General features: G+C 43.2%; 2 protein-coding genes across 3 annotated transcripts in view; both read right to left on the minus strand.

Moving 5' to 3' along the window:
• Positions 1 to 23,671: 23,671 nt before the first annotated feature.
• SPAG6 (sperm associated antigen 6) lies at positions 23,672 to 58,790 on the minus strand. 2 transcript variants are annotated; one of them, XM_074897973.1, is made up of 11 exons: positions 58,721 to 58,790; positions 58,504 to 58,599; positions 46,948 to 47,114; positions 43,236 to 43,419; positions 36,384 to 36,589; positions 35,341 to 35,514; positions 32,787 to 32,939; positions 30,287 to 30,478; positions 28,981 to 29,097; positions 26,058 to 26,203; positions 23,672 to 23,888 (listed from the first exon to the last, which is right to left on the minus strand). In XM_074897973.1, exons 1-11 carry the CDS (start codon positions 58,743 to 58,745, stop codon positions 23,822 to 23,824), a joined length of 1,527 nt encoding a protein of 508 aa, XP_074754074.1. In that variant the 5' UTR covers positions 58,746 to 58,790; the 3' UTR covers positions 23,672 to 23,821. The 2 variants fall into 2 exon arrangements, with proteins under 2 accessions (XP_074754074.1, XP_074754075.1); XM_074897974.1 differs by lacking the exon at positions 26,058 to 26,203.
• Positions 58,791 to 69,666: 10,876 nt separating this feature from the next.
• The window catches only part of BMI1 (BMI1 proto-oncogene, polycomb ring finger), a 10,462-nt gene continuing 8,039 nt past the window's right edge, over positions 69,667 to 72,089 (minus strand). Inside the window, exons 8-10 of the mRNA XM_074900156.1 lie at positions 71,641 to 71,739; positions 71,111 to 71,191; positions 69,667 to 71,020 (exon numbers count right to left, since the gene is read on the minus strand). Coding sequence (XP_074756257.1) covers positions 70,691 to 71,020; positions 71,111 to 71,191; positions 71,641 to 71,739 — 510 coding nt within the window. The 3' untranslated portion in view covers positions 69,667 to 70,690. The remainder of the gene's footprint in view (positions 71,021 to 71,110; positions 71,192 to 71,640; positions 71,740 to 72,089) is intronic.

Raw genomic sequence — 72,089 nt, forward strand, 5'->3', positions numbered from 1 at the left:
GCAGGAGGGCTGGCCCTGGCTGTCACCTCCCCAGTCCCTGCCACGGCCCATGGTACAGCAAGTGAACTGACATACAGAAATGGCATGAGCTTCGGGATCCCACAGGGCCTTGGCCTGGGGCAGCTGCTGGCAAGCTGGAAAATGGGGCGGTGAACTGGGGGCTGATCCCCTTGAAAGCAGTCAACAGACTGACAAACCCCAAATCTGCTCACTGCAGAGCCTCGCCTGGTCCCGGCTGTCACGGAGGCCAGGTTTAATGCAGACCATTCGGATCAGTCTCTCTCCTCTCTGTGCTTTGTGCTCAAGGTGGGAACAAACCACTGCTGCATCCAGCCTTATGCCCACATAGACAGGGGAGCCCTGCTGCAAGGGAAAGTCCTCACGCAGCGATGGAGCGCAGGGCTCGTGCATCTCACATGACAGAGCAAAAACAGCCCCACACACTGTGGACTTGCCCAAATGTGATTTTGAAGGTCACAACATGATGCTGGAATTGCAATGCCTGTCCATGAAATTATGAAGCTTTAGAATAACAATCTAACTGCTCTCCTATATATGTCTAGCCAAAGGCAGGTTCCCTCACTCCTGAAATCATTTAAATATAACCCAAGGAGCTTCTCTTAAAAGGACCTTTGACAAGATCTTGACTTTTGATAGAAATGGACAGGACCGTGCGTGCAGGAAGTGATGTTGTCTCCGTGATGTTGTCTTCTACTCCCTTCTCTTTTTCCAGATAAGTCCTCTGTGTGTCAGCATTACCGGGAGCCTACAGTACAGATGCAGCAGTCACCAGAAACCACAGGCAGCTTGGTTCAAAGGAGAGCAAGGAAAACCACACAACGTTTACAGTAAGCATACATGTTTGATCTGGCCGTGCTAGCTGCTCACAAAGCGCTCCAGCCCAGTGTGTATGGGCTCCATTTCATTTGAATAAAAACACTTTGGGTAGCCACGGAGGAAAAGAAACAACTTGCAAGAAGCACTTGCTAGTTTCACAAGGAGTAATCACTCATCTGAAACTGGTAACAAAAAAACGGCCCTGTAGCCAAGCACATCAAACTTCAGCTTGACTAATTTGTGACTGGTTATCTCTTTGTGAACAGTATGTTGAATCAAATCTGGGGAAAATTGGGTAATTAATGAATCAGTCAATGACATCAGCTCACTTAGAGACAAAGCTCAGCATCTTTTTTAGCTTGGAACTGTCATTTGTTGCAAATGATCAAATATCTAAAGAAAGAATATTTTTGCTGAAAAATGTACTGAGCCAGACAGACCCAGAAGTGTTTGCAACAGAGCTGGGCTTGACTGGTTCCCTGGGTTACTGCTGTACCACAGCTCTTCTGTACTGAAACAGCAACAGAAGATAACACATTAGGCAGGTTAATAATAAAATTAATTATTTTTCTCTCCATTCTGGTTGCTGAAACTGCTGGGAGAGGCATTTCCGATTTCCTCTTCAGTAGCAACTCTGGCCATCATGTAGTTTATCTGACCTTTGGCTACGCCACACCATGAAATCAGACACCGCTAGGAGGGGGGCCAGAACAAAGCCTGGAGAGATTAATAAGAGCATTATTTGCGATGTGGCACAGGGCCATGAGTCACTGTGCAACCAGGCTGCTGCACCTTCTGGCAACAGGAACAGCCCAAGTTCTGCATCAACCTTTCTGCTTTTTTTTAAAAAAAAAATAATAATAAAGAAAAAAAAATAACCTTTATTTCTGTTCTTCTTTTACACAAAACCCTGGTCAAATGAGTGAATGTGAGAAGGAGGTAAAACACCACTCAACTGGAGTGGAAGCAAAATATAAACATAAAGTTAATGTGTGACTTTCATTCAAAAGACTCCATTCTTTGCATGATTGTTTGGGGCTTTGGGGGATTAACCAATAAAGAAAAAAATTCTGCTTGTTCAGCCTGATATTAATGTCGGTGTGGTAGTTTCATTAGTGCAAAGATTTCCTCATGTCCCCCTCTAATACCTTCCATCTTCACAGATGCAGCGTGTTAGGGTGCAAATACAGCGCTCTGTGGCAAATACAGCTTCATTTTATGATGCCATCATGTGCAAACGTCTTGAATTGGAGAATACTAAATTCTGTGCAGGTCAGGTTCAAAGAGCTTGAGGATAAAGAAATAGATGTAATTATTATTATTACAGTCTATACCAAGCCCAGATAATAAGAAGAGGAATTAGATTTCTTATCTTCTACTGCATTTGACTGCAGGGTTAGAGATCAGCGACATCTTGATTAGGAAGCAAGAATGATATGAATCAAGAGATTGAAAATGAATCAAGATGATGTGAATCCCAGTGAATCAAACGTGAATGATATGAATTGTGTTAAGGAGCTCCCTGACTGTACCAAGATCCAGCAGGAAACTGAGACCCGGGGAGTCTCTGGGTGGGGAGTAAAGGGGACAGTCCTGCTGCAGACGGGGCAGCCTCTCACAGCACGCCCGACCAAGCAGGAACCCATGAGCGGGGCTTTCTACATACAATTGGCAGAAGCGTCCTTCTTACCAGCCCTGATCCTTATAGAGGATCTCAGCCATCCAGGCATCTGCTAGAAGGGCAACACAGCACTGCAGCACTGAGCAGGCAATCCAGGAGCTTCTTATACTGCGCTAGTGATGATTTCACCATGTGAATGATGGAGGGGCCAGCCAGGGGTTACGCTCTACTTGACTTGCCAGTGGTGAATGTGGGCTCTGTCACCATAATTGAATTCTGGACCTAGAAGAAGGCTGGGAAGGTAAAGCTACAGAGTTATGATTCTGGACTTGAGAAGAAGAAACTTCAGTTTACTCAGGGAGTTGCTAAATAAAATCCCCTGGGATACAACCATGAAATGGAAATGTGCCCGGAAGATCTGAACAATTTTTAAAGAGATCTTACTAAGAACTCAGCAAAAAATGATCCTGTTGTGCAGGAAGATGGAATTTCAGCACAAGACCTGATTGGCTATGGGACCATCTTCTTGATGAAGCCAGATGTAAAAAAGGAGCATATAAGAGATGGATGTGAGGGACAGCACCCATTTCCTGAAAGAACTGGCCAATGTGATTATGAGAGTGCTGTCTACTGTCTGTGACAACTGTGGGGAAGTCCCTGATGTCTGGAAAAATTCTAACACTTTATCTGTCTTTAAAATGGCGAGAAAAGAAACTGGAGAACTATCTGCTGATCAGCAGCATCTTGGTCACTAGAAGATCAAGGAGTATGTCCCTCCTGGGATCCACTTCTAAGGCCATAAAGGACAAGAAGGCATTTGAGAACAGTTACTGCGGGTTTACTGATGGCAAACTGAACTTGACACGCTGGCCTGCTTTCTAGGATGAAATCACTGAATGTGTGACAAAGATGACAGCACTGGGTGTAATCTACCCTGCCATTAGTAAGGATTTGACACCATCTCACACAACATCATCATTTGGAAGCTCAGAGGGTGTGAGCTAGAAAGACAGGCTGTAAGAGTGGCTGAAAACTGGGAGGTCATGTCTGGCAGGTCACCAGCAACCAGAGGAGCACCCAAGGGGTCAGTACTGAGATTCACATTGTTCAGTATCTTCATCAGCAACCTTGTCATTGATGACAACATTGATGACTTAAACTGTCTGGACTGACAAACAGCAAAGCTTCACTGCAGAGGTTTCTTTGAAAACTTGAGATCTGGGCCAACAGACATCTCATGAGGTTCAACAAGGAAACACGATCTGTTACAGGCACCTCGCTAAAGAGTCATCCTGGTGAAGAGGAGCTGGGGATTACAAAGGGCACGAGGCCAAACATGTGTCACCAGCATGCTCTCATCTGAACAGGACATATCACATCCTAGGCTACATTAGGAGGACAGCGGCCAGAAAACTGAGATAAGTTACTATCTTCCTCTCTTCAACTTTGCATCCAGTTTTGGGGTCTTGCAGTCCAAGAGGAGCATGAAGAAACTGGAAAGGGTCCAGTGGAGGGTTACTGAGATGATCAGAAGCCTGGAGCAAGGTGAGAGGAGCTGAAGGAGGTGTGCTTGTTTAGTCTGATCAAGGGGAGGCTACGGGCTGCTGGAACAGCTGCCCACAGCTCTTTGAAGGGTGGTTACGCAGACAAGAGCAACAAGCTTGTCATCTTAGTGCTAGAGGCTGTACAAGGGGCCAGTGGCCATAAGCTGAGGTCTGGACATGAGAAGACATGTTCACCACAAGCAGGGTGTTGGACTAGATGGATTCCAGAGGTCCCTTGATTCTACGATTAACTAATTGAAATAATAACTGTATGAAATTATAACAAAATATTATTAGAAATAAGATTACAGAATCACAGAATCATCTAGGTTGGAAAGGACCCTGGAGACCATCTAGTCCAACCGTTTGCCTAGCCCAGTTCCCACCTACAGCATATCCTTAAGCTCTAAATCAACCCTACTCTTGAACACCTCCAGGGATGGGGACTCCACCACCTCCCTGGGCAGCCCATTCCAATGCCTAACAACCCCTTCTGGAAATAAATGCTTCCTAATATCTAGTCTGAACTTTCCCTGGTGCAACTTGAGGCCATTCCCTCTTGTCCTGTCACTTGCTACTAGGCTAAAGAGGCTCATCCCCAGCTCTCTGCAGCTTCCTTTCAGGTAGCTGTAGAGGGTGATGAGGTCTCCCCTCAGCCTCCTCTTCTCCAGACTAAATACCCCCAGTTCCCTCAGCTGCTGCTCATAGGACATGTGCTCCAGACCCTTGACCAGCTTTGTAGCCCTTCTCTGGACATGTTCGAGTAACTCTATGTCCTTTTTGTAGTGATTAAATGGATTTGTTTCCAATTTGCAAGAAGAACATAGCTAAATATGCACTATTTCATGTTTGCACTGCACTAGAAGAAACTATACAGTGATTCCTGAGAAATGTTTTTAAAAACTCCAAGATCGGGGGAAGAGTAAATAACAAGGAGGAAAGATTGCAACACAAAGACTCAACTTGATCATTTACACAGGCACGCTGAAAACATAAGCTTTTCAATGCAGCCAAAAGCAAGTTCAGACATTTACAAGCATGGAAGATTTACAGCAGAAGAGATGCCATGCTGATCAGCAGAGGTTAGGGAAAAAGACTTGGAGAGCACAGTAAATGAATTTGAATTTGCAGAGCATATTGCTGTCACAAAAGGAGCTAATATACAAAGATTGGTGCACACCAACGCAGATAAAAGGAAATGCCAAGTATGACGGGGTAGGTTACGTCACCTGTGACATCAGCCCTTGTGGGCTGTTCTGCTGGCCACCTCCCGAGCAGAATACAAAGGAACAGGAGAGAGTCCTAGAGGGTAGAAAACATCTTACTGTGAGAGATTGCAACATCTCAGTATGTAGCTTTTCAAAGGTGAACCTAATGGAGATTTCTGTATGGCTTTGAAGAGACGATTCTACATTTCTCAGAGGCATAGGGTCAAAACTGAGTGTTGCTGCTTCCTAGTTGAAAAAGAAAAGAGTTTTTATGGTCACTTTGGTGTGTTTTCCTTCACCTCCTGCACGTAGGCAGAGCCAGTGAGCCCTGCATGCCCATGTCCAGTGAGTCCTGCAAGCCTGTGCCAAGCCCTGCAAGACCCTGCTCCTGCCTCTGCCCCAGTTCTGGGGGAGCAAACTCAAAGTGGGGCTATGGGCACAGGCAGCAGGGATGTGGCTCCCCCTCTGCATATCTGTTTTGCTGCTTCCAGCAATTTTCTGCCTGGGGCATCTGCCTGTTCTACCCTCACCCAAGACGGGCTTTGGTATCAGTGTATTTAGACAAGGAATGCAGATTCAGCATCTCTTAAAGCTTTCTTGAAGGTTGGAAGTTGAAGTTAGATCAGTTGAAACAGGAAACAAGCCACAGTTATGTACACAACATATATATGAACTAAATAACGGTCGTTAACTATTGAAGTAAATTACTGGTGACTGGCAAGCAAATGCTATTAAATGGAGTGTATGTTTGTCCCAAAAGTTGGTGTTTTCTGCAGCTATTAGGCTTGAAACATAACTTATTCTTGGGTTGGCTAGGCGGGAGGTCAGCTAGATGATCACGCTGGGTCTTTCCGGTCTTAAATTCTGTGGCTCTGTGGAAATTATGTGTCAGAGGGTTTTTCTTGTCGTAGCCAGACTGAGAGCTTGAAATCCACATGGTTACTGACAACTCCCAACTGTCAGTAAAGCTGTTTCACAGAAAGTGTTACATGACTGATGTCTCTACAACTGCACTTTTCCAAACAGATGGGGGAAAAAAAAAGGCACTGGTCTCAAATCAAATTAGTCTTGATGGATTACGCAAAGGAAATTTAACACATGCTCCGCATTTTGAGAAACTTCTAAATATAACATCTCCATTGAAAGTATATGACGGTGTTAAAAATATGTAAATACACAGATATAAAACTATCTTCACATTACAGAATGAGGACCACTATTAGGGGCTGGAAAAACAACATTTTCTTGATGCAGAAGACCCGTGTCAGGGTTGCCGCACCTTGTTTAACCTCAGAGATAAACTCATTTTTGAAAGCTCACTGTCTGACTTCTAGAGGTTTGTCTCTACAGAACACAGGGCAAAGATAAAGATGTTCCCATCGTAACTGATGTTGTCATTGCATTTAGAAATAATAAATCTGTCACATTATGGAAAAAATTTAAAATAACCACAATGGAAAACATGGTATTTAAATTCATTACAGTATGTTTCCAGCTGCAACAGAAGAAGTAACCCATGAGTTTTGGTCTACACTCTCGTTTTCTTTCATTATAATTAGGCAGGGTATAATTTTATTTTACCAAAGTAGTTATACTGGTAAAACATTTACTGCATATGCAATTTACTCATATAAAGGTATGATTCATTAGTATATGTTATGTCATCCCCATTTCAGGAACGAGATGCAGCAATGTAAGAATAGCACACTAGTATACCTACATATCTACCAAGCAATTGTACTATTTTAAATGGAGCCGTGTAGTTAAAGGAACATACTGTGTATGCTCAAATAGGTTATTGGAAGGTTAGAGAGTAATATTCTGAAGATAGAAGTCTTTTACAGTTACTTGTAGGAATTATTATTAGTAGAAAAAGCAGTCTCAGAGACAGAATTAGCAGAATAAAAAGGCAGAACTGAGATTTGAATAAACAAAAAAGGCAGATTTTTTTCTGAATAATTTCAAATTACACAGGTAAAACAGACCCTGAGAAGTATAGCAAATAGGCTCTGTATAACAGAGGAATGATTTTCTCAAGAAAATTACATTTGAATTCATTTATAGCCATTTTGGTGCTCCGAGTGATAAAAAGCAAATCACATCTCTAGGTTCTTTATTCCATGTAGAACCTGCTTTGAAAAAATAATAATGACAGCTTCCTAATTATTATATTTAAAGTAATTTTTAAAATAAGAAAAAGAATCTCCCATGTAATTATCAAAAATAATTAATATCCTTCCAGGAACAGCAGCAAAAAATTGGACTGTAGCCTCCTACCTGGTACAGGGCCAGGGAGTTTTCTTTGGTAAGACTGTGGCAGACAGAAGAGGCATAAAAACCATTGTAGCAGCAGACATTAAAAACATTAGCACGGAGGACAATTTTGTTCCACTTGTCAGTGAACACATACAAGATCATCTTACTTGGCTCAGAAAAGACCAGTGTGGCTCTGTGCGAGTGGCAGAATAACATCCGTTTCTCCATGAGAAACACCCAGAGTACCACTGCAGGGAAAGGCACCTGCAGTTCTTGCAACAATAGTCAGAATTATAACTGGGGGTACTGAAAAAATATTAACTAGTGCCTAAGCAGTACTTTTTTATCTTCAGTATATTTTACAAACATTAGTTTTGATTCAGCCCTGGCTTATGCCAGCTTGCAGCAGCAGTGGGATGGGGCTTCACTGCCCCACCAGGCACCGACATGACTTTGTGGGACATTTATATGGTGGGAGGTGCTGCCTGGGACAGGATCTCGTTCAGGCATGTGCTGAGTCAATGTATTTCTCTGGCAGCTTGTACTGGCAGAACAATTATAGTGGCCAAAGAGTTATTTATAACTGTCCTCCCGCAACAGGATTCTTGAGGGAGGATGTTGGTATGAACACTGCTATTCCATGTACACACACAGCTACACACACAGCAGCTGCATCTCTCTTTAATGAAGGCAGAATACCGTTCTGACATAAGTCCTGGGGTTTTTTTTTCAAGGAGGTCACTTGTATGGGGGAAAAAAGAAAGCAGCTCCAACCACAGGCAGTCCACACCTCATCCGAAAGCCTGGAGGCCTCTCCACAAATTGCCATAACTTCTTCACAAACTCATGAGAACTGACAACATGGGTAAGCCTCTGACCATACAAACAAACCCAAATACTAATGTGGCTTTACTCACTTTGGCTTGCCTTGGACCCTCCTCCTCTCAGAAAGCAGCCACCATACAGCTTCTGCAGCCTATGTGAGAATGGGGAAAAGGAAACTTTTCCTTGAGAAACTCAGGGCTCCAAACTCATCACCCCACAGGAAAGCCACAGCTGAGCCAAGCCTTGCTCCCTGCTGTTTGCAGCCCCTTTGCTTGCTCATGTGGAACAAGTTAACAAAATCAGATAATTGCTTAACCAATTTAACCAGTAACATACCACAGGTGAAGAATGACCTTCATACTATTCTTATTTTCTCGCACTCTAGATTGTGGATGAACCAGCTAGAAAAAATGAAACGATCTTAAAATGCAATGGCAAATGCCTAATCTGCAAAATGCAGTTTTAAGGATATGGGGCCTCCCCACAGCAGTGCGCCTCCGTTATTGCACTGGCTGCGAGCAGGTTGGTGAGGAACAGAAATAGTCCTTAGGCACTCAAGAATGTGTGCCTGCTAGTTTATTTTGTTTTGCAGTTACAAATACGAGTGTTCAGCCTGCCTGTCTGCTGCAAGAAGGCTCTGCAGCAGAGAAGACGCTGCTTCCCGCGCTGAGGTTTTGTACATTTTCCTTTCCTGGCACTTCCTTGTGCAGGGGGGAAATGTGTATGTTACTCTCTGTGTATAGAAAATGTAAAGAAACTGGGAAAGACGACAGGGGTGTTAACTAACCCCCTCCGCATGCCAGTGTAATGGTAAAGGAAGACCGAATGCAAAATCTCCATGAGAGAGAAAACAAAGCCTGTCTCTCTTCCATCTTGAATCTCAGGGTCCTGCCAGGCAGCCACGATGCTTCGCACATTTAAAGGTGCAAAGCACACAATAGGAGCTATATCATAGGGGAAATAAATATATCTGCATGCATTTCAGAGAAGGTAGGACTGGAAGCAAAAAAAAAAATCACAACCCCAACCCCTTCTGCACCATTCTCCTTTGATCCCAGGATCTGTGTGTTACAAACTACCACAACAGTACAAGGATGTGTTGCAAAAGGGAAAGAGGCAACTGACTGCAAAATTGGGATTCAAAACCTCCTGCACGCAGCATAGAAATTAGACTAGAAAAGTAATCTTTTGTACTAATGGGGCTGAATTAAGATTTCATTCATGGTCATTCTGTATTTCTTTCAGCTACACAAACCCTGGTTTGCTTTGGCGTTTCAGAGGAGCTGGAAAGATTTCATAATGCCACTGTGTCAGAGTTTGATGGCTGGTTTTCATTCCAGACAACATAAGGGATGTACAGCAGCTATCGAAGTGTCAGTATCAAAGAAACAGCAGTAATGTTGCCCTTCACAATTATTTTTATTCTAAGACTCACATGCTTTGTTACATTTTCTTAAAAAAAAAAAAAAAAGGGGGGGGGGGGAATCCCTCTCCTTAGTGCTGCTAAAATTAGCAATGCCAAGAATAGATATCAAAATCACCTTCTCCATTTATTTTGCTTAGATGTGAACGATGCTGCATCAAGCACAGAAAAGGAGTATATTAGTCTCATGCTGCTGGAAAAACAAGTTTATTACATTGCTGAAATGTCAAGTTTCCACCATGCATTTGATAATAGATTGTGTGCTCAGTTTCTTGCATCCGTTGTAGCAGCCTACTGAAGATATGCTCTGCATTTACCAACAAACCAGCCTGCCCTTTGGACTGAACCATTCCAGCCAACTGTGGCTTTATCATTAGCCCTTTTAGGTGTGGCCTGGCCTGTCAGATGCCTGTGTATTTTTAAAATAATTAATATTTTCTTAACAACAGAATCCTTCAACTGATTGATCTTTTATTATTATTATTATCCATCTATTATTATTATCTTCCATCATGCACTCTTCCCACAAAGATTTTTGGCTACCATAACAGGTGAAAGGTCACACCTGGACATCATCCATCACAGCAGCATTTTCTCCGCACTGCAATTGCATGGGTGGTTGTTTGTTTTGCAGGATGCGGTAAGCAGGTAGGAGCAACTCTGGCAAGAAGGGCTGCATGCTGTCAGTGCAGGTCCCCAGATGACTTCTATCATAATTTTAAGGCTCTCCATGTCATGAAATGCCCTGACACTAAGCTTCAGTCTGTTTCAAATTATACCAAATACCCACACATAAATCTCATTCAGAGCGGTCCTCCTCAGACACAGTCAAGCTTAGGGTGTGGAGAGCTATATAACTAGGTATGATTACTATATCCTAGTTATCATTTGAAAAAGAAAAAAAAAAGTATTTAGAGCACCTTTCTTCAACTCACTTACCAAAACCCAAGACTGGAAAGCATCAGTGATCATACACATCTTCTCTGAAAACTCTGGAGAGGAACCAGTTTCTAGAAAGTCTTTCTCTTCAGCTGCAGCCTTGTGAAACCTGCTTGTCTTCAAAAATCTTACAGCAGTAGTTGAAAGAGCTGTGCTGTCAGCTGCCTGGTTTTAGACACACTATTGCTGCAGGCTAGAAAATAAACATGGGGGCAGTACCCAAGGGATGGGTGCAGAGAGGGAGCCATAAGAGGAGAGGAAGGATTCTGTATCTATGAGAAGTGACCCACTTAAAGAGGCCCCTGTCGCTGCCTGCTTTTCTTCCCCCACCTCACACAGCGTGGGATGCCACATTGTGCGGGAAAGGCAAACTGAAAAGCAGTGCAGGAGGAAGACAGAAACACACCACCAGGCACCGGAAAGTAGTCAGCATCTCCAGGAAAAAGGAAGGCTGGAAGTAGCAGTGGGCACAGAGAAGATGCTACCAGACTGATGAAGGTAAGAAGCACTGTAAGAAAAGAAGAAAGGAAAGTGGACAAATTAGCTGAATAAATTTTGTGGTAAAAACAGCTGGATGAGCATCTCTGGAGACTGAGAAAATCCAGAAACAGAATGGAGAGATCATCATCATCTGTCCATGCTTACAATGATGACAGATATGACAGCCTGCCCAAGCCAAGCATTCCCATCCTGCTGTGGCACTTTCTCTTCCCAGAACAAAGCTCCTCGGTAGTTGCTTTGAGCCCAACAAAAAAATTGACATCTTTTACTGCTCTCTTCTGTGTTTTTATTTACTGTTCATTATTTCTTTTTTGCTTTTGTATTTTCCTTTCTCCCCTTCTTGGTGATGATCAGTAAAGAGCATTACCTGAAAAACCGCACTGGCTGTGAGTGGGCTCAAGAAAAGTCTTCTCTGCCTTCCAGCCTCTTTACCAAGTTGGATCCTTTGAGTCTCCTTAGCAACATTTGTCCCTCATCAGATATCATGTAAGAAGTATCTGTGTCTAGTAGTTGGGCCTAAAACTTTTCATTGTGATGTTTCTTTAACCCAGGTGGGTCTGTATTTAGCTATGTTATTCAGTTCTGTGCTCGTTTCTTCTGTTAAATCCTAATCTATATGATTTCAGTGTAGAGATATAGTCTCTCTCCTCCGCCTTTACTCCAATAAACTGCCAGTGCAGATATTCCCATCACACCATAGGGAATATTCCACCAATTACCAATTATATATCAATAGCAGCTATGAGACCTATGACAGAAATTGTATTATCACTTCATCTCCATACACCTTTTTTATGTTTTGCAGACCATTGTAGGACAAGCCATGTAAAATGCCTTGTCCCTATGGAGTAAAGAGCAGGAAGGAATAACTGGTACCTAAGTACTCGCTTCAGAAGTTAAGCAAATGTGTTTTGAAGGTTAAAAAAATGAGTTACAGACATTTCTCTGGATGGTGTGTTCCACTCCTAAGTAAAGCTCCACTCTGTCCCTGACTACTCTTCATCCTCATCCTTCAGCCTTGGCCTGTGCAGAACGGGGAGGGTAACCCAGTATGGTGAGCACCAGGCTGCCAGAGGGCTGGCAAGCTGCCATCACAACTCCCAGCCACAAAAAGGACTTGCTAATGGCAGTAGGGTCTTAAAGTCACTGTAGACAGGGGTAAACATAGTATGTTGGGACCAAGGCAGCATGGCTTCTGCAGAGAGAAACCCTGCCTCACCAACCCACCACAGTCCTTGGAGTGCATCAGTAAATACAAAGAGTGGGTCCAACAGACACAGTGCAATTTTGAAAAAAACTTTTGATGAGGTTCCACACCAAAGGTTCCCAGAGAAACTAACTTGCCACAAGATGGGAGGAAAGACTCTTGCAGATAGAAAATTGGAGGCAGGGCATGAAGCAAAAGATAAGGCTTAAAAGTCACTTTTTAGGGTGGAGAACAGGCATCAGCAAGGCCTCCCTGCTGTGAGATTAATGGTGGGACTGGCTTTACTCAACATTTTCAGTGAGTACCTGGAGAGGGGACCATACAGTGAAGACCTCAAGTTTTTATGTGTCACTAAGCTCTTTCAGGCAAGTAACTATAGAAGGACTTCATAACATTGAGTGGGCAATGGGCCTACAAGCAGGTACTAGAATGGTTAGGCAGAGCCTCTAACATCCAAATCCAACAGTTGGGGATGCTGGGGGAGTGCAGAGAGGACGGGCCACAGGACATGACCACGCTCACCCACTCTCTGTAGGTCGCACTGCCTCCTGCCACCTGAAGACAGTCTCAGGGCTGGCTGGACCACTGGTCTGATGTAGCAGCAGTTAATGTCTTACATTCTTCAATGTGCTTCTGCACACTGTCTCAAGACACTTCCTAGTTTCAGTGCACACTCTGATGGGGCAAATTCCTGGCCTGGCACTAACCCTGGGATGTAAAAACCTGTGGAGTCCAATTGCTTCAGTCCCCAAAGCCAGTGCTGCCTGCCTCCCTTCATGTCAGGGCATGGCTGACCTGCCAGGCACGCTAAATATAAAACCCTTCAAGGACCACAGGACAGTTAAAGAGAGAAGTAAACAGGCTTTGCAGATGTGCTTTCACACGTGTGCACTCTCTCACTTCCTCCTCCATTAGCAGCCCTTGAAGAGTAAAGGTCTGTGCAAAACCACAAACACTTGACTGGAAATCCCTGCTTTCACCTCCTCACCTTTCCTTGGATTTTTCTGGGGTTTGGAGAGCATGCTTTCAAGGTCCAGGATCCCTCAGCTTTCCATTCTTCCTCCTCAGTCCGCTGGTGCAGGCACATCCATCCCTAAACTGCAGGAAGGCCTGTGCCTTTCAAAGGCAGGGTGTGCTGATGCTCCTTCCTGCCTCCCCCCGACCCACGTCCTCTGTGGACACGGCCTCGGCGGAAGCGACTGGTAGAAGTCAGTGGCTCAGTCTGCCAGCTCCATCACCACACTTTTGGTAGCCACAAACGGCCTGAGTCTGTTCCAAAGCACAGTCTGCCCTCGACCATGGCAGGGATGTCTTAATCCATGCAGAAGGTCACTGTCAGAAATACCATTACTGAAAAGAAACAGAGCCCCTGCCGCAGCCTGTCGCGCTACGGCTCTGCCTTGCAGCACTGACACCACCCGGCACAGAATCAAGGGCTGGGGGGGGGGGGGGGGGGGGAATTGAAATCAAGAAAGCGTGACTTAGCAGCTTGTGTAGTCAGTCAGCCCTCTGTGCTGTGTGGTTTCTGCAGTGATAGGTGAAGGGTAGAATCTCTGTCCCTCCCAGCTCCTCCTGCTTCCCTGTTTGTTTGGGTTCCGAGGCCTTTCCTGCATTGCGTCCCCTTTTCCAATGGCCAGGTGCTTGATCTCAGAGGTTCCCGAGCTCACTTTACTAAGAAAGGACTGATGAGCCCAGCCCAAAGAGAGGCAGACCTCTGCTACCACTTAAGAGGAGTTGCATCCCAGCTCCCCCTCCCCCAGCCCCTTCACCACCACCCACACAGCAATCCATCAGCATCACCCTTGGAGCATCTGGGGGCAACATGTAATTAGGAATTATGCTGTCTGCCATTTATAGACATATTACTGCAAAGAAAATCTGGTGAAAGTAATACCCACCGACAGACATACCTTATAGCATGCATTGAACATGGGGAAAAGTAATGGAAAGGTGGAAGAAAGATACAGAGAGAAGACAGAAGGATGAAGGCAGTAGAGTACTTCACACAGCTTTAAAACAAAGCAGCCATTAAAATACATGCTCAGAGTGATCATGATATAGTTCTCTGATAAAACAGTTTATTTGAAGCAATAAGTGAATTCTGTAAAGTAGGAACACCCTGTCTTGCTGGCTAAGTAGAGCTGTATTTGCTCTATGATCCCTTTACTGGGATACAACCCAGCAAAAATTGTGCAGGCACCCCCGTGCTACATTGCCTACGCGCAGGACATCATGGGGCCCATGGCGTTTTCCTCTCCTCTTGAAGCCTTTCACTGCAAGAGATTTTCTTTGAGATTTTCCTCCCAGCTGATACTATGTGGCTCATCTCAAGCATGTCTGCTCCTGAGTTTGGGAAAGCTTATTTTCAATTATTATCTATTTTTAATCTCGACCTTAGCATTGTTAAAGAATTTTTTCAAATGGGCTGTGCTTGCACAATACTATAAGCATTTAATACGCAGGCCTGTATGTTCACTTTTGAGTCATACATCAGCCTATTGTCACAGCAAAAAGCAGCTGTGAGATGCTGTAACCGTTCCACCAAGTCTCAGTAACTAGCCTTTGAAAAAGCTAAGTCAAACAAAAGGAGTGTGAACTATGACAAGCAATGTGTGGAGTGGTAATTTAGAAAGGCTAAAGGAGATATGAAGAGTAATTAGCCAAGTAAACAAAAACAACAGACAAATTAAGTGCATCACAACTTGGAATCAAAGAATAGAGGGAGTACCTGAGGTCTGGAAAAGCATTGGAAGGAGCTAAAGGAGAGATTCTTGCACGTCTCCCACAGATAAAGTCATGTAGGAGGTATGTGCATCAGTGAATTTGAGTTAAAGCAAATGAAAGAATGAAAAAGCAAAAAGGCAGAGACAAGATGAAGGAAATCCAGAAGAAAGTGACTGGATCACTACTTCATTCAGCAGGACAAAGGGAAGAAACCAAATGGACCAGCTGCCCACTCAGGGCACGATACGGCAACACAAGACAGCAAAGACCTCAGTGCTGTGCTTTTGGGGCTATGGAAAATGCTCTCCTAATGAGGAGTTTTTCAACTGCATTATAAAGCCAGATCAAATCTCTCCATTGCTTTGTTCTTTCCCTTGGTTTGCTAATCTGCAGCAGTAGAACTGATGGCAGTTAAACAGGACTGAATTTATATCAGGCTTAGAAATTGTACTTGCTGCCTACAGTTTCCCTGTAGAATGGCTTCAAATTACAGCGCACTTGTGTGAAGTTGCCGAGTTTTGTCTTCTAACCATCCCACCAGTCCAGAGCACATCACGGGAGCTGCGCCGCTGTCATCTGACTGCCATATGTCCAGGCCCAGGAGCCTTCCTTCAGTGCACAGTCACCCTCAAATCAACAAAAGCTTTTGCCTGGCTGAGAGTTTTCAGGACCAGCTCCCCAGACAAGTAGGACGGCCTGTCTGCAGCACCAGTTAACAAACATCCATCTTTCACGTGTCTCCGTGTGTCTGTCACCCCAGGATTCCAACACACTAACAAGACATTTCATTCATCTGCAAAAGATTGGAATGAACATTCAGTGGGGCTTTTATTAGTTTACTAGTGAATTTCCCTAAATTACCTTTTAGTTTTGTGGAATTTTTTTTCTGTTCCTTCAATAGCTATTACTAGGGGTTTTCACACTGTGATCCTGACAGGTTAATACTTAGCTGTTTACAAAAGGATCTCTAGCTCTGGTCCTCTGGACTACTCAGGTTGAGGGGAAGGGAGAGGTACGTCCCTCCTTCAAGATTCAAATAATTTTCATTAAGATTACAGAAAATTACTTGTAGTCTCCAAGGAGCAGGAAAAAAAATCTACATTTCAGATTGCTTCTGTAGTTCTGTGTCCTTCCTGTAGGTGTGCAACGATGCAGCTCTGCCTATTTTCACAGAGAAGGAATCCAGCTGACAGCTCATTTTGTTTTAATTCCAGATGATGTTCAAGAGGACGAAAAACTCATTTTTCTCGGGTGGTCAGAGAACAAGTCCCAGTAAACTGGTATTCTTTCCTCTCTCATCTGAATTCTGCAGAGGAATTCAAATTGTTTATAAAGCTGTTTCAAAGATATTTTTAAAAAGAAACACACAAAATGCCAAAAAAATAAAAGAGAACAGACCTGGACTTTTTCACCTTTTCAATTACTTTTCAAACTCTTAAGAACAGTCATTTAGGTCAGAGTAGTTAAACTGCTATAAAACAGCTGCTAGAGCATTCTCCTACTGTAAATTAAACAGCAATTTTACCAAACATTCCCATTGCACAACTACATTAGCATAAACACAAAGTCAGGATTTAAAAAAAAACAATTGGAAGGGGAAGGGCTAGTCCTAAAATAATGATTCATGACCTCGTGATAAGTCAATAGCAAAAATTTAACAGATTTTGCTACTAGTAGGTCATGTCTGATATAACAAGATACATAAATACAGGGAGATGGTCTGAACTGGAGCTCCACACCTCAGAAAGCAAGCCAAATTTCCACCCTTGTTGTCAGACAGGGCGATGTATCACAGGCGTAGCTATAGCTTCTGAAATGGCAGCTTCTTAAAACACTGTCATCAAAATGGTTCATCTTCTCCACTTTAACCAAGGGAATTACCACAAGAAAATGAGTTGTGGTCAGCTACACATTGGTCATATTGGTTAACCGTAGTAACACTTAGCACTCACGGCAGTTTTCAATTTCAAAGAACTAATGAACAGTATCCCTGGAGTATCCTGAGGAGGTGGAAGTCCTCCCTGTGCCAGACTCAACCAGGTAAGGTTGGTGCACTGCTGCCAAACAGACATGGGATGGGGAGGGGAGAGGAATCTGTAATTCCTCTCAGCCCTATGGGGGGCATATGTTGTACTCTGCCTTTTCCAGGGCAGGGTAGGGTCTTAACCCACACAATTAAAGACAGACTGATTTCTGTTCTATCTCTCTGGCTGCGATGGCATACAAGCAGCACAGGAACAAGGCCTGCTCTCCTTGAACCCTGACCAGCTTCCCACTGCCAAATCTCCCTCTCTCTGGTGTGTTTCAAGCTCTTGTAGTCTCCACTGATAACCTGGCATGCGATTTGCTTTGGAGTGACTGAAAGCAAGGAAGTTTCATATTGTTCAACTGCTTATAGAATTGCTGGAGTTATGCTCCTTTCTGTTCCTATAAAACAAAAACGTCTGTCGGAATCATGATCCAATGCTAGGCTGGCATGAGCAGCGCTGCCACTGTGTCCACCCACTGATGCAAATGCCTGGCCCTGAAGCAGGAGGCAGAGCCCCATGACCAGACTCGCAGGTGGCTACAGCAAGTTTCATTACCCCTGAAATGAGATAGAAAACGTGAAACTTCCTTACATACTCATTCCCCAAAGCAGGTAATAGCTGCACACCAGTATGTTACTAATTCTTCCAGTCTCCCTTCTATCTCAGGCCCTGCACAGCTGAGGATTCAGTCTCCCACACAGAGCACGAGCCATTCCTCAAAAACTCCAGAAAGATTTTCCTGCCATTCCTTCATTTGAAGCACTGTTGGGGAATGACAAAACAAAGTCATTTTATCACTTCTGCTTTGTCTCCAGCAAGAAGCAGAGCTGTTCAGAGCACAAAGGAGCACAGGTGATGCAGATCCAGTGCCTGATTCTCACTGCAATGGAAATCAGGTGGGTGTTGCTGACCCTAATGGAAAGTAGTACCATAAAGCTGGTGTTAGTAAGCAGAGGATCTGCCAATGACGTGCTCTCCTCCAGCCACTAAAGATGCTTTACAGAGGCAAGCCTTGTGAAAGCAAAGACAGAAGTCATTACACTTTCGTTGACAATGCTTGCAGTTGTGTATGCATGTGTATACAGGGAGGCATTACATAAAGATCAGACTAAACTACAAATAGGAGCTGTTCTTTCCAAATTTTATATGTTGCTTGAGTCACAAAAAGTAAACTTCACCCTACTCAGTAAACTTCCTTCCCTCTTTTGTTCATATTCACTGTAGTATATCCATCATTTTTGATCCTCTACTGATTTCCATTGTTGGGGCTTATTTTCTATGACTTGAGAACCTGATATTACACTATATATCTTTAGTTCAATGAGCTACAAACAGCATTTTAATTCAGTAAAGAAACATTTGGCTGGGTGTGACCAAATAAATACTGTGTCTAAACCAACACAAATATACTTTGCACAAGCCTATAAACCTGTCTCAGAGCTCTAATGATACTGCAAGTCAATGAAGCTTCAGCGTTCTCATTAACATGATTCCATCAGACCTCTATGTTGTGTATTATTAATTTTTAACAGTAGATTGTAATATAATTTATAGCACTGTGGGGCAACAAAGGCTGAATCTTGGTAGTAATACAGCCTTTTAGATTGATAATGGCTTTAACACTGACCTAATATTGAAAGGTCAACATGTACAGAGGCCATCAGACCTAATTATAAATAGGACAACAGGGATAAAACACATCAGTAATCTGTATCAGTGAGACAAAACTTTTCTTGAGAGCAAAAGGCACAGATCTTGACACAAGATTATGAAGAGTCTTGTGGCTGATTTTGACACAAAAAATAATCAAGAACTTTATTTTAAAGGAAGACATTAACACACTTTCCCCCCTCAAAATTTAATTTTTGTTATAAAAGGAACAAAATATAGAATAGCTAAAGTCAAGCAGGGTACCTATTCTTTAACTCAATTTGGAGCTAGGAACTAGTAGGCACAAGCATATTTTTATGAAGAAAAAGTAAGCCTTCAAAACCTCTATGGAAATCTGTTGAGATGATGACATAACTACACTCGAACTGTTCCTCTCCATAGCTTGCTGATGTGTGATAGTGAACACAACCAGCTTCTGCTACAGATTATGGTCCTCAGCACTTCACTGAGCACTCAGCAAACCTCATGATTGGACCTCTGGGTGGGAGAGAACACTATGAAATGTGTTTAACCCAAGTAAGAGTAACTTCTTGTGAAAGGCAGCACAATACCGTTTCCTGGTTTAAAAGGCATTCTCATCATTAAAATATGCTTTAGTATTGCTTATATGTATTTCCTAATTCAATCTTTTGTGCAGTATCTAGAAATACAGTACAGAAGTAGTAACGTAATTAGTATTTTCACTAGCTAAATTATAGAGCCGACTGCAGAATACAGCATAGTAGCATCAATATTAACAGTTAAGTCATACAAAAATGACATCAATAGTTTTAGTATAGTCATGAGAGACATTGTAATTTTCTCTTTCTCCAAGATCCCTTCAAACCGTGTCAGATGAGGAAACTCACAAAATCCACTGGCTTCTAGTTCAACTCAAATTCTAAAAATCATCATCTCGAAGATTTCTTAGATAAATTTTTGTAGGTTCTTGAGCAATATTCCTTTCTGAATATGGTATTAGTTATAAAGAACATAAGTTCTGCTACATCAACCTCTCATATGAATTTAATTTTCCCAGCACTTCTGCAAGTTAACAAAGGAGTATAACATACTTCACAGCTGAAGATGATAATGCATAGGGATTTGTAATGATTATCCAAGACCATAAAAGCAATTCTGTCAGTGCAAGAAGTGAAGTCACTGGCTTTGTAATCTAGTGCTAGTCTGTATTTCCCTTCTACCCTGGTCACACAGTGAGATCTGAAATGCTAACCACCAAGATACTGGACACCAAGCAGCTATTAAGGAAGATACCGAGGCAAGCGTGCTTTCACAGATTTCTCACCTGAAGGGACAACAGTCCTCAGTCAGTCCAAATTAGAGGACTCCAATTTACACCAGCTGTTGGCTATCCCACAGCATCCTCCAAGCCTAAAACTCCCTTTCGGCCAAGCTAATTCACAATCCCCCAGACCAAATCAAGAACACTGAGGATCTACCCACACTCCGTCCACTTCCTAATTACAGTAACTTTATGCTTTACTTCACAAAATGAGATTCATTTCTTCCTTCACCAGTTTCATTCAGCTCCTTCAACATTTTGTTCATTTGTTTGTTAAGATGCGGATCTCTAGCAGATTGATCACTTCAGATGAGACAAAGCAACCCCTTGGTAAATCCCTCTGGAAATGCAGAACATATTATATGCACAAGAGTTGAACTCCTTGAATTTCCCCTTTTCAGATCCTCTTGGTTTCCAGTCATTCAGATAAAGAATGGAGCTTTTGTAGGCCAGCTAATCCATCCACTGAATGAAATATGGTAAAGTTTTACACATCCATATGTTCTTTCAAGGCCCTGGTTTACATCTGTAGATGTAATAATAGCTGCACTAATGTAGACAAAAATCACGGCTCGGGCCCCCAGAGAAGATCTTTAAAGACTTGGGTTGAAAAGTCCCAATGCTGCAGTCAAAGGAACTGGCAAAATGATTTAAGGGCTGTCTCCGCTTACATTTATTTCTGCCAAAGCACTGGCTTAATTTTCTTTGTGTTTCTTAATAAGCCACCTCTGTGAGAGGGACTCTTACTTGAAATGCTTGTATGTCCTAAGCTCAGAAGTGGGCACTGTTGAGTGGTAAGCTGAGACAAACATCCAAAGGTGGTGTCGTGCTCAAGCTGTAAAATGAGCCTGTTCTTCATCTTCTCTAGCATCACAGTCATAAACTAGCATGACAACAGCATTTACACAATGAATTAAAATGCAAATCTACATTTTATTCGATGAAATCGAGACAAATGACACACTTGAAGCCTGCCACAGTAGCCATTACAAACATTAATATAGTTTTAGATGATGACTTAAGCCAAATGAGAGGATGGAATAGAAACGCTGTACATCAGCGCTTGTGAAACACTACAGGAAAAAAGCAATTCTTGCCCTACTAATGTAAGCCTAAAATACAAATTAGTGATAATTGTGCTGTAAAAAGATAGATCTGCCTTTCGCATAAGTGCCTCCAGGGAAGCCTCCAGCCACCAGGTGTACAACGTGGGGAAGCAGCCTGCCAGCAAAGGAGAGATGAGGAGTGTCTCAAACTATGTGGGAGAGGACTTTGCACTGCCACAGCTTAATGGGATGTGGCACCATCCAGGAGAGTCCTGTGACAAGAGGCCAAACAGCCACTGGCCTAGGACAGAACTGCCTAGCTGGTGTAAAGATGTATTTATGCTACGTCTGATTTAGATTGTGCTCTGCACAATCAGATCGCTTTGAAGGTTTGCCTTGTGCAATCATTTCCTTTGTCAGGAATCAGAAAAAGACTGTGAAAAGACTGTGAACAAATTGTTTAGGCATTGAAATTTAACCCTGTGGAATCCTTACAGTGTAGCACAGTGTGACACAGCAGGAGCACATTTGTCAGGGGACTGAAGCCTCTTTGCTCTCTCCGCACAAAACATATACATTAGCATTGTGTGGTGTGGGTGTGCTCCCAAGCACATGATGCAGCTATGGGTACACAGCTCCATGCCTACCCTGCCTCCCATCTGCACTGCAACTGCATTCAGCCCTGAGCACCATCTCTGTTCCATTAGGGAAAATAAAGGCTTCAGATCCTTCAGTAGTGTCTGGAAGCGCTTCCATTATATTTTCTTTTAGAGATTATACAAGATTTTATTTTTAAATGTCCATAATGCATGTGGGAAATTACTGAGTATTGCAACAATCTTTTTAATAGACCTAATGTTTTTCCACTAGTATTCTAGCATTAATAATGTCAGAATATAAACACCAAAAATGAAAAGGCATTTGGTAGAAGCTAGTCAGTTCCAAGACTTTTCACTCTGATGTGGGCTAAGCAAAGAACCCAGCTGGTGTGGTTTCTATACCAGCACTCATGACACCAACAGTTTCCATCTCGGTTAGGCTCCATACAGCAAGGTACTGTGCATCCCTTGCTCCTCCTGAAGAGCACAGTCTGAGAGTACCAAGTACCTCACAGCAGGAACACAGCCCTCTGTAGAATTAAACCTTAACACAAGATATCCCATCAGTGTTTTTGTGAACTGTTGAAAAATATGCTGACAAGAATAAAAGAAAATAGTCATTTGGAATTTGGCAGAGAAAAGCCACTCTAAATCATTTCCAACTGCAATAAGCCTTTGCTCCTGTTTTACGAGTAATAGAAGAGACTATCCCTGTTTTATAAACTCATTCAGTTAATATGTTTAAGAATGTAGACAAGTTTCTCTCCTGCAGGGGTTTTCAAATATTGTCTTTCCTTGTGGCTGCCAGTATTTCAACATCCCGTTCCAGAAACACTGTTTATTACTCCTTGGGAGAAAAAAACACACAAAAAACTGCTGCATGTGAGGAAAAGAAAAATGGTTAGAAGAACAAAAGATGGTAAAGGACAGTTACATATTAGGGAATACTAAAGGGCTATATGCTGCTCCCTGCTGCTGCAGTACACCAGAGGAATAAGCAAAATGTAAAAGTCTTTTCACTCTACATAAGAAGGCAAAAATATTTCCAGGATGTTCTATAGACAGACAAGAGTTCATACCTCCAATACCTTCACATCAGTATAATCCGCAACTTCAAGTTCCAAGGGTGTTTCAACTCAATTCTGCAGCAATTTCAGCTCTTGAAGTACTGAGCAGCCTTAGTCCCATCACTCAAATCAGCGGGACTCAAGTATCCTCAGGTTTCCTCTGAATGTGATCAGAACTTTGCTAACAGTGTTCCTGCAGCCAAGCAATTCTCCTCTCTTCTGAGCCACGCAAACTTGCTGCTGACCCAAATGAAGCCAAACATCCCAGGGTTCTTCCCTTTGTGCCAGTGGAAGTTTTAAATTCACTCTGTCCTTTCCAAGAGGAACAACGATGCATACACCAAACTGTGCATTGCTCCTTCCCTCCACAGTGAACCCTGCCTTAATTAGGAGGACTTTTGCAGAGGATGTATTATCTACCATTGCTAGGACCACCCACACTATCATGTCATACAGAATTCAGCCCTTCTATCACCATCAGATCCGATTATTTCTTTATTTAGAAGCTACTAAGACGTTTGGAGATGCAAAAGCACATCACTTTACTTTCTGAAAGGTAGCAGTAGGAGACATCTCAGTGCAGAATGGATTCCATAATTAGAAAAGGCACAGGGGCCAGCTTTTTCCCCCTTCATCAAGCTTGGGAAGCTACAAACAATATGCAAAGGCAAAAGGGGAAAATGGTTACAGTACTGAGAAGGCTAAAATTTGAATGAGATAACAACAAACCTTTCTTGTGGAAGGAAAAGGAAATGACCGATTCTGAAAAAGCCTCTGTGATAAATCATCACCCCTGCCTGAAATTCCATTCATATATGCTGCAATATCTGGTAGTAATGTTAGAGGAAAACAAAAGGTAACAAAAATTTAGCAACAAAACAACTTTATAAAGAACAAAAGATAGCTTGCTGGAATTGCTGAGCTCTTTCAGCAGTTCAAACAGTAGAAGGAGATTTCAGAATCAAACAAGAGTTTCAACAGCTGTATTTGTATTACAGTGAGGCATAAAAGTGAAATACAGCTCTAATAAAAAATTGAAGTTTATAAAACTGGATGGTAATTTTCCACCCTTTCCAGAAGTGTCTCAGAATATCCAGGGGAATAATACCTGAAAGAGAAACATTTTGTTTGTGCATTAGACTACAAGGCATGTTCTGTGCTAAGTAATGAAATACTATTCATATTTCTATTGATCAGGAAAAAATTCTAGCATTAAACACCGGTCAAGCAATTCTACAGTTATTCCCCTACAATGTTTTAAGAGCCTGCTTTTCAACTTACATTATAATTTATACTTGGAAGTCAAATTTTCAAAAATATGTTTAGCTTCTTTTAGGGCATGTAGGTACGTGGCTAGTTTTTAGACAGGTTCAGCAGCCATAAGCATTGTCTTTACTAAGGAATGTAGATGTTAACTTCTTTTGAAATTATGGCCTTTAATAAAAAAGCATGAATTTACACAGAACTACAGGCTGCCAGACAACAATAGTCTACTGCTGTTCATCAAACACAGGCACACACCCCAAAGCTACTGTGAAGTCTACATCAATGCAAGAGACATTGATTCTGGAACAAAAAAATTTATCACAATGACCTTCTGTCTCTAATGCCAACTCAAGGACAGAGATTATCCAACAAGTTTTCATTAGAGTAGGACTCTCTGGTGCCATTATTGTCCTGCTGTCATTCAGTTGGTTTTGCACAATGGACCAACTACATGCCTCCAATACACAAGCTTCACCAAAGCTGCTAAATGCAGTTCTTGTCTTTCAGGTTAAGAGTATCTGAAATGTATTACTGTGTTACTCTAAAAACATCCATCTCAGTACATTTCTGGGTTTGCAGGCACGTAAAGGGCCATCTCTGAGCTCTGGAAGCTTTAACTATAGAGGAACACACTTCCATGTAATGCATGCCGACAATGTATCAAAGTAGAAAACCCCAATGTTTTCACACTGAAGGAAGATCCATTTACCTGGATGATTTCTGCATAATGTAACTCTTTTTAAAACTCATATTAGTTCTCTGATAGTAAAGACTTTCCAATGCATTATTATATTCAGTCTGCAAACAGCCTAAAATAACAGGTCTCCAGGACAAACCCAGAGCTGGAGTCTATTATAGCAGCTGTGCCTCAGGCAGCACAACCAACATCAAGCAATAGCACAAAGAGGCAAGCAGGAGATGCTTGAAGGGGCCCTTTTCTTTACTGCATCCCAGCCTACATGAGTAACCTTGCTTCATTTACAGGGAAAAGAAAATAGCTGTAACAAAGAAACATTAATTATATCCAGAAAAGCGTAAACAAATGTTTTCTTTTCCTCTCAAGTATTAGCTCCAGACTAAAGTCTCTTTATGATTTTGCTTTTACCCATTTGACTGGCTTTTCCTTGTGGATATAAACAGGGCTCCCTTTTGCATGACTTAGTTTGTAGCCACTATTAGCCGAAGAACTCTGTTGCTATAATTAAAATTGATGATGCAGATTTTCAGAGCCTGTAGAGGGAGTGCATGAGTACAACATCCTTTTGATGTGCTGATGGAGTGAAGGACTGGTAAATGGATATCTAGAATCTAGGAGGGCATTTCTCTCATTATTACAATTTAGGATGGTGACATTTTGACTGTAAGCTATTTAATAGTGTTTCTGTATTCATTAAGGGCAAAGTTCAACTTGGTGCAGACAGCTGGTGTATGGTCCTTTTATATAACACTTAAGCCTCATGATGAGGCTGGGGGAGGAAGGGCAGCTGTGGGCAAAGCAACTGTGCAGGAGAGCCTCTGGACCCTCCATACATCAGAGGAAGTTTCAAAGGAGCCTCTGAATACACTAGTTCAGACAGGCTCTTAGGGAAGTCAAGGATGCAACCAAAGATTCACCAATACCTGTATTTTGGAGCCTGAGTAATCCATAAATAAGTTACCAAGATAAACTAAACTTCCCACAGACATTAATTAATATGAGAGCGGTTGTGCTGAAGCCTCAGAGCCTGTCTGGGTAGTGCAGGACCAACTTCCTGGCAGAGACTGATTATTTGGGCTTTGTTTACAGAAAATCTGATTTCAAAAACAATCAGAAAAGAGAAAATGTTCACAAGTATGTGTTTAGCAGCTGGTGTTACCACTGGGGCAGTTAACCAAATGCTATGCTATTTTATTAAAAACAAAATTCATGTAGAAGTTAAATCAATATTTTAAATCCTTGCTTTGTGTTGTTCCTGTGAAAAACATCTAGCAATGTTGTAAGTATGAATTTTTTAAATTTCATTTTCCCTACCTTACTACTTCCTCTGGATAGCAATTGTTAATGGTGTTGATATATTCCTGAAGAAGTGACCCAGGTTCTGCTTTTATTTCTTGAACCTTTTTAAGTCCACCAGTTGTTACAAAGAGACGACGTGCTTTACTGTCATGCGGTAGCATCTACACACAGAAAAAGTACATTAAAAAAAAGAATATTTTCTTTTAAAGGAATCTGCTACAAGGCTCAAATACAGTTTATCTGTTTTTAATTTAGAGAACAGATAAAATGGAACATCAGAGGTACAACATCTGTAATGACTACTGTATTTTAACACCCAGTTGTACAGGAAAAAAATCATAACCCAGCCCTTTATGGTTATAACATATTTAACACGTACTTTAATACATAACATATATAAAAATAATGAATTGAATGTTTATTTTTACGTAAATAATATTTCTTGAATTATTCCTACAGAGACAATAAGATTGTGGAGATTAAATAGATAATAAAAACAGAACACTAACATGGAATAACAACAGCATCTGTTCCACTTAAACCAAGTTATTCAGGTCTTTTATGTCAATTCCCACAGTTTAATTGTAGAGTAGAATTTTATATCATTATAATGATCTAGTATAGATTAGCGCATGAAAACAATACTGAGAATTGTTGCAAGTGAACAATGCAGCCTTGAAGCATTACATGCTACTATTAAATTCCTAGATATTAAAATCCTACAACACACTGTGTAGCCATGGAAGCCTTTTACAAACACACACACAAAGCAAAAATGTGAAGTTTCTGCAGCCAAAGGGGATGAGAAGCAGAAATGATCAGACAATACATTCTGCGCTCTCTGAGTGATGCCAATATGCAGCTCTGTCCAGAGGACTGGAGGGAGGGAGGCAGAGAGGGAGGGAGGGAGGCAGGGAGGTGGGGGCTGGGCCAGGCAAGGGAGAATGACAGCATGTAGTCCATAGGCCCACAGGGCTGCAATAATATTAAAAAAAAAGAGATAGAGAAAAGGGGGAAAAAAAAAAAGAGAGAGAGAGAGAGAATGCAAGATGTCAGCGCTTCATCTACAACAAAAACAGTCAGGTTTAAAACCAACTCTGAGAGTTACATACTATGGGGGTAAAAGCATTTTGTAAGCCTTCACACTGGTCAGACAAATCAAGCCATAAATTTGACTGTATCTCAGTGTAAAACAAGTCTCAAAGAGAAAGGGATTGCCTAAAAGGATGAAGGAAAAGAAGGATGAGATTTCTGCCGTGCATATAGGCAAACAGACTTCATTTCTCTTGTCCCTCTAGGCTGTACAAAATCAACAGACAGGTAAAGAAAAAAACAGAGGAGCACAGGGACTTCTTGCTATTATATGCTCCATAGAAGTGTCAGGAATAACTGTGATTGTTTCATTGTAGGAGCTGAAACGACGGCTGTTTCCATGTATCTCCCACAAGAAGAACCGCCAAGGAGGAACTAGCAAGGAGACAGGATATGGCCCCTTCCCTGCCCTCCTCCTCCACAGTGTGACTTCCAGGCTGGGTAAGACAGCAGAAAACTCTCTTGGAAGAGGCCCTAAAGCCAGAGAGCACCTCTGAGACACAGTCCCTTCCCCCAGTCCAAACTGAGACAGCACATAATTGCATGGACCCTGAAAACAATAGTGCTAAAATGACACAGTCCAGCACCAAGAATGGATAGCATCCCAGTCTGAAGCACAGCTTGGAAGTAAGGCTTTTACTGTGCTATAAATAAGCCCGCAGTAGTGATACACCACAGCTCTAAGAATAGGAAATTCCCAAGCTATGGTACAGGAGAGAAAAATGCTTTTACTGCAGCAAACTTAATTTTAAATGTATACTTCAGAAGAGCAAATGCCAGACAAGTATAGTTTGTTTAATACAGTGTAGGAGAAGAAGAAAAACAAAACATCATCTGATATGAAGGGTACAAAACCACTTCAACAGCAAACATTCAAATCTATACACTCAGTAACCAATTACTATACACTCAACTCATTAATAGCTCCAGTCAGCACACAGAAGCAAAAGGCACTAGATTCTGTGCAAATCTCCTATCTTTGTACAGATTTATCATGAAGACTGGACAAACCTAAGTGTTGCAATGTAATCATGAATCTGCACTACAAACAGTAGTGCTTCCAGATCTGTGATAATCAGAACTGAATATAAAGAGTGTTTTACTTGGCCATTTCCAGAAAGAACATCTCACCAAGAGAGCCTGGTACCCCCTGCTAACAGATTACACTGCAGAGTGTTGCACAAAAGCTGGTCTGTAGTTGAGCAGGATTCCCAACAGCTGGTGAACACTGCAGACACTGGAAATCTCCTGATTAGTTATCAGTTACTTAAGAAATATTTTGATTAAATTGTATCACTTTTTACATGCTGCACTCAAATCAACAATGTAATTAACAATAAACAGTTGCAAATTTTGAGAGCGATGAGAAAATATTTGGGATTTTTACACTTCCCTAACTGAGACTGAAAATTAATGAGGACAAAAGTGGTGAAGCCTTTATACTCTAGATTATTGTAAATACCTCGCTTAAGTCAATCCTGTACAGACAGCTTGTACTTTATCTAAAACAGATGTGACTGGGATTTATGTGATACACTGACTCAGTGAAAAATATTTGCACGTGGGTTAATATTCCACTTAATCGCAAGAGGCAAGGAAGAAAAAAACACCTTGCTTATAAGCAACTGTTTTCCCAGTCTTAGGATGAATTATGGCAGGTTCCAGATGAAACACTATCCAGCTTTATCAAACAAAAGAACAGGATGCTCTAAACTGCTTCTGCAGTGGATGCTTGAGGATCCTGAGAAAACAACTGGGACCTTTAGAGACACTTCATCTTTGGAAAGATAGCTTCCTGGCTAAATGGAAAACAACATGTTACTCATGAAGCAGAGCCTTTTCTTACCTTACTAAACTGCCCAACAATATGTTTCAGAATATTGGGAGGGGCATCATGCAGCAATGGTTCAAGCGCTGGAAGATATGTGCATTTCTGAAGGATGTTCTTTAAGGCTTTTTTAGTCTATTGAAATGCGAAATAAAATTTCTCTGGTAAGACATCAATGAAAACAACAAGAATTCATGTTATATATCACTGAAGTCTGATCAAAAAAGCAAACTGATCAGAATTCTCCAAGAACACATTCTAATAAAAAGTATGGTAGCTATCAGGTCACTTAATAAAGAATCAATTTTCTACTTAGATTTATTAAACCTCAAAACCTACGGTGCATCATATTCTTATTATGTTATCTACAGTCAAAGTAATGGCAATTTTCCTTTGACTACAATAGAAGCAGGAGTAGACCCTTTAAGTAAATTGAAGTACTGTAAATATAATAAGAAAGCTAAAGCAAAACACATTTTAAAAGATTGTATTTTAGAAGTGGCTTACTAGGAGAGTCTGCTGGTCTGGGACAGCAAAATGTACTGCTGTCCAGGCAGGGAGGGAACAGTTGTATATCAGAGCTCAGTTTCTGAAAACAGACTCAATGTTGACTGCTACAAGCAGTAATGACCTTCTTGGGTGGGATTATAGGTACAGTTAATTTAGCCTTGATATTTTGGTGACCACTGAAAATAACTATACAAAAGCTGGTTTACAGATATGGAACATTATACTTCAGTGGAATGAACAGAAGCACAGTACAACAATGAGAGACCATATACTGTCATATTACTCTCTTTAGTTGGTTCACTTTCTGACGATCAAAAATACACTTTGCCAAACTGCAACTCTACTAGTTCCCACACAAGGAAGGCCCTAAACATGAACAGCTGCATGTTTTCAAGAGCAAAGCTTTAAGTATTTGTTACAGTTTTATTACAATAATATAAATGTAAGCAAATCTACTACAAAGACTATAATATTCTGTACAAGAGCTTATGCTTTTTAAAAAAGTAGATAATTAGAAATTAATCACAATAAATTATAGCATTTATGGGTGTATGCAACTCTGATCTAAACTGGGGAGAAAATGAGGGACTAGACTGCTGTGGCTGTACCATATGATTTGGTATGCACCATATGCACACCCATTAGGGCCAGCCAGTCCTAATAAATGACACACAGCCTTTTGACACCCTACGCCCAGGAAATCTGTGACTCTATGAACATCAATAAAAGTACATACCATTTAGTAGTAATCAACAGGTATAAGTACTTAAAAACAATAAACATCTCATACCACAGATACTACCAATATACTTGCTTTCATTTGAAGATCTTCTGAACTGCGTGTGTCCATATATATAGCGAGCAGTGTGGGTAGCACGTCTGCTACTGCAACAGCACGTGCATGCGCAGGAGTATGTCTTCCAACCTGTCCCAAGGCCCAAGCAGCTGCTGCCTTAATATGATCTTCATGTTCTTCTATCAAGCAGGCACACAGTGGTGATATTCCCTGTAGCATTAATCAGAAGCACAACCTTTACAAGTCTATACCAGGGAAGGACAACTTAAAACTGATAGAGATTGTTAGAAAATGTTTCTCTATTTACACTCTTCTAAAATAAGCTATGAGAACGCATGCTAGTGGTGTCATATTTTTACAACATCATGACTAGCAAGAATTTTAACTAGAGTTATTAACATTAAAAGAGAGAAACAGATTCGATGTTTTAAGTCAGAAGGCAGTTTGAGATAACACAGAAATTTAAGGGATAAAAGGAATACACGACACAATTCAGGCTCTTCTAAAAGGGTAAAGTCTTCAGTTTTGTCAGACTGAAAGTAAAAGAATAAAAGTGTTTACAAATCTATGAAAGCAGTTCAAGACCAGAAGAGCTCAATCACTGAGTCGTTTGGTTTTGGGGGGGGTTTTGTAAGTCCACAGCACTAAATTTCCACTGCTCATCCTCTTCGTGAGTCCAGTAATTAATGTATGACTCATCCAATCACTACCAGAAAGCTTTCAACTCTTGATTTGAAGACATCAAGAGATGAGAATACCTAACTTGCATAGAACTGCTATTGAAGTTGTTCTGGTTCAGGGTCACAGTCTTTATCTTTTCTCCACAGAATTATGGAGCTACTTAGTAGCTGGTATTTTATGCCAGGATACTTCAATAGGAATCATTTCATGCTACTTTAGGTAAGGCAAGGCTAGTACTAACTAGAAAACCTTTTTCTCCATCCCATGGATCATTTTTCAGTCTTTTCTGCACACTCCTGGGGTTTTTTCAAGATCCTTTTCAAATACATATGCCTAATAGTACACATACATTAACTTCTGTCTTCCAATAACACTTCATCTTCCATTCTTTAATACCGCAAAGGACTTTTGCAGTATTGTCTTTTTTTGCCCACTGCACTGCAGCAGAAGACCACAGTGAAGTGCTTGTCCAGTATGACCCCAAAAATCATCTTTCAAAATTCATCTTTGCCAGGACGCAGTACCACAGAATGGAGCTATCACTTTATAACATAACATCGTAAATGCATAACTGCATGTGTTTATACTACAGTGTGTTTCTTTCAAATGGTTCCAGTTTACCAAGCCCTGTTCTGAGCACTGTGTGCCACCCCACAAACTTAGTTTCCCCTGAAGCAATGTTTTTTTTATAACGGGCTTTGGGTTTCTTCTGTGGATCATTATTTAAAATATTTAATTACATGAGGATTTGCACAGATCCCTACAAAATCTCTCACTGCACTCCCATTCAGTTATGGTAGCAACCATTATTAGTCTTCAAAGATGTATCAGGTGCTTCCTCATGAACTTAATCCTGGATTCATCCTGTTCAACGTCAAGCACTCAACAGCAGAAGCCTATTTGCTCTAGGCATCCCTGAAAGTAGAGACAAAGACACACCCAGAGAAGAAGGGCCTCCAGAGAGGGCAAGGAAAAAGTGTCTATTTCTTCAGTTTTCAAATGCAGAGGGGCATTTTTTTTTGCTCACTCCTACCTTCCTTGCATACTTATTGATGTTATGCTGTAGCAATTTTCAGTTTTTAACTTGCATTCCTACTAGAACGCCTCTGTTTTTGTTGTTTCCACTCATACAGTGTATTTTAAATAACTGACATAGTATGAAAATGGGCCAACAATGCTCAGTGAAATTACTTCCTTCCTCCTGTCATTAGTTAGCATTATTCATATCAGAATATTATGTCAGGCACTAATTTCCCCTACTGTGAATATTGCAAATTCTCTCCCTTCTATAGCAGAATTTATTTAAACCTGAAAATGTATAGCTTATCTCATTTGAAACGTCACTTGTGCAACTGAATCAAACAATACTACTACATTAGAAACTAAGGTCAAGTCCGAAGAATTCTGTTGCAAGACTACTCTAGTGGTACTGAGTCATGCTAGTGCAACGAAGAACGTGCCATTAAACATTCTTGTTTCAAAAAGGGTTTTGACGTAGCCACAAATACTCATTTTAAGAGGAAACAGACCATAGATATTCACTGACTTATTTTTTGTACCCATGCAATTGCAACAGAAAAATCATGTACTGTAATACAAATGCATGCTCTCAAACTAATCCAGGACATTTTATAAAAGGTTCAACTTCATAAAGACACATTGATCAGGTTACCACATAATTTCAGCCATAGCAAGCAGCAATATTTGGAGAAAGTGCATTTGTCAACAGCATGTATATAATTTTGTCACAAAATACATTCTCTGCCTATGGTAATTTGTATCTCTTTCTCAGAATACCACTGAAGAATTACAGGAAGACGACAAAGTGATAGCTAACCTTGGAAACAATCACTGCCATTGACAGGTTCTCCGAATGAGCTGCTACATAACCAAGCATCATGATGCCAGGCAGTCTGACAGTCCCTCTGCAGCTGCCAATACAATCAATCACAGCAGCAACTCCACCTGCATTTACTATAAACTGTGAAAGCTGAAAAGATAAATGGAAGAGATTAGATACTGTGAAGTATCAACAGGCATAAAGCACTACATTAGAAAAGTCTTTAAATTTATTGCTCCTGATTTACAAAATAAAGCTGGAATAAGAATTATGTATCATATAGACTGTTGAGCACTAAATGCAGCATCAAATTCTCACAAATGACGCTGTTTTGCTACCCTGTTTTTGACTGACTTTGTTGCAACGAAATTGTGACTCTGAATTCTTGATGCTGTATAGCATGGAGTGACACACTCTCAACTCCATTAGTATACACCAAAGAAGCATGCAAACAACAGCCCAATACATGAATGCCATTGAAGACACACCTAATGAGCAAGATATTCTTTCATACTAGTGCCCACTCATTCCCAAGCCAACATCATATGTTCTGTGCAGGGACTGAGGGCAAGACCTCCTCTCACCTGCATTCTAGATGACCTCTGCACCATAAAAGCCTTTGTGGATCCACCCATTGAGGCATGAAGCCAAAGACAACTGTCATAGATGTGCAAAACTGACTTGGACTACATCATTCTGCCCTGTCAGGGTACTCTAAGAGAGGTGTTCAGGGAACATACTTGATGAGTGTGCTTTGCCCCAGGATGCCAAATTATATAGCCTTGTTTATAAATGATAATCAAGCTATGTCACATACTTCTATTCAAAAGGTACCACTTCTCAGATCACTTGAGGGACAGCAGTAGAGTATGTATGATCTCAGCAATGCACAGAAATAATTTCACATCATGATTATTTTCTTCTATCTTTTTAAGTATATCCCATTTTTTCCCAAAGATTCCAAAGCAAAAGAAACATGTTCTTAAAAGTCAAAATCAAATGAACAAAACTGAGGCATGTGGATTTCCAATCCAGTTGATTTCTGTAAACATGAAATCCACATTTGCCTTAGAGCCTTTAAAAGGGGGTTGTTCTATTCATGAAACAGCTAGATAAAATTTAAAGTTATTGCTTAGGAAAAACTGTTTACATGATTATGAACTGCAGCCAGTGACGACCAAGTCCAATGTCTGGGCACAGCCATGTGCACTTGGATGCACAGACCTGCTACACAGACACACTCGCTGGTGCTATGGCTGTGACCCTCAAGTCCTGCTGCGAGTCCCCCAGATCCTGACCCTCACAAGCATTTTATTGCATATGCAGACAGAGAGCTGAGGTCCAAAAGCCACAATGCTCACATGACTGACACAGCCAGCTCCTCTAGCAATATCATTTGCCAATCTGTCTCTGCTGCAACATGTGTTGCTTGAATAGGGTTGCTCAGAGATGGACGGAGATCACTGTCACTCAAGTCGAACGTGATTGTGCCTTCCCACTGGGAGTCACCAAGGTACATCCTACAGCTCCTTTGGAGAGCTGTTAGGATGGTCAGTTTCCCTTGCATGGAGGTCCTGTGCTAGCAGCTCTTCCAACTTTACCTGCAGTCTTGTGAGTTTGGCCTCTGGCTTCTGATTCTAGTCCTCCCCTTTAATAATGATTTCTTCACTTTTTTTGAGAAAGTTAAGTTGCATTGCTCATGAGGTCACATTTTCTGCTTTCTCTCTGCACAAGACTGCAACTTTTAATCACCAACAGCTTAAAGACTAGCAGGCTGAAGAAACTGCACAATATTCATGTTTAAACACTTCTCAGTTGTGAAACTAGTATGATTTTGAAATGGCTGCACTCAGCATTACTGCATTCCACAAACACATTGCTTACATTTAATTTCAGAGTCATATTTAAAGCCTGTTAATTATCTCTATGATCTGACAGATTAACATAATTATTTAGTTTTCCTATTAATTTTGTCTTGACTTTGCCAAACATCCCCACCTTCTTGTATCAATTATTGGCAAAACCACTGCAAATGCTGAAACTCAAGTTACAAACTCAAGCTAATAAAAGAAACTACCATCAGTTTAATAATAAGTAAGAGAATTTTTAACCTTCATTGTCATTGGAAAAATAATTAAAATGTGATCCCAGCACTCCAGAAGATTTTTAAAAAAAGACACACACCATCTATTATTGTTATAGGATGATGCTGTCATTTATTAGCTGCTATCATGACTTCTGTGAGGCTTTTCTCATGATATTTTTAATATCTAGGACTGACAATACTGTCAGCCTAAAACTCCCTCTCTGTGCAGATATCTTATGGAATGAAGTAGCTAGGTATACATGATAGGATTCCCAGTTTCCTCACCCAATTCATATTCAATACACATCTCTTAATATCAGCAAGCATTTCCATATTTTTCCAATGAACGTGCCAAACAGCTATTTGCCCTCCCTTTCGAAAAGCAAATGACAGAATAATCCTCTATTTTATTTAAAGTGTAAAATCTAATGATATGACCTTGCATTTGCATTTTCAAGGTTTTACCTCAGGCGTATGCTTTGCTATCTCTCTAATTAAAGTTGCACCATTTTTCTTGACATATTCATCTGAGTCCTTCAGGCATGTGAGCACAACTGGGAAAATTTCTGCTTCAACCACCAACTCTGCAAGATCCACTGAATGCTTTGCTATTTGGCTTAGAGCTGACAGCACCTGACGCTAGTAAATAAAAATTGTTATAAAATCAATAGTATACAAACATCCCACAACACACACTCCTCCTGCACAAAAAAATCTATTGCATCAAGGAAAACAAAGCAGGATAGGGAAAACAATTACAGCTATTTTACAATTCACTGAGTCAATTCATGCAGGAATATAATGGCACAGAACATTCGCTGGTTCCTGAATAAAAGTTTCTCCTTTGTTTCATCCCATTCAAGCTTGCTGCGTATTAAAAAAGGAAATATATATATAATTTAAAACTATAATTTGAAATTTAGTGAAATCTATAGAAAGTATCTTTATTTGCATGTTTGGTCTATCAGACCTTATATTAAAGATTTTTTATCTTTTTCTTTGAAGTGATATTTTTATGTTGTCTTCTGTTTCTGTTAGAGTAAGATAGAAAAATTATAAAGAAGTAACTTTGTCAATTAAACTAGTGATTAAACCTTCAGTGACAGCTATTCACATCAAATACTACATTCTAAAATACAATAATACATTTAATATTAACTTGTTTATAGTATAATCTTAAGTATGCAAAACCTTTTTTGGAAGTCAACTGTGCAAACATCATCTATTAAAAATATCTGTTGCATTCTTCATATACTACATAATTCTTTAAAAAAATCATACTATTCACTTTAAAGATTAGTTTAGCTGTTCCTCACAGAGCAGCAGTTTTTATCCAGTAGCTAAATCTGTGAATATGTTCAGAACTCTTTGTCACTAACTATGTAGTTACATTTTGTTAATGCCCGAAACAAGAGCTTCCTAAATAAATACGCACATCGGTGTCTTCGATTCAATATCAAGTAATGATTGGTATAATGGAGATTTAAAAAAAAAATTTTTAAATGTACCTTCAGTTTAGCATCAGGGTTCAGGATCATCTGAGCTAAGTGAGCGATAGCTCCTGCATCCACTACTGTCTGTGCTAACTCTGGAGAATGCTTTGAAATATCACTGAGAGTTGAAGCAGCAATCCTTTTCAAAGCAATTTCTGGCTCCTGGATACAGAGCACTAAAAGAGGAACAGCGCCTGCATCCACCACAGCTTGTGACAGTTCTGTAGGTCCAAGGAAAGTAATTAAGTGAGTATGGGTGACTGACCCTTGTGCAAGCCATTTTTCACCCTGACAGATACAGCAAAGGAAAAAGGGGAGGGTGTAGTTCACTGTCTCGACATCTGCATTTCAAATCAGCCCTCCTGGTTTCATAAACCGTGTGGACCAATCCACAACTGAAAAGAATGCAGGTCAATAGATGGACCCCCATTTACATGCACACATTTGAGGTAGATTAGGCTGAAATGGTTTGTTATTCTGTTTTCTTTTTCTTTTTTTAAAGTAAGCAGATGTCAGCTGTTTAAACCCTGGCTATTCTACACTGATCAATAGGAAAGCATTTTATGCATGGCTAACAACAACACAGAAAGCCAAAGTACCAAAATTTTACCAACCACCTAATTAGAGAGCATTTTAGCCTCTTTAAATGATAAGCAGATATTAGCATAGATCAAATGCCAAAAACAGAAATACAAAAAACATACATAAAAGATTTATCTTACATAAAAGATTGGAAAAATGGAACTTGCCGATCAAAACTAGGCTTTGCTACCATACATAGGACAAGACAGAATTTATACTTTAATGACATGAAAATGTTATCATACACAATTAGACAAATGAGAAATATCATCAGTGGGATATTGTGTGTCTGAGATTAGCACAATACCCTTAACTAACTGCACCTTAAATAAAAAAGAAAAAAAAAAAAAAAAAAAGAAAATCTGAGCATATGATTAGCTGACATGGACAAAAATTACACTATTAGAAATTCATTAGCTCTCTCTGTGTATGCAGCATTAATCACAGTCCTAAAATAAGAATTACTGGATATCAGAAGCAAAATTCATACTATAACCAAGTTGTGCTATTTTAAAACAGTGCTGAAAAAGTGGTAAAAATCATGGGGGATTCAATAATCTATTAGGTTCTTAGCTCAGTTTTGCTACACCTTATTATGCATATCCATTATTATCTTTAACATTTATCTTGACTTACAGTACCATGGCAACATATGGCTGTTGTATTTCAAGACTCTAACTTAGCTTTTGATTTATAGTCCATCCATAAAGAGATTTTCATACTAAGAAAAATATAGCATACTTCATTAAATATACATAGACTAATATAGTTTTTCATAAAATTTGTAAGTCATGTCATCATTACGATGTTAATATCCAAATAGTATTCCTGAACAGATTTGTTTTCAATTAGTAAGTTATAGCCACAAACTCCAATACATGTGATAAGTCAAATATTTACACTGCATGTCATTTTATGATATAATATTTTAAAGAAATTATATTACCTTACAAAATAATAATGCAGTAATTTAAAACTAATACTAAATTAACCCCTCAGAGTTCACTTTTCAAGTAATTATTTGACTGAAAAGGTAGAGTGTGCATCCTCTAAACACACATAAATCTCAACAAAACCCAAATGCTCTAACTTCAGTTTTACAAATCTGAAATGAAATGTACCTGAAAAGTATCTCAAAACAAACCTGAAAACTAGCTAATCAATATAAGATAAAGCTACAGTCAGCTTTTCACGGAAAAAGCCTTATGTGATTTCTTTCAACTGTATTTTGTTGCTGTACACTGACCAAGTGGAATACATCGTGAACCACTGACCAACAAGCCAGATTAATGCATCCGAATGCCTCATAAGCAAATTTAGAGCAACCAACTGAACTGCCTACAGTCTGCTAGGAGATGCCAGTATCAGGAAAATCATGTCAAGAGGGACAGGATGCTATTAGAAGAATAGTTTATTTGATGCTTTATGAGCTGAAATCATGAAGTTCAAGCAAGGAAAGAGCAATACTTTAAGGTCACAGCTATGCCCAGACATGCAAAAGTAACCATAAAAGTTATTTTAAAAGAGCAAACTAAATCTGATTCAATTTAGATCAGCTCTTGCTGTTAGAAGTCTGATATCATTTCAATACTGATGGTTACTGTTGGTCACAGTTAATTAAATGGCTGTTCTGCCAGTGGTGTTTAAGGTTCATAGCTAGTAACTTACCACATGGAGGGCTGGACCATGTGTCAGAAGACTGACAAGCGGTAAACAGACTGTCAGAAAAACAGCATCTTCCCACCACATTGCCCTGCAAACTCAGCTCAAAACTATTACTCTAGGTATTAATTATTCTATGATAATTGTAATACTTTTTCCTCAGAAAGAGGCCCACTTGGTAGAACACTTTTAATTCAGACTATACACCAAAGGATTAATGAACTTTGCTATCCAATTACAAAACACAGAAGCAGAAAAAAAAAAAAAAAAAAAAAGAATGCTGAGGAAGAGTTAAAGGAGAAAATACAGTTGTCGAGAAATTTTAAAAAATATATTCAGTTAAATAAAAAAAACTGAACAAGTTAGAAAAAGTCTTTTCTGAACACTATGCCAAGACTACATTATAAGGGCAAAGACAAGACCAATAGCTGAAGAGGAGAAACACAGCAGAGAAAAACTAACTAACCTCTAATTCCACAGAAAGTTACAAAAACCCTGGGCTTGGAACTTTAGTTTGGGGTACAGCTTAAGGAACCTGTCCAACTACATAATGATAAAGTTGTACTTTTCCCTCCATAAGTGAAAGTAGGAAATGTTATTCTACATCTGCTCAGAGACAAGAGAACTAAGACTTAAAACCCATCATAAATTAGTTGATTTTGTCCAGAACAATATGAGGAAGATTTTAGCAAATGGAGATACCGCAGATGTGAAGACAGACTGACGTGGAGGTAGAAGACACACAGATAAAGAAAGACTTTAGAGTTTAAGATGTCACCCATTCAACCAGAAGCTGTACTAGAGTTGTACCAATTTATCTCAATCTCAGTACAAAAGTTCTCATCAGAGACTAAGAAATTAATTCAAAGTAAGTTGAGGCCTAGTCATGGATTTATGTGAAAGTGAACGAGGAGTCGTCAATAAGATCCTGACTACATACCCACTGAAATCAATGGAAAGTCTTACAGGATTGACCTAAACCGGTTTAAAGTGTTACCAAAAAACCCCTGAAACCAAAAAACATACTAACGTTAAAGTGTTGGCAATAATAGTATGGATAAAAAAGATTAAGGAGAAAAGATAGAATATATGAAGGTTGGAAAGTGAATGTGCAGGTAGTCCCCAGAGAAGGAAAATCAGCTCTGAACAAATGCCATATTCACATAGTGGAGCAGCAGCAAAACCTTCTTTGCTTTGAAGCAAATGAAAGTTTCAGTCCAGAACCGGTTCTCAAACAGACCCTGCTATGCTGGCAGGTGTATCCACAGGAAATAACAGATTTTGACCAAAACAACCACCAATACTGTATTTTTCTAAGGACTGCATGATCGTGTAATGGCCACATAGAAAGGCTCTAATCCCCACAAGTAGTCCAAAGACTGCACTTCAAAATCACAGGTTTATGCAGACTGCTACAACCACAGTGCTAAAGATTCCACTGGAATCAGCTGGAAAACTTTCATCAGGAGAAGGATGGAGGTCACTAATTATAAAGAAAGTTTAGATCTTGAAAGAAGACAAAGTTACTGCTAGACTCAAATCCCTGAAGAGCTGAGCAACCTGATCTAACATTGTCATTGACCCTGCTTTGAGCTGGACTAGAGACTTCCCAAGGTCCCTTCCAAGCTGAGCTATCCTATGACCCTAACGGTACCACTGTATGACGGAAAATAAGCATAACTTCACTCTCAGCAATACGCTTGAGTATAGAGTGGTTTTTATTTTTGTTTTCCTACCAATTTACAATATGCTGAAGCAGATAAGAGATCATTAATAAATCACACCTTTTAAATAGGCAAAGCAAATGTAAATCTAAGTTATTTGCATATCTCAAACATAAGAATTTTACATTTTAAAAGTAACTGAATATGGTATAAGTAAAAATCCACAAAATACTCTTCATGGACCTAATAGTATTTTGATGATATTTGAAACACTTCATTTCTACTATTTATGTTTGGAAAAAAGTGTAATGAATGGCAAAATTACAGCACACTGGTCTGTATACTTTGGAGTAAAATCAGCATCTGAAATTCAACTCAAAGGGATATTCCAATAAAGAGCTGAACTGCAAGTCCTGTTCCAAAATTTTGGAATCCAACCTGGCAAGATTTCTAGTATCTTGAAATCTCATGAGACATCTGTCTTAACGTAAAATCTCAGAGGCCTTCTGGAGACAACTGTCCACAGAAGAACTGCATTTTAAGAGACTGTTGTATGAAGATAGTAGGGAACAGGCTAACCAGAGTATGTTCTCATCAGGAAAAAAAAAAAAAAAAAAAAAAAACAAAAACCAACCCCAACCAAAAAAAGAACTCTTCATTTCTCAGAATGGAAGTCTTTTCATGGGAACATATACTGCACTTCCTAGAGAGCAGCTTTACCAGGTCATGGATGGAATTTCTGATTAAAAGCAGAGAGACCCTCCCATTGCAAACAGTTATTGCCAAATACCAGGAGCCTTTGCTTGAATTCAGGGAGACAGAGGTTCACATCCTGCCTGCGACAGATCAGGACTTTAATCTGTCTCCCACATACATCCCAGACATATGCCCTAATTACTGAACTTTTCTTGCAGGGGCAAATAAGCCTCCCTAGCTCCGCAGTCTTTTCAGGAGAGAAAAAAATCTTGTCTTAATGTTGTCCCAGTTTGTAACTGAAACTATTTTTGAAACTGAAAAAACCTTTCGTGGGTGGGGAAAACCATTTCACACCCAACTCTATTTTTAGAGTTTAAGCTGCAATAGATGTCCACAGACAGTCAATGACAGAGAATCATAACTGTTAAATTTTGGCAACACAAACATGTGGGTCTAATCCAGAGTTTCTTGAACAGTAAACACCAGATGTTGATAAAAACAGGTCCATCTATCTTTGTATCCCATCTCCAACAATATCCTGTTGCAAAGGCATGCTCGTAGGAGTGTAAGAAACATTCCATGAACAAAGTGATCTTTCTTAAGTACTTTCTTAAGTAATCATTTTAGAGACTTCCTGTGACTCTGTTATAGAGGAAGGTAAAATCCCCTAAACTGGCTGTAGCTGGGCAGAGGAAGAACAATTTTTTTCAGCTTTTTGTTTTGTTTTGGGGTTGTGGGGTTTTCTTTAACTGTTTACATCTAGTGATCTATGTCCTTATGCTTGCAGCTTGGTAACACTCATAATTTCAGCCCAATTTCTGAAAATGCTGTTCTTACTGCTGGCATAAATTGAGATGAGACATGTACCCATTCACTGTCAGCGAATAAGTAATTTATAACTACGGAATAAAAATTTATACAAGGAGTTTGTTGTCCTTAATACCCCCACATCACATCCATCTTTGCAGACAATGCTATCCCAGAGTGAACTGGATCACCCTAAAGATCTGCCAGCATTCATGCAGTGAATAGCATGAAGGGTAACTGAAGTGAGTCAATATTGATTTACTGACATAACAAAACTACAGAAATGTTTATGTTGAGTAACACAGACACACACACTCCACACATTCATACAAATGAACACTTTCAAATGACACTTAAACAAATATCTCTTAGATGGAAACAATTATTATTTTCCACCAAGGGTGGGATTCAGACCCGGTAACCAAAAGATAAAAGATCTTTACCACAGAGGTGCCCCAAGAATTAAATTGTTCCCCAGAAAAAGCAGTCTGTTAGGAAGGTGTTGACAACTTTGGAGTTCATCCCAGTAAGGTAACCCTCTCTCTAAATGTGAAGGGAAAATCCCCCATGTCTTCTGCAGTCCAACACTCCATATCAATTAAAAAAAGAAAGAAGAAAATCACTTCCAAATTCAGTCTTAAGTACATTTAGAGCCCAATCCAAACTAATTCCTAAGTTAAGGTTATGATCCTAGAATAAGTTTAACTTTAAACAATATGAGCACAAGCCATTTCTCCCACCCTTTCCAGCCCGCAGTTTCTTCCCTCAGTTCTTTGATTCATAGCTCTAAACTTTTACATGAACTATATAAATAGCCGGTAAAAGAATTATCAACCACATGTATCAGCTTTTAAATAGGAACATGACACTGCCAGGGAGTTATACAACTGCTTGTGAGACAGCAGTGAACTGCTCAATATCGGATTCCTAGGATCTATTCCTGACTCAGAGAAGAGTGTGGTCTACTGGCCAACGACAGTATAGTCAGCACAATGAATTTGGCATGTTTATCCTGGAGGCACTGCTGTAAGCCCAATGAAACTTGGTTCTACCTAGGCCTCTCCGTTCTACTATGTAGATAAAAGAACTAATGTCGAGCAAAAGAAACTTTGTTCCACAGTAAGAGTTACGCAATACATAAAGATTCTGAAATTTCTTCATGAAGGAGAATAAAGCAGAGTGTCATTTCCTGGCCAGAGGCCCAGGGCATCTCCTCTTAGAGCACCTCTCATAACTGAGCATCCCTGGTGTCAGATATGCCAGTTTCCCACAAAAGGTACAGCATTGTCAGGTACAGTTAGAATAGGTTTTTCTTACAAATTTATAATGTTATAACAGTAGAAAAGAAAAAGTATCTTGCTCTACTTATGTCTACTTATGAACGTTACAATAATGCAATTTATTATAATTCTCACATAGCATTAAGCTGAAAGATAACACATGTAAAACCTGTTACCTGAATTGTGTCGAGCAATATACCCAAGTGCCCAAGATGCAGCTTCTTTGACTCCAGGGTCAAAATCTTCCAAGCAAATCACAAGCATTTCCAGTGCTCCACACTGAACTACTGCCTGAGCTAGCTGTGGAGAATGTTTACCAACTGCTCTTAGCACAAATGCAGCTGCCTTCTTGTAGAAACGCTACACAAATTAGAAAAAGAAAAAACTTTTACTAACATCAAGTAGTTTAAAGCACAATACAGTACAGACATGCATAATTTAGACTTTTTAGTAGTAGCAATACCTCATACAGATCCAAATCAGGACCACCAGAAATCACACAAACAATGAACCTACAATCTTGCTTTGAGACAGCTCATGATCTAAAATTTGCGGTAAGTGCATAAACAAACAGAAAAAATGAGGGCTAAAAGGATATGGGGAAAAGATAATAGTCTAGATAAGTCTGTTTGTTTAAGCCAGTAGAGAATGATAAGAGCTGCAAAAACAATAGCTCTTAACATATTTAACCAGATTACACAGGTTATGCAGGGCAAGCTCCTTAAATAATTCTACCCATCCATGACACTTGCAAAGTTTCACCATTTCTAATTTATATCCTCTCACATCTCTATGAGAAAACATTGTTTACATTTACAAAAAGGAAACCGAGACAGAATTAGATCCAACAAAAGGGTTTAGGATCTGAATCCTGAAATGCCTAGATACTGCCTAAGCCCACAGTTAAGATCATGAAAGTTCATCCCACCAAACACCCAACACTGGATGATCCTTGGTTTTGAGCAGGCAGCCTGCAATTCTACTCCAGCATGTGTCCAGAAACAGCTCACTTTCGACAGGACTAAGCACCTTGGCACCTCTGTCATTAGTTCAAGCAAAATCCAAGCACTTGTTTCAGTTCTACCCATCTCCCTCAGTGCTGGACCAAGTACATGTTTTGAGCATATATATAACATATGATGTTGTACACATTATGGGGTTCCATGTAAACTTCAGTGGTGGTTGTAGTTTCTTCTGAAAGTACAGTTAAAGTCTTCCCCCCAAAAGCCACATTTCAGTCTCCTGTGGTTTCACAACCATCACTGGGATGTGGAAGCTGAACATTAAATTTCTTCCTCTGCCTTAGTTTCAAAATCCAGGGCCCAGCTAAAGTACTCTGGCCAGAAGCAAGCAAGTTGTGAGACAGTTCCCCTCCCTCCTGAAGCCACTGTGCAGCAAGGAGCGCGAGATTCATTGGGACACAAGTAATTACTGCTCTGTCCACGTGCCCGGAGTATGCTCTCCGGCCTGGCAGTCATTAGATCATCCATGCGGACAAGCTCTAGAGGGCTCTCTCTACGTGTGCCAGCTGGCTTTAATCTCATTCCAAAATGTCTGATTCTCCCCTGCTCTGCATAGAGAGCCTGGGCACTTTACAGTGCTAGATGCCTACTGTTAAGTTACCCAAAACTTAAACAATGCAAAGCCCACATCCCTTTTGGATCAAGTCCAGAGAAACAAATAACCACGTGAGTGCTTATGTGCATCCTGTAACGTACCCAAACACCTTCAAAATTCTGATCTAAAGCACTAAGGTATGGTAACAGAGGAGTATCTGCAATGGCTCCACAGGAAGTAAAATAGACCCACACCCGCTCCCTGGCCCTGAAGGAAAGTCACATAGCATACCACATCCATCCACCTAAACTCCTCTTCCCTCACAGCACAATAGCCTCATCTACACTACTGGAAACTGTCCCTGCCTTGTGTTATGCCCTAAACTATGTCCAGGCACGGCCAAGTAGTTTGATGGTTGGCATTGGCTAAAACCACATCAGAGAGCCCGCTCACGATTGAAGAGCACGGTCATCTTCCAGTGCTCAAACACATGCTCTGACCCTCCCTAGTCTACCAGTACCGATATAATTCCTTAATCCCAAAATCTAGTCTTCGAAATTAAGGCCTACAAGCAGGTATATTAAACACAATATACAAGCAAAACATCAAACATCATTTAGTGGGAAAAGAAGTTAAGGGAAGCAGTACAAATGGTCAAATCCCTAGCTAATATAAGTTACCATACATTTTGATTAATTCAATGGAGTTATAGTTGTTTACACCAATCTATGTCTGTGCAAATATGGATATGCTATTTCTGCTAAGTAATTATGCTCCTGCCAAAGAAAAAACACTTTATATTTATTACTCAAAACACATTTATTTACAAACCAACCATATTCACAGACACAGTCAGAACACACTGTAAAAGTGTATTTTGCTCAGTTTAATTGACAAAACATTGATCTACGATGTGACCCTGTAACTATTCTCCATAAATCAGCAGGATCAGTATTTATTGTATGCTCAAAGAGTCTGCTCCTTAAATATAGATGTTGATACATGAAGAGGGAGTGGAATGGAAACTTTTCTGGAGTAGGTTTTTTTGCCTATGGGAAACAACCAACTGCATGCATTGCTAAACTCTGCATGAACTGGATAATGAGTTTCCTTCACTTGCCCTCAGTCACCAAGGCATAGTAGGCTTTCCATGACCTCACACTAATCTTGCTGGTGCCCCAAGTGATTCTGAATTATAGCCACCTCGATGTAACGACAGCACAGGCAGTAACATGGAAGAGATAAATCAGGGTACTCTCAAGCTAATTTAGTGAGGGCTTTGAGTTGTAGCAGGGGGGTAGTGTCCCAATCAAAATAGAGGATAAAGAGTTTTGTTCCCCTCCTTCCCTTAAAAATAAAATAACCAAAATGGTTATAAACTTGTCTAAAACATTAACTTTCTTTACATACTACACCAGTATCTTGGCATGAAGGGGTTTTTTTTAGTGTTGTTTTTTTTTTTTTTAAGATTAATTGTATAGGCAAAGACCCATATGCACAAAAAATATACAATGAGGACTTACATTTGTTTTCCTCAAAAGACTGAAAATGAAAATATACAGCTTTCCAAATTATATTTCCATCAAAATCCTACTTCTCCTAAATCTAATAAGCCAAAACTGCAACCTAAGTATGGCTGCAGTATCAATGCACTTAACTCTCAGCTGTCTTTTTCTAGTTACTGGGAACCTTATTTGAAAGTATTTCTTTTAATCTAGGTTAGGATCATTGGAAAAATCAAAACACAAAACCTGAAGAAAAATGGCAAGAAGGGAGGAAAAGTGACCACCAGATTTATTTGCATTGCAATTTTCGACTACACTGTCTTTGTTTTTGACAAATATTAAGACAAAAACCTTTCACTCTATTATCCTGTGTCAGTGGTTTGATAGTTCTCATGCTACAGATTTCTAAAAGGTTATGTCTGGAGATATTAAATATTTCTTTACAGAAGTTCAGATTTTTGTATGTATTTTACAAATGTTTGGTGTTATCGACAAATCCTAGTCAATTACACTAACAGCTTTCAAATTGTCACATTTTTAAAGGAGGATAAAGCATCACAACGTTTTAGAAACATAACAGTGTCACAAATATATTACCTATAGTGCACTAAAATGTAAGATGATAAAGTCAAGCTTATTTGAAGTCAAACTTAGGCACACAGTATATACTGATCTCTCAGGGGTTCAAACACACATGCTGTCTCTGACTTCAGTACATTTATTGCTATATTAGAATAACAACAAATAGCTGATACAGAAAGATTTCCTTTTCCCTGTGCAACAGTTAAGAAAAAAAAGATTACTTAAGAAAACAATGATGCCTTACATTCTGCTCAGACAATGAACACACAAGCTGTGGAAGAATGTCTCCCTTCACGACTGCCTCTGCCAGGTCACCGTTATAATTGGCAAGTCTCCCAAGAGCCAAAGCAGCAGTCTGTTGAATAGTTGGGATGACATCCAGCAAAAGAGGTCTCAGCAAAGACATTACACCTGAGTTATACCAGGAAAAGAAAAGCCCATTTGGTAAGCAGAAAATTTTATAAACATTTGCCTTTATTCATAAAAACCTATTAAATTGCTCTTCCAGGTAGTAAGAACTTGTAGGAAATCCAGGTGTTCCACTGAAATAAAGTCAGCACTTGGATAGCACTGCTGATGCATAGCAATGTTTCTGCCCATTTTTCACAGGTACAAAACACTTCTGAAATGTAAGAAAAGTCACATGTAGAAATAAGCTATATTCAAACATCTATAAAATACATCTTAAAGTATACAGACAAGAAAAGAAGGTACATTCAAACATATATAAAATGCATGTGTTCAAACATATATAAAATACATGTCTTAAAGTATACAGACAAGAAGAGAAGGTATATTCAAACCTATATAAAATGCATGTGTTAAAAGTGTGCACAGGAAACTTCATCTGTAGGTCCTGGTGAACTGACATTGGAATGTCACTCATTCAGCATGCCAGCAGAACCTCTACATTGAATTACATTTCATCTATTATTAGCAATGATCAATTTAGGGACCAATATCCATAACATATTATACTCCAGATAGAAGAGTTGAAGATTTTCTTATCCAGTTATTATTTATGATGTGTTTTCACCAGTGAGTCCACAGTGTATCAGTTAAACATGAAAGAATATGAAACTCCATTCTTTAAGGTGGTCTTACAATACATACTTGCAATAATAGGTGAGGTAAGCAGCCGTGACATGAACCATTAGCAGTTAGGGCCTAAGAAAGTCCTCACATGGATAAACATCTGGCTAAAAATAGGAAGGAGTAAGCTTTCCATTCTTGCAGTAGGAGGGAGGAGGTTACAGTGCAGTTCTGCAGGCCTCTGTGCTGGGACATGTGCCATTCAGTATTCATCCATGATCTAGAACAGCATGAACAGTGAGGTGAGACTGCTGGTGACTCAAAGTTATTGGTACAGAACCAGAGACTGAATAACAACATGGCAAGTGAAGTGGAGCACATACAGGGGAGCCAATCCCAGCCTCCCATATGCAGTGATGGACCCCAAACAGATCACTGCCACCCAGGAGAGAGATCTCAATGTTAGAAAGTTCCATGGAGCTACTGTCTCATAGCTCCGTATCAGAGAAGAAACTTTACCCACAGAAGTATACAGAGCACTCAGGATCATTTGGAAAGAAATAGAGACCAAAGCACAGACCATCACCATGCTACTGTATAAATCTATCCTACATTTAATACCCTCTGCTACAGCAGAACTGAAAAAGTTCAGTGAAGGCAATAAGGATGATCAAACATAACCACTGTGTATGTGGAAGCTCTTCCTACAGTTAAACTAAGGTTCTGCAATAGGATATAAATGAGATCCACATGTTTACATAAAAAATGCGATTTATAAGGTCTGGGAAGGGAAAATTACTCGTATTGAGGTTCTCCAAAAGCGTGGTCCCTGTACTAGCCAGCTGCATGAATTAATACCTCTGAGCTTTATACCTCAGACAGAAAGCAATGCTCTAAAGATGCAGAAGTGCTACAACAAAACACCAAACACTCAGAGCTACAGTCAGAAGTCTCCGTATCGGCTGTCTCAGTTCTTTCCGTTACATTTTTTTGCTAACAAAGATTTATCTGAGTGACTGTGGAAGAAAGAAAGACTTCCCTTCTCAAGCACTGAACAAAGACTTTTTGGTGCAACAGTCCCACATCAGTGGAATCACTGCCTAATGCAGATGACACCCAGGTGCTGAACAGGCACACCATGACAAGGAAAAGCTGAGGGCATTAGAGCAAGGAATTGTCCAAAGAGATGGAGGTTATAACAAGTTACACCCATAGCATACTTCTGTACAGAAAGGCACTCTAAAAATGAAAAAAAAGTGAGTTGAGAAGCACTGTAATTCTCACAGAGAAGATTTATTTTAAATTAAAACCAAATTGCTCCCAGCAGGAAGAAAATAGTCTAATAATCTATACATGGCTCTGAAAGAGTGGTAATGGGGGGTAAAACTAACCATTGAGGCCATGCTGGCCACTAATAAATTTATTCTGGGAAGGTCAATACTCCAGAAAGAAGCTGAGCTGCCATGAGAGGTACAGGCTCCCAGGATGTTCACAAGTCAAAATAACACAGGTCTCAGGGAGGCACACAGTAAAAGGAGTGAAGTAAAATGAAATTGTGATGTCTGATAGCACTACAGAAGCACCAAAAATGGTTCTGTAACATGAATTAATTGAAAATGTACATGTAGAACCTATAGAAATAGGTCTGTAGTATAGCTGCGACATGCTCACACTTCTGACAAACCCACCTGGAGCTGAAAGAGGACTTCTGTGTACCAACAGACAAAAGCTAGATCCTCCAGTATTATAAGATCTGTGTGAATTCGTTTAGCACTTACAGAAATCACTACTTCAGAATGTGGTCATCACACTGACATCTTCTCACAAACTCTCAGATCGTACGCAGGTACGGTCCCACTAGCAAATCATGCTTCATATCAAAATGCACTAAGTACTTTCTGTGACAAATTAAAAGTAAAAACAAATAAACATGATAGATGGGGTTGGCCCCAACTCACATTTATAGCGAACTATCTTCTAGCAAGTCACCTGTACCCTCTATGAAAGGGCATTTTCTTGTCCTTCCCTCTAGTGTCAGTTGCATGGCCAAACAGCTGCTGAAATTCCTAAGGGGACCTCATGCTGTTCTCACTCCATTTACACTGAAGCTATTTCAGTAAAGCAGGAACAGTTAGGACTTGTATTTAGTGTACAGATATTAACATGAGACCTTAACTTGAGATAATATGAAAACAAGACTATCTGATAAAGGGGGGGGAAAAAAAAAAAAAAAAAAAAAAAATCGCTTTACTGATATACAGAGACTGTTAGAAGTGGTTGGGGGAGAGGGAAAGGAACACTTCACTGTGCAGTGTCCTGACCCTAGAAAAGCCAAGAGCCTGATGGGTGGGACATTCAACCAGGACGTGGCAGACAGTTCAGTTCTAGTGACAGTCTCAAAATCCAGCAAAACTTAAAGAGTCTAGAACCACTTTATCCAGGAGGAACCCACGAGCTAGGTCCAGACCATGTGACAGGTTTCTGGTCTGCATGACATACCTAGATACCACGAAATGTAAAACCACATTTAAGAAATTTTACATATTATATGCTTTCAGTTGTCCCAAACGTAAGATTTATATCATTTGTATTTGCAACATTAGCTGATACAGATTTCTCTTTTAGAATAGGCTAAAAAGCCTTGAGCCTGGAAATGCTTCCAAACAGCATGCCTCCCCATGACCAATACCATTCATTTCATGGTAGTGTAAACCATGTAAAGATTGGTGATGACATTTAAGTGTCAGCACAAAACATTCTACTGCAATTTTTTTAGCTGATGAAACTGAAGGCAAGGAAAGAGATGAAAAGTGAAATGGGAGTTACTGTTTGAAGAAAGGACACAAGCAGGGTTGAAAATAACAGTGAATGGATGGAAAAGGTTCAGAAATAATAGCAAATGTGCTGATCTTCAAGGAGACTGTATTTTCCAAAAGTGATGTCTGAATGTGAGAAAAGACAGTGAACAAATAATTATCATGACAAGAGCTTTGAAGGAACAAGAAAAAGAAAAATCAATTCCTGTTGTTGTACAAGCCTTATATTGACATCAGATTAACTGAGAATTGAGAGAAGCGTATAGGTCTAGATTATGCCTGTGCACTGAACATAATTAAAAGCTTCTATCTCTGCTTCCCACCTCCTCTAAACCCAGTTTCTTTCTCTGCATCAAGATGCTATCCATCATCTCTGACTACTCTGAAAGATCAACTGCTTGAGGAGTTTTCACCATTGTCATGATTTTTATATCTTCAGCAAAGAGAGCGTTTATTTCTTTACAACACTTAGAACTACAAAGAGATTGTACGGTCTCCACTAAAACACCTACAGGAAAGCCAAAATATTCACCTGTCCTCCTTATGACTTTTGAAGATAGTACTGGAAAAGACAGATGAGCCTGACACGGGAGGAGGCTTTCCTGTCCTGGACTCAACCCAGCTCCTTCTCCCAGAGACAGCTGTATTTGATGACCTCCTCTATTTGATCTCTTCCTTTCTTTTGACTGCCCTGTCTACAGCAAAGTCTACCCCTCTTCTCCAAAGAGGTCCAAACCAGGATTCTTATCACCATTTTGAAATAAATTCAAATTTATTTAACATTATCTTAGAGCAGGAAAATCACTAAGAACCTTCCAACAACTTCCTTTTACCTCTACCATTCAGTCAAGTGAACAGGGCCATACTGAGCAGGGAGTAGCAGTGTCTTGCTGCTGAAAACTTTAGTAGAACTCTTTGGTCTTCTTCTAAATAAGTCTGTTGTGACAGAAGTAGGAAATTCATTAACTCGAACTCAAAGGCAGCAACAGAAAGTAAACTACAAAATAAGCCATTTAGACCATTGGACTAGATTTGTTTTGGAAGAGTTCCCACTAGCAACTCAGAAACAGGGTAACAAAGAATTACTGCCAAATATTCTCCCTTGCATCACTGAACCTTCACTGACCTTGGGCAAGGAATGGTTTCCCTTTCTATCCTCAATTTTCCTTTAGAAGCTGAATCACCCTTGACACACACTTCTCAAGTGGAGCTGTTGTGCACAGGCCTGATGCACTTTCTTTTAGCAAGCAAGTGCTGGCTGCTGCCTATCTAGAAAAAAAACCCACAACACTCAGGGCAGCAGCAGATTCCAAGTTTTTTCATTCCAAGTTTCTGTAGCCAAACAAACAGTCACTATTCTGAAGATAGCAATCTTCATTTGGTCATTTCGATTTCTTGGGGAAAACCACCTGGAAGTCATGCAGAAACCCTCTACTCTCCTCCCACCCCTACCAAACCCTTGTCAAATATGAAAAGTCCCAAGTCAGAGAAATGTCAGTCTACATTTAAATTCTCTACATTTCTGCACCTGAAGATGACCACTCCTACACTATTCTCCTTCCTTAAAAGCAAAATTTATTGGTTTTAAAATGTAAATGTGGAAAAAAAGTCATTCTATGTTAGTGTTGTCTCCGGACACACTCTTGAAGATGCTGTCCTAATTTATGCTTTGGATCAAATATAATGTTGTCATTTTTGTGTGCTAGCTGTTACGCTAAGAACATCCACCAAGTTAACATTAGCACTCAAACGTTCATCATATCACCTTGATTTTTCAGGGCTCCTGATATCAAATTCAGCTTCTCTAACAAGGAGATAGAACAGAAAATCATTTCTGCCTTACCCCAACTCCCTATCTTCAACCACCCTTTCTGAGAAGCAGCATAGCAGCGAGTTTTAAGTAGGAAAGTTAAACAAATTTCCCAGAAGAATAGTGAGACAGAGAAGAACTTTCACACTCACTCATCTTGACACAGCCTCTTTCAGAGATGACATGGTATGCACGTCTCAAGTACATACTCCTCAAGTGTGACTCACCCCAAGAAAGGGCTCCTCACTGCAACGGTTCCTACAATCCTTCAAATACCAAAGGGAACACAATCCCACAACTACAATCCTTCAAATATCAAAGGGAACGTAAATACAGTTTGGTAATAGAGACTCTGGGTAATCAAGTAATTCATACAGCAATTGCCAGATGGCATGGGATATAATGCAAATTCAGTTTGACAGCGGGGCTGGAGATTTCCAAAGGATCATGGAGCAGTAAGTTTCTGCTCCTTAAAAGCTGATCTGGCTGATCATTTCCCAGACCCTGTTTCTACATTAAGGGAGCTGAACTAACCCTGTTCCAAGAGGACTGAGTTTCTTAAGATGCCCCTCACAGGGCTAGTTAGTGGCCACCATGCAGTCTTTCAGAGACACACCAAAACCAAGGTGGTCACAAGGAATTGCTTCTTTTTCATTCTTTTAATTAACTTGTTAAGATGAGACTGAAGTTCCTAATAAATTCTTTCTTTGAAATTTTACTTGCAAATCTCCTCCAAACAGGCCAGAAGGCCAACAGGAGGAGGAATCCTAAAGCAGTTGAGCTTTCAGTTGATTATGTTATAGAAGAAGCCAGTGCTCCAGCTTCAGCTGTATTTACTTTCTCCTTCTCTGTCATCTCTCTGGTACTTTCCTTAATACATAGCCTCCTTCTTCCCTTCAACAGGCACCACCACACCGTCAAGCCTCAAGAAAAGCCACTCCTCACTTGATCTACTACAACTCCAAAGACAACATTTTGCCTTTCACGCCACACTGCATACTTCTCTCCCACTTTCCCCACTAAAGCTCAGAAAAGCTTTTAACTCAACATAATTAAAAAAAAAAAAAAAAAGGTAAGTGCATCCTTCACAAGGGAGGGTGCATTAACCCAAATGTTGAAACTCGCTATATGGGGGCACTGGAGTCTGTCCATGCATATCCACTTGCAAGGTCCAGACAGGACAAGAGCACAGATTTTTTTAAGGGAACAGCTCTTTTTCTGCACAGCTAACTCAACAGCCACCCTCCCTACACACCCTACGCTCCCAGCATGCTTTCTACAAAGCACTGTGCTATCAGAGCACATTCTTCAATACTACTTAAAATGTGGAACTACATCCTGAAATTCCTTTCCAGGGTCTGGTCCTCCTTACACAGGGCCAACTGTCCAACAGTCACATTCAAACTAGGTACATTTAGAATACATACTCTAGGAATAAAAGTTGAGAAAAGCATGGGCAAAAAAACTCGATGTAATTGGATGAGAGAAATGAATTTGAACAGCCTTTTCTCAAAAATAAGACTCCTAAAACCACTCCACAGACCTGGAAACACAGCTGTTAAAACCCATCGCCAGTCGAATAGCTTTGAAGCCAGGAGAGAACCAAAACTCATTACATCATCCTTTACCTGCAAAAAACCAGACCATGAAGTAGGGGAGAATCTGCCATGCCACAAGAATATGTGATGGAGCCCTGGTCTGATGCAGACAAGCCCTGCCCCCAAGCTATAGCCTCTTGTGAACAGAGATTGTAAGGAACAGGTACAAGAGATGATGTCCAGAGGTAAAAGAGGAGGAGAGGATTCAGTCCCGGAATATAGCTTGTATGCTGGAGTGTAAGGCCTCAGAAGTAGACTGATACGAGGCTGGAGGGAAAGACCTGAGCTCAGGGTTGTGGCCGGATGGAATGGGTTGACAGTTGGAAGAGATTCACTGGGAAAGGGTCTTCCTCTACACAGATATTTTGGAACTTTTGTGGAACCCAGCAGACTGGCCAGCAAGTAGGTAAGGCAGAGGAACAGAAGTTGAAGTTATCTGCCCAACACAGTAATTGCCCAGCAGCAGTGAGACAGGAACCCAGGTGTGCAGGGTCCCAGCACACAGAGTCCCATGGCAACACACAGGCCGCTAGACCACACAGCTTCAAATTTCCTTTTCCATGTTCCAGACTCAGCTTTCCCTATGACTTCCACAGCCATTATGCTTAAGAATGTGATCAGCTCCAAGAAAGGGGTTAAAGATCTTGTAATATCTTTCAGTCAAAGGCTATCTTGCAAGACTAAATTGTTTCTTAATCCCAATGGTACCCTTAGATAACTTACAAATTAAAAGCAACAATCCCATCACCACAAACTCTACTGCAAAATAAATAATTCATACTATGAGAGAACACAAAAATTAATATCCAGAAGTAATTCAAGTCTTAGTCTGACACATTTATTAATGCTGAATTGTAAATGTCTCAAAAAAAAAAAAAAAAACAAAACTCTATTTATTTACACAGTGCTGCACTTCACAAGGCAGATGAAGAAAGAAGAATTAGGCCTTCAGTGAGTACCACTCTTAGAAACATACCGGAACCAGTTCAGATTTTCTTCTAAATTTTCTAAAAACCAGAAGGATGCCTAAATCTCATTACAAGAAAGAGAGATGAAGTTCATCTGCAATTATAACTGAAAAAGGTCTGTTTCTAAGATTTTAAATTTTGGAAGGATGAGGGGGTGTGGAGCTCAATAATGCATTACAGTACAGCTTCATGAGCTGTAGCTGCCAATTGAATAGATTTATTTTTAAACAATATGTTTAAAACCTTTACTATCAAAGTAGCTTCTCCCATCTGTCAGCAGCCCTCCAGAAACAAGATTTGATAAATTAATTGTCTGACATTATTCCAAGTATATATTTACTAAACAGAAAAAGTTTAGTAGTTTTGGAGATTTTTTTCCCCCAAGTATCCATTAATAAAACATTCAAACGACAAATCCCGCAATTATTATTCATGGTAGTAATCAATCATAAGGAACAACTTTATCAAAGCCAACCACAGAGTTGGAAAACACACACAGGAATGAGTTCTGACAAAGGAATTTCTCTGATCATTCCTTGCACTTCCCCACCACCAGAAAGCTGCTGAGCTCCCAGGCACTAACCCCTCCAGGACATTCCTGACCATGAGAGCACCAGTGCTGTGCAAAAGGGTCAAAGTCCAAGGCCAGATTCCAGTTCCCTGATTACAATCACTTTTGGGGTTTCTGCTCAGTGGGAAAGGAAGCTCCAGAGCTCCAGAAACCTCAGAAGAGAGAGACACCTTGGGAAAAGGTGGGTTTCCTGTTGGCCCTCTCTGACCTTCTTTCCAGGCTGCCAGTTCCTGCCAGTTTTCCTTACAGATTTTACACAGGAGTCTCCAAATAATGATACCTTAAGATTTCTCAACAGGCAAACCAGCATAAGAAACTCCCACCTCTGACCCTGGCCGCTTGCTACCCTCCATGTTGCAAAGTAGGAGATGGCAGACTGCAGCAATACCACTGCTTCTACCTGATTTAATAGCACAGAAACTGGCTTATAGTGCAGTAATGAATTGTATTTTTATACACAATCCCATCTTTCATGATGTTAGCATAGCGTCCAGACACACTTCCACAAAGAACAAGGTCCCAAGCTAGTATTTATTTTCCTTACAACATATTAAGTATTTATCAGAAGAACTTCTAAAAATGGGACCAAACACTTCATTCTTAACCAGTCATCTTTCACTGCTGCCAGTCTGAATTTTGGATATTCCAGGAATATAAACCATGGCAAATAATACAAGCATAAGCTACAGTACATTTTAAGAGCTCAGTTTTGTTCGGATGTGAGTAACTGTAATCTTGCCTTATGCTTCAAGACAGAAAAAGATTAAATCCCGACAACACTTGAGATCCAACTAAAGAACTCAGCAAGGTGCCTCTGACTCCTAAAACTGAGGGAAAATGACAGCAGGCAAAGACTTTCCACGTCTTCTTAAAAGTGACCTCCCTAAGAGATAGCTAACTTTCTTTACCAGAATAACAAATGAGCTCCCAATCCTTTCCTATATGAATTTATACAGAGATACATAGACAGACATCTTTCTCTAGTCATTCCTCCAGAGCTCACTAGATCAAGACCATAAAAGGTATGAGAGTTATCTGCTAGACACTTATGTCTCAAAATATTTGTATAAGTGCTTTTAAAAAAGGACCAAATCACATTTGGTGGGAGGTTTTAAAAATCACTTTTCATTTAGGAGGAGTTTTTAAAATCTGTATCCAGCACATTCAAAAAAGCTCAAAACTAACAGTTATAATTTTATTACTATGAATTAAAGGCATAAATTGGGGAATACAGTAGAATATTTGTGGGCCTCAGCCATTCAAAGAAACTGTAGTAGGGAACAGTGTATTGGCTGACATTCCCCTCTTTTCTAGCATCTGAAAAAAACAAAGCCTACGATAAAAAGCAGCTCAGTACCAGAACAAGCCAAGAAGGACGATAACCTACACAAAAGTGCATTTCCACGTTACTACCCCAAAGTCTGATCCTTGTAAAATTAACCTTCACACCAACAGCGGCTAAGAGCAGAAGAAAATTTCAGGCCTCTGAACTGGTCATTTCTTCTACACAAACAAATCAGTTCTGCAGTAAAGCTACCAACCAGATTACATCAAATAATTATTTTAAGATGAAATACAATGTCATCAAAGTTAGCTTGGCATTTGGTTTGCTTTCTTAAAATAGAAACTTTCTGCATTTTTCAAAACACTGAACTGCAAGAAACCTGCCTAAATGGGGATCTCTCTGTGAGCAGCTAAAACCAGCACTGTAAAAGGACAGAGTGACCTCTTCTTACAAATAAGTCATCAGTTATTCCTAGAGCCAAGATGTCCCTTTGGTAAACAATGATCACTTCTACAAACTAAGGCAGTGACAATAACTCACTGAAAGAGTTAAAAAAACAAAAAAATCAAGAGACACAGCAAGGTAATACAAAAGGCCTGGTATCAACATGCCACTTCCATTATCAAAGCAAATGTTTCTTTAACAAGAATTTAAGTGATAGATTTTTAATAAAACCATTTTAACAAAAATTTGTAAATACAGCAGAAAGTTGAAAGTGTTTAAATGATTGGGTTTCTTCTCTTTTTTTTTGATCCTACTATATCTCAGAAAAGACTGACAGCTTTACTAGATTTGAGAACAAGTATTAAAAACAAAATCAAGACAAACCAAAACATAACCAATTCATGAATACCATATGGTAAACCAACTACCAATTTACAGCACTTTTTCCAACTGTCTTTCGGGTAATCAATTACTGAGCATTTCTTTTTCCATTTAAGCCCAGGAACTTCGGCCAAGCGGAGTGGGTCTGCCAGATGCCAGCAGCACAACAGCTGGTAGAAGTGCTCCCACAGCTCCTGTTTCTAAAAATGCTCAATTTGGTTCATGACATCCCACGACAGCAATATAACAAAAAGCGAATCCCTCCTAAACAGAGCAAATCCGCCGGCGAAAAGCGTTGAAGAATTTAGGAACAACTTGTAAAACACGTATAAAAATAGTTACTTCTAAAGCAGGCTTTCCTTGGCAAGTCAGCGCTGGCTTCACCGGGAATCCCGTTTCCTATACTATACGTAAAGCTATATCGGGAGCACGAGGAAGTAAACGAAGAAGTGAGTAGGTTATACTGAGAAATTTTCCCTGAAATAAAAATAAATTATGAGATCACAGCCAGAGTCATCTACCTCAATACAAACACAGAAATAACCCTGCAGACGAGTAGGGCAACCCGCGCCTGCAGCTGACCAGCGTAATGAACTTTCCCACCGCGCCGCAGGGGGACTCGGCAAACTCGGCCTCGCACCGCGGGGCCGCCCCAAATCCTGCGGGGAAAAAAAATCCTCAGAGAGTAAGCGGCCAGCCGCGGAGGGGGGACGGGGCGGGAGAGGGGGAAGCAGGGAAGCGCCCCGGCAGCTCCGCGCTGCCGGGGGCCGCCCCCCCCCTCCGCGCTCCCCCTTCGGGCGTCCAGCACAGGGGCGCCGGGGCGCGGAAGTCCCCGCGGCCGCGCACCGCCCGGTCCCGCCGGCGGTCGCATAGCGGAAGGGCAGTGGGCGCGTACCTGCGTTTTGGAGGGTCTCGATGTTCTGCGGCCGGGCGGCGAGCTCGGCCACCGCCTGCACGAACTGCGTCCGGGCGCGCTGGTACTGCTCGAAAACTGCGGGCGGCAGCGGCGGGACACCGGGTTAACGGCCGCCAACCCGGCTTAACGGCCGGCCCCGACGCCCGCCGGTGCCAGCCTCGGCCCCCAATCCCCGGCCCCCGCCGCCCCAGCCTACCTTGCAGAACCTGCCTCTGGCTCATGGCGGCGGCGCGGCAGGCTGCGCGCCCGCGCAGGGCCGCACTGTGTACTCGTCGCCCTGGCAACCGGGCGGAAGCCGCGCCACGGTGGGGCGGGGCCGCGCCCACGCCGCCCGTGACGTCAGCGCGCCCGCCAGCTGCGCATCACCCCGCGCGGCCCCCGAGACCGCTCCGCGCCCGTCGGCGGCCGGCCGCGTGCGGGCGGGGACGAGAAACAGCCCTGGCGGCGGCATGTGGCGCACGTGTGTTTAATGTATAGGTGCGGGTGTGGGCATAGGCACCTACAGAGATCCGCGGCGCCGCGCGGAGCGGGGACTTCACGCCTCTGTAGCCCATCTGAACACACCCGGCGGCGCGGAGGTGTACCGAGGGGTACACAAGCTCACGAAGTTACCTAACAGCGTACATAGGCAGCTGTGTACGCTCACCTCTACGCAGGGCGCTGCCGTGCTCGGGAGCGCCGGGCGGGGAAGGACGGAGCCGGGCAGCGCCCGCGGGACTGGGCCGGGCTCAGCGCCGGGACTTGCCCGGGTCGTGGCTCGGCCTCCGCGGGCCGCCGCTGCTGTCCTTCCGCGCCCCGCGCAGCCGCAGGCGGGCTCGGGCGCGGGGACTGGCGGTGGGGGGCCTGCCCGCCTCCCGCTGACATTCGGGAGCGGCGCCGCGGCCGCCCCGCCGGTGCGAGGGTTCCCGTCTCCCCGGCCGCCTCCCAGGCCCTCGGGGCCCCGGCGCTCCGGGCCGCGTTTCGCCCGACGCGACAGCAGAGCTGCCTCGTCCCGCTCCGCGGCAGCGCAACTTGCCAAGGGCCTGGCGGGCCGGGAGGGAGAGCTCCGCCGCCTCGGCTGAGTCCTGCGCACCGCGCGGCTGCGCCTCCGCGGTCCCCCCGCCTGGCTCCCGCTCCCCCTCCGCTCCCTGAATGGGGGAGAAATAAAAAGGAAGAAAAAAGAAAAATAAGGACAACCGCAGCGCTCCCGGAGCTGCCCCCAGCGCACCCCGCCGCGCCTTTATTCTTCGGGGAGAGGGGTCCTTTGATATTTTTTTAAATATTTTTTATTCTTACCATCACTGCCACTCCACCTCGGGGATCTCCACTGCTGCCTTACACCGCCGCGCCGGCCCACGCCGCGGTTTTTCGCGAGGCACGGGGAATAAACTCGTCCCGCGCAGAGCCGCGGAGTCCCTTCCCACCCACAGCCGCGGAGCACTGCGGATCCCGGGCAGCGCGGGCAAGCAAGGGCGAGCCTGTGGGCTACAGCCACCGCCTCTGCCGGGAGCCACGCGGGTCGTGCCACGGGGGCAGCGCGCCGGGAGAAGCGCCATCCCCGCGGGCTTTGCTCGCTCCGTACCCCCGCGCAGAGTGAATGATAAACCCGAGCGCATCCATCCGCGCAGTGCCGGGGGCTGCCTGCGCCGCTCCGAGGGGGGCGGCTGCGGCTCTCCGCGCCGCGGGGAGCCGCGCAGGAAGGGGCACCGGGGGGGACGGTCAGGCAACAGCCCTCGGACTTTGCCAAGCGCAGGTACTAGGTATTCCTGGGCACCACAGCGGTATTTTTTTTAATATTATTTTTTCCAACGGCGTATCATTCCGGTAGATAAGTTAGGCACTGCCTCCCACTTTCCCCATCTTGGTGTCTCCGGCTGCAAAGACTATTTACGAATCATTCTCTTCATAACCTGTCGGCCAAGGCATGGTTGCATCTATGAGTAAAACACAGCCTTGGAGGTCTGGACAGCAACTAATGCAAACGGTGGGACGGCAAAATGAAATGAGGGTTGCCGGGATTTGAATGGAAATAGACTCTGCATCTCCTCCGGTATCTTTTGAGGGCGATTCCCAAGACGCGGGATATTTGTGAACGAAGTTACTAGTTAGCTCTGCTATCGATCAGGCTGCTCCAAGTGAAATTGTGATCCGCAGCAGAAAAACAGAGATACTATTCAATAAAAAAAATGTCCCTTTCTGTAGCCACCCTCTAACGCACAATGGCTCCAGGATTTCATGGGCTGGTATTTTGTTCCGCAACGCTCTGAATGTGCAAAATCAAATGAGTGACACTACACACACATATTATTTAACAGGTAGTATAAAGTTTTGTCTCATACAAACTCATACAAAAACATGAAGTTACTTCACCCGCATTTTAAAAGTTTGAAAAAGTGTAGGAAAGGCGTCTAATTTTCATAAATCTTCTCTGGGTTTGCTCAGCTGAAAGGAGGTGGGTTGAGGCAAACAATATCATGATCTAAAATGAGCCACGTGTTTCCAAGAGTATTTAATGCGAAAAAAAATCTCTTTTTAAGCAAACAAACAAAACAGACCATGAGCCGTTCTTCACAAATAAATGAGACAAATTAAATCAGATTGGTGAGAAGGTCGTTTGCCACAGAAAATATTTTGGGAAATTATCACCATGTGTACTTGAGAAGGGAACAGCTGTTAAACACATTTCTTTATACTTATTTCTGTTCTTAAGTTAAATAAAAAAAATAAACAAAAGGTGATGAATTACTTCCAGAGGTTTTTTTCTAAAAAAAAGCAGATGTGTCGATTACAGATAAATTGATTTATCTGTCTAATTAAGTCTAATGTTCAGATAAGTGAAACAACAAATCGCACCCTGAGTACCTCCACAACTTGCTCTTACATTTCGTTACTTGATACTGAGAGTCTGTTCACATGGCTAATAATAATAATGAGGAATAAACACCATGCAAATGCGGTCTACGGAAATGTCACCGGTTCTCGCAAAGTATTGAAGACGGAAAATCATTTATGGAAATGACGTAGTTGTGAGACTTCATTGCCTGCTGCTGGGGTGCTCATTAGTAGGAAACCTGTATCCTTAGGCGGGTGGTGTTAGTAACGACTGCGTTACTGCACACGTCAGCTTAAAAAAATAAACCCGAGACCAGGGGAATAGGCAACAATTATCCAAATGAATAACGTGCCTTCGCTTTCTGGTGGCTGTTCTTTAATCTCAGCCTTTGATTCACTCGGAAATACGCCCGTAACGGGGCGGGGAAGCATCACGTTCCCCAAGCCGGTTAAGGGCGAAGTTGCTCCTGGAGTTTTTTTGGGGAGTGAGGGGTACCGGGGGGGCTTTCCGCGGGCTTTCCCGGTTTGGCCCCGTCCCAGCGAGTGCGAGGCAACAGGTGGCTCAGCCCCCGCACGGCAGCAGCCGGGTGCTCCCTGGGTCCCCCCCGGCTGGAGGGGCGCTGGGTGGCAGGTCCAGGGCCGGGCTCGCTGCCCCTCGACGGCTCCTGCCCCGCGGTACCGCGGCTGACCAAGCCGTGGCTGCTCCTCTACGGCTCGAAACTGCGCGACGCTCATGAGAAGGTGAGATCTTCCCGCGCCTTGGGGTGGCGGCTTCCCCACCGGCTGCGGGATGCCCCCCCGGGACCGCCCGTCGGGGCTGCGGGACAACCGCAGCGGCCCCCGGCCAACCCCCGCGCTCCTCGGCGCGGCGCTGGGTCGCCCGCTCTGCCTCTGGAGGGTCCTCTCCACTTGCCACACGCCTGGGAAATTGTTCGAGGCTTTGAGTAGGTATTTGCAGGGTTACAGAAATGACGGGTTTTAATCCCGTGCTCGCACGACTGAGCGCGTGTGGTGGGATAAGCGACGCGCAAACTCCTCCGCTCGCCCCCGCGGATAGCAGCCGAGAGCGCTGGGCTTTTGAAAGTGGGCAGGGAGGTTAAGCGTGGAAAGGTTAGTGGTACTGAGTAGCGTGTAGGGAACCGAAGTGCTCTCTCGAAGAGCGTGTACTGAGGGAGGGATCTCCAACTCCGTGTGTAGCCTCTACTAAAATATAATACTTGAATTCTTCGACAATTTAATTTTCAAATTTAAGTTGGGTTTTGCCATTACCTGTTTTTAGCAAAAACTGTCAGAGAGACCGCAGCAGTGGAGAGTCCCCCCTCTTTTTCCCTGAGTTGTGGCTCGGGGCTCCAGCGACTCACACTATTCTGGGGTCCTCTCTCTGGATTTTCGGTGGTGAGTTTAGTTTTTGAGACCTTCCTATGGAGCAAATTAGTTCTGTGAGGCGAAGACAGAAACGTCGAGGCACTTTTAACGCGCTAGAAAGAGGACTTCTCTTTTTTCTTCACCTAAGAGGACGACGCTGGCATTTGAGCAGGCATTTCTAACCGTGAACGTGTAAACGGGGCAGATGCGGCTGGTGGAGATTGGTGCGTCGCCACTGCACTAGGCAAAGACCTAACAAAAATTATAAGGGATAAATAAACTGGAAAAGGGTAAAACATTTCAGGTTGACTTGCAGGATGGGACCAGGAAATATTAGCTGGTAGGGCTGAGCCCTTTTTACCACGTGCATATGGTTGCACCTCTGGTTTCCTGCGGAACTGTCAGCGCTTGTGCAGTGCCATTACAAAAAAAAAAAAAAAAAAAATTAAATAAAGGACAAATATTTTTGGGACGTTCCAAAACTGAAAGCCGGAGCTTAATTTATTCTGAGGACTTGAAAGGAACGAGGTCTCCCTTTGTGTCTGTTGCTCCGGGGGAGGGTGTGTGTCGGTTTGGCGCTGAACGCTGCCCGCATCTACATATGTAAACCCAGTAGCGCTTCTCCCCCCCGTGCCGGTAGGATCGCGGGCGCTGGCAGCTCACAACAATGCTCCCAGACAATGCGAAATACGCGGAGCCTGCGCGGCCGCGGCGGGGGAAGGGGGGGGACCGGCCACTCTTCAGCTCTTGATCTGGAAGGACCGAATTTGCGCGATGCCCGGCGGAGCCCGCCGCTCGCCCCGCGGCCGCCCCGTCCTCCTGCCCCATCATTGTCCCCGGTTGCTGTGGTTAGAGGGGTGGGGACACGCAGCAGCCAGACGACGATATCCCGGTCTGCAGAAGAAGGTGTAACGAGAGGCACCAGCAGCAGAAAAGGCTGCAAATCGCTGTCGTGTGGTTGCTATTAGCAACAAATCAGCTGAACAGCCTGCAAACCCCGAGCACCTAGGGCGGAGGTGGCAAGGAAAACGCCGGGGCCGGGGAGCCTGGGGCTGGTGGGCGCTTTCCCGAGGGGGCCTCCCGCGCAGCCCGGGGCTGCCTCCCCGGAGGACGGCCGAGGAGGGGCAGGGCGAGGGGAGACGCCGCTGCTACCGCCGCGCACCGCGCTCCCGGAGAGGGGAAAGGCAACCCTCTTAAAAGAGACAAAATGGCAGCTCGTGTCTTGTAGGCATCCCTCTCGGCGCTGAGCGTCCGCCTCGCCTCCGCCGGTCCCCCCTGCTGCCGGCTCCTCGGTGCCCGGGGGCTGCCCCTGCGCGCCCGCCTGCCCGGGGGCAGCGCCCCAGCCCGGGGACCGGCAGCGCGGTGTCCCCCAGGGCTCCCGCCGCCGCCCTTTGCCGCCAGCCCACCCAGCCTGAAAACCAAACTCCCAGCCCTCCGGGTGGGACACGGCCCGACCGGCGGCACCGGAGCAGCCGGTGACCGGGTGGAGCCAGGGCTCCGTGCCCCGCGCAGCCCGGCGCCGGGAACCCGCGGAGGTGGGCGCAGGTTCCACGCAGCGACAGCTGCCTCTCAGGGGCGTCACTCGCACAGCACCCCTGCACCTTGGCCATGCCGACACCTCCCCTTGCAGCACCGTCTTTCACGCTGCTTTTTGGGTTTCTTAGTTTTGGTTTGGGGATTGTTTTTGTTGTCGGGCTTTTTTCTTTTCGCATTTCCCATGTAAAGTTTTCACGGTTGCGTATGCAGGACTGTTTTGGGGTGCGGGGTTTTGTTTGTTTGTTTGTTCCTTCTCTCTTTATTTAGGATCAGCGCGTTTCGGAGGCCTCCACCAGCCGCAGATCTTTGGTGGGGCGTTGTGTCACAGATCAGAAAGCGCCTCGTCGAAGAGGCACCTTCCGAGCATCCCCAGCACACGCGGAGGGAGGAGTGAGAAACGCCAGTGCCGGCAGGGCTGCCCGGGAGCTCCGCGCTCAGCGGAGGCCCCGGGATGCGGGGCGGCGCCTCCCGGCCTTCGCCTCCTCCACCGGGGATGCGGTGTGAGAGACACCGGCGGCGCGGAGCCCGGCGGCGGGCGCGGAGGGGGGCAGGGCTGCTGCCTGCCCCTGATGTTGGAAAAGTGCCCCCCTGCCACCAGGGCGATCCCACCCGGCCGCCCCCCGCGGAATATCCCCCGCCACACCGCTGAGAGCATCGGCGCGGGGAGCAGGGGAAGCATCTGCCTTTCCCTGGCGAGGGGGAACATACAGCCCTTTGTCTCTCTAGACGAGGTGCGATATTCAGCTGCGTGCCATGAAAATACAGGCGCCAAATGGCTACCGCGGCCCCCTCCCCTCTCTGGGGGAGGTCGGGGCGCCCCGGGGCCCCGCCGTGCCCTGGGGAAAGCCGAGGCCGGCCGGCCTCGGAGGGAGGCCAGCTCCCTGCGGCAGGGCGGACGGGACCGCGGCGCCCCGCTGCCGGCCGGGGGATGCTGGACAGCCGCGTCCCGGCGCCGCCTTCCCGGCACGCACATCCCCAAATACCCGGGCTCGCCGGAGCACCCCAAGGGCAGGGCCGGGGGCGGAGGGCAGGGCAGGCGCGGGCGCGGGGTGGTGCGGGGCTGCGGCTGCATCGCTACGCCTCTGCGGAGGGCGGCAGGGGCCGGCTGTGCTGCCCGCCGGGAGCGCTCGCCTCCCCCGGCCCGGCCCGGCCCGGCCCGCGGCGAAGCGGGGCACCGCACCCCGCCGCTGCCGCCCGCGCTGGCGGAGGCTGACCGGGCAGCGCTCCGCGGGGTGGCCGGGCGGGGCGGCGCTGCGCGGTGAGGCGCGGAGCGTTCGAGGGGGGTGGGGGTGCCCCCGCGCGCCGCCCCCCGCGCGCCCCGTTCGAATCTGGCGGCGCGCGGGGGAAGTTCCGCGGGCGCGAGGCGGGAGAGCTGCGCAGGCGCAAGATGGCCTCTGCCCGGGCGGCGGCGGGGGGCGCGGAGCCGGCCCGGCCCGCCCGGTGGCGGGGCAGCCGGCGGGGGGGGGCCAGGCCTCGCCCGCGGCACCGGCGGGGCCGAGAGCCGCGCGTCCGCGCCAGCCCGGGGAGCCGCTTTCCCCGGCCGGCGGAGGCGGCGCGGAGCGGAGCGCGGTCGTTACCGCGGCGCCCCGCCGGCCTTCCGCAGCCCGGGGGAGGCGGCGGCCGCACGCCCCGGTGGCCGGGAGGTCCGCGGGCCCCGCGCGGCCCTGCGGCAGCGCACGCCGCCGCTCGCGGCCTTTCCGCGGCCGTCGCTGTCCTGCCCGGCGCGCCCGCCCGCGGCTCCGCGGCGGACACCGAGGCTGGGAGTCCCGCTCCCTGCCCGCCCCCGGCAGGGGAACCCGCCGTTTGCCGTGGGAATTACGTGTGCTTCGTGCTTTACCCGTTACCGACTTTTTTTTTTTTTTTTTTTTTTTTTTAGTCCACATCAGCACTGTTAAATAAATACAAGTATCCCATCCCCAAAGACGGTGAGACCGAAAGTTTGCCCCGGTCCCCGCCAGGCTTTAGCAGTTTTTCCGTTGTCCCGGTGGGACTGCCCTGTTTGAGCCGTGGGGAAAGGGACTGAAGGAGCCAGAGCTGGAAAAAATTCCTCGTTGCCAGAATCCTTTGCAATTCTTGAATTAATAAAGCACAAAGCAACCTTGGCTTTGGAGCGGGGCAACGACTTTGAACTGCGGAAAGCGGAGATCCGCAGCCCTTCGGACGGGAGAGCAGGTTCTTCTCAAGGCGTCCTCTTGGTAGCAGACAGGCAGAAAACATGAAAAAGAAACTGTTTATAGTAAAATAAAGGAAATCCGTTTCAAGTACCCAGAGTAGAAGCAAGAACGTTAAAAATTAACAGCGGAAACAGGAAACACTTATCTGAGTAAACATCGTCCCCGAATTTCACCGTATTGAAATTGGGAGGGAGCAAGGTGCTGGCCGGGGCCGCAGCCGCCCGCCGCCCGCCTCCCGCCGCGGTACCTGGCGGCGGGGGCCGCCGCCGCCGCCCGCCCCGCGCCGGGGCTGGAAACCGGAGCCAGGCACGGCGAGACAACCCGATCCTCTGAACCGGTTTGGTGGCAAAGATCGGAACTGCAGGAGTTCCTGCGTGGCGAGAGATGAGCAGTCCAGAAGAGATGTCTGGAAGGCAGGAGGACGGCTCTCGGCCACCGGGCCGAAGGGACGGGCGGCCCGCGGCCGCGGCGAGGGCGAAAAGAAGCGCGGGGGCCGCGGCGGCGGAAGGGAGGAGGCTTCGCCCCCGGTGCAGGCCCCGGGACGACTTTGCTTTGGCCGCGCTTTGAAAAATCCCCCGCGAAACGAGTGAATCCTCGGGCAGCTGTAGGGCGGAGGAGGTGACAGGCGGTACCTCCTCGGCAGCCGCGGCGGGGGGAAGGACCAAGAGCATCGCTTCGGCTGGAAGGACGCCTGCCGCTCGCTTCGCCTCCGCCCTCGGGTTTCAGTGCCGCCCGTCATTATCAGGAAACCGGAGCAGGTCGTCTCTGAGCGGAGCTCCCCGGAGCTGCCTCCGGTGCTGCCCGGGCCCCCGGCGCGGCGGCGGCCGCGCCCCGCTCTCGCCTCTCCGGCCCCCGGGGCGCCGCCGCTTTTCGGGCGCTTCTCGGCGGTGCCCGCCCGCCGGCATCGGCCTGTGAAAGGCAGCGGCGCGGGGTGCTTTGAGCAGCGCTCGGTGCTGGGGGACAAGCAGCTCGGCTTAGCAAGCTCGTCATTGCTCCTTCTCTTCCTCTCTCCGCGTATTTCTGCACTCTTTCTCCCCGTCCTTGCCTCTCTTCTCCAGAAGCCTGCGGAGCCTTTCGCGCTTCCTCTCCCCCGCTTTCCCCGGGGTTGGATCGTTACCGCCTATCCCCCGCTCCGGCCGGGCACAGAAGCGCTGCCTGGAGCTGCAGGCAGCTGAACCAGGGCGGAAAATTTGGTCGGGCGAAGTCAGAAGAGGATCATTTCCCAGCCGGCACAGACCGCCCCTGCCCCTACCTTTGCTTGTTGAACAAGCTCAGAAAAGCTCGGAAAAACGCAGCAGACTTCGGTTTTATCCCTCGATCTACACAAATGCAACGTCGGATCATGAAAATATTCTTCTTACATATGCCGAGCCGAGATTTCTTTCCAGATAGGGAGGGTTTACTTACATTTGTAAGGAAACCCGGTCGGTATGTAGCTGCAAAGGAAAACATTGTGAAACCGGGAAGGTTGACACGGCAGCTTCGCAAGTAGAACATCAAGATGCTATCTTTGATCGTCCTCCCAAATGTGCTTAGCAATATACACGCATCGCAGTGCCATCTGCCTAGGGCCAGCAGCAAAACAAAAGTTTCACATGGCAGCACAAACATCCTCGGCGGCTTCTGCAGCTCGGCAAGAGAGCTACTGAAAACGTTTGTTCTTTTTCAGACGGGAGATGTCAAATTGGGAGATGTCGAAAGGGCTGTAAGAGCTTAATAAACCTCGAAGGGAATTATCCAGCTCTTGTTTCATTGCTTTATGCTTCATGGACGCTCTATAAACACCGAGAACAGTCCCGTTTTGACGCTAAAAGTTGTGATTATCAGCTACTTGCAGTATAAATAAGCGCGATTTGATCGGTGGGCTAACGCACAAGCCTCTGCTGCAGGTTCGGTGCTGGTCTTTGGGCGAATTAATTCAACCAGTGCAGTGTGATTAACTCATATAGTTGAGGGAATCGTGCCAAGACAGACACTCGGCCGCACGGAGAGATATCTTTACATTAAAACGTATTTAGTTCCACTGAGGCTTTAAAAAGTAATCCGGAGCAGCACAGGCGGAACCTGGCACTCGCCCCCACAAAACCCTTGTTCTGCCCTTCCCAGCCAGTGCAGTTTCACGGGGGCTAAGTTTGAACAGAGAGGAGGTGAAGCCTGTGCCTGGCTGGGGTCTGAGAACACACCATTTGCTTATTTTCAAGAATAATTCGGGGTCAAATAAAGAACAGCAAATGTTTTCGAGGCAGGCGACCAAAACAAATCATGGCGATTTCGAGGCGCTTTTTTTTTGTTATTTTTGTTATTTTAGTACTCTACCGTTCTGTTCACTAAAATCTGTTGTACACCCAGAAAGACTTCCCATGAGAACAAGATGTTTGTCCTTTAACACCACATTACCAACAGAGGTCATTTGCTATTTTTCAATGAATTATCCCTTTTATTTGTTTATTTCTTTGATCAGCTATAAATGAAAGTTATTCGTGTATATAAAACTGAAGTTTTTACTGTTGAAATTGAACTGTACATGTTTACTACAGGAAAAAAATATCAACTCTTGTTTAACAAGACATTATACATCAATAAGCAATAACCTTGTGGAGGATTTGCAATCACCTGGTCTATAAAAACAAGCAGGACAAATAACAGCAATTTATATGCAAAAGTAATGATTTAATGACTATAAGCAAGACAAAGCAATAGAATTGTGCTTCTTTTGCAGACTGGAGACAATGAAATGTTTAACTACAATTTTCCCGTACAAACATGAAACAATATCCATATAGAATAAACACCCTCACAAATGTATAACTGATGGGTGATGAACACACACGAAGTTCGACCAAAGCAAAGCACAAACTGAAAAGTGTTCTGGGCTGTTCATATTTTATGGTGGAAAAGTTCCCTCTACTGAAAAAAATTATACCCTTAGAAGCCTCTAATAAAATGCACCTATTTGCAGGCCATTAAAGAGGAGGCATTCTGCGCAATTTATTGGAAATATTAAAGTACCTGTTAAATTTTAATGAAGTTAGTACTGTACCATATACATATATATTAAAACAAATTTAGATAAAATGCCTTCATCCAGCGACTTGCTGGTTCCTTAAAATTTATACCAAATAAGTTTATGGCTTCTATAATGATTCCATGTGCTTTTAAAAACACAGTCCCACCACACCAAATAATAAAAAGGTAATCAAACAGGTCAAAGAAGACTTCCATGTCCCTTAACTTTTTTTTTTTTTTTTTTTTTCACTGCATCACTTCAACATTTGGTAAAGTAAAAATATATCACTTGGAAAAAAAAGACAAAGCCAGTAAAATCCTTTTAAGATTGCCAATTGCCTCCAGGTTATCAGAGACTTGAATGTGCTTTCCCAATACTGTAGTTCTCACACCCAAAGTGTTTCTTGCAGTATGAGCAAAGCTCAAACAGGCGGCATCTGCAAGGGTCGAACCAGTTTAGAAATTTAACAACCATATCATGAGTGCATGAAACACAATATTTTCTTTATAGTATTTATAAATATATCATACAATACTGTTTCCTGTTATGTCATATACCAATATGGCATTGTACAATAAGCATAATGCCATCTGATTCTTACAAAAGCGAATCATTTAAACAAGTCAGTAAATAAAACGGTAATACCCGCTTTTAGGCATACAGATTGTAAAACTGAAGTTTACTTTTCTTTTGATCGGTTCTGCGCAGCAACAGAGAAGTAAAAGATGCAACATAAGAATCAAAATGGCTAATACGCAAAAATTGTTATTCACAGTGACATGGCTACATATATGCATTATTCTATGCATATTCTTTCCATTTTGTTGGATTTCAAGATGAAAAAGCACTTGCTTTCTACAGGTTCACAAAACAGCATAAGAACAATAACAATCGAAGAAAACGCAATGGAGGAGTTAGTCTGGATTAACAAACTACTTCCCGGGATTTGTATCGACTTCTGGAGACTCCCAAGTCCAGATGATGGGGACGGAAACAACTCCACATCACTCAGAACAGGTGAAGGTGTAACTTTTGTTTGCTTCCCAGTCCTCTGAGACAATTTACATTTCAATCTTGCGTTTCCATTAACGTCCATCCTGAATGTCACCTAGTCCGCCTTTTATAGCCAAGTTCAGTGTCACTACAAAAGAAAGCAATTTGGACGATAGTCACATGGATTAGCATCTATAAAGCTGTAATGGCATGGAGAGATCTATATAAAGGAGGGGCAGGGGGTGGGGGGGGTGGGGCGGGCGGTAGCCTGGTTGGCACGTCAACCAGATGAAGTGGCCGAGGAGCCATTTATCGACGTTTTCCGTGCTCTGTTGGTAAAGGAGGACTGGTGGTTACTGCTGGGGCTGCTGCTGGTGCCGTTCATGGTGCTGGAGATGTGGGGGAACTGGGGGTGAGGAGACTGGACCGGCGTGCTGGGGCTGGGCAAACAGGAGGAGGTGGAAGGGATGCCTCCCGCTGGGCTGCTAGCCTTGTCGCTCCCAGAGTCACTTTCCAGCTCCCCGCTATTATTCAAGCCTTCCCTCTGGTGACTGATCTTCATCCTCTTGCAGGTAGGTCGGACCCGGTATTTCAGGGGCAGAGGCCCGTTCTGCAAGGCAAATGGGAGACCCTGGTTAAGCGCCCTCCCCGGGCCACGACCTGCACCCCCCCCCGCGGGAGTCACGCTGGCCATACTCACCCGCCTCCAGGTATAGATGTAGGCAATATCCATTAGGGTGTAGTAGTCCTTCAGAGGCTCCTCTTCGTACATCACATCGATCTGTTCAAGATACCAATCCTTGCATTAAGGAGCATCCAGGCATTTAGCCCAAAGCAAGTGTTTGATCTGACTTGTAAGTAGCACCCCCCCACCCCCACCCCCCTACCCCCTTACCACATTTATCAGAAAATGCAAAAAATGCCACACCGAAGCCAGCAGGGAACAGGGAATTTTCACAACAGTTAGATATGTTTTAAATATGTCGAGGAGCAATTTCTTGACTCCTCGATATTTGCTCCACTAAAAAAAACAGTGTCACCAAACACTCCAGACTGATTATTTTAAAAATAATGTTCATAGTTCCATCAATTTATTGTACACACCAGAAACACTCACTAGTTAGCACTTGCTGCAACTGGCTGTAATGAGAAAACTAGTGCTAACCAGCATTAGCAGGCTTAAAATAGCAAATCTGATTTTTAAAAAAATCACCCTTTCCCTGTAGGTACCTGGAAAGTGTTAGGTATATCCATTTTACTCCGCAGGAACTTTCTTAGATGCATCACTGTCATTGCTGCTGGACAGCGTAAGTATCTTTTGTCATTCACCTGATGGCAGAGTAAAGAAAATCAGTCTACTGAGAACAAGCAAGTATTCCCACCAAAGTTGTATTCTAACATTTTATGGGTTTTTTTTAAATGCACTTTATTAAATTATGAATTATAACAATTTCTGCTGCCTTATAAGGAGCAACAGAAATAAGTGGTAAATTACAGTTCCAGAATAAGTAAATAAAAATACAACTAATTTTATACATCAAGATTTTTATCTCACAGTAAATATCTTATTAGAATATGTATGTATTATGTATTGATTTTAAAAATTAATTAATAAACAAATTATTGCAGAATCTGACAAAAAAATCAGATTCTGCTTTAAAAGTAACACTCTGGGTATT

This window comes from Athene noctua, chromosome 2 (genome assembly GCF_965140245.1).
Source record: "Athene noctua chromosome 2, bAthNoc1.hap1.1, whole genome shotgun sequence".
NCBI classification, from domain to species: Eukaryota; Metazoa; Chordata; class Aves; order Strigiformes; family Strigidae; genus Athene; species Athene noctua.

Coding starts and splice junctions, on each gene's coding strand:
- SPAG6 (XM_074897973.1), bottom strand. CDS start 58,745: ATGAGCCAGAGGCAGGTTCTGCAAG. Junction 47,115..58,503: donor CGAGACCCTCCAAAACGCAG/GTACGCGCCCAC, acceptor GGTATAACTCAG/GTGTAATGTCTTTGCTGAGA. Junction 36,590..43,235: donor TATTGCTCGACACAATTCAG/GTAACAGGTTTT, acceptor TTGGACCTACAG/AACTGTCACAAGCTGTGGTG.